Genomic DNA, 71,705 nt, shown 5'->3' on the forward strand with positions numbered 1-71,705 from the left:
GAAGCCATGTAGCACTGTGTGAAAGCAGGTCTCTCCCATCTATATACCTCTGCAGAGGTCAGCTTCTATCACAGGCCTCACAAATTCAGGACCATAACGATCCGTGAGCATTAAACACCGGGAGACAGGAGCAAGGCACGCACCAGGTTATTTGGGAGGCATACTGAAGGGCTCCACCAGAATCGCCCTCAGAAATGACCCCTGCCACACTGATTCTCAGACCCAAACCAAGCAGGCATGCACAAAAAGACACCAAATTTCTCATGTCTGACAGATGGGAAATTTGGAGCTGACTAAACACATGCCCAACCCCATATTCTTAGCCCCGATAGCACTTTATTGACCCCTGGCTGATGGAAATGCCAGAAGAGTATCATCTGAATGTGACCCCTTAATGTAGTCCATGTGTGAAAGCCTTAAGAAACAGTTCTCTTTCCAGTAGAGGCCAGGAAATGAATGAAAAACGTCCACTGAAGTCAAGGGATTTACATTGGCATAAATCTGACACACAGAAAAATTAGGGATCCAAACTCCATCCTCTGAGCTGAGGCCAAAGGGATCCCAGGCAAAGATCTTCTGCAGCAGTATTCACAGCTACAACATTCAGTTCAGAAACCTAACATAGCTAGTCCCATTCTATAACACTAATTTCAGGACAGTATTGAGTATTCATAAGAAAGATTCTTTTAACGAAGGAGGCAATTTATTTTAGGGGGTTTTAATGTAGGCCTAAAGGCCTTTCCAACTCAATTCAGTTTTCCAAAAGAGCCTAGAGGCATAAAGTACTGAAATTACATTGAAATTCAATAGCAGACTGGCCACTAAATCTTCTTTCAAAGATCCTAGTGTAAACTAATTATTTGTAAAGAGCAAATATTCAGAAACATTTACTTGCCCAAATATCTGTTCTCAATATGCATGATCTTTGCCAAAAAAATATACTGGAATTTGCTTCAGTGAAAGTACATCTATACACCAATAGTTATAGATTACACCACTGATCCATTATCAAAAAAAGTCCTTTTTCTGTCCACCCAGATGAGTTAGAGAATAATTAAATGAATTCTAACTTCCCTGTTTGTTGTAGGAGGGCATCCTTTTATTGACATCGTCTTCAAAAATGTTTTGAGAGAGGTATTTGGCAAATATTATTGTTCTTGCAGATCTTGCTGCTTCAGAAACATGACTTCTCTGAGGAAACACTAGATCTTGTAACAGAAATATCTTTAAATCTTTTAGATAGCCAGTCCACAGGGAAAGGTTTAAGAAAGGATCAAAGCTTGTCCTTTCAGCTTGAATTATTCCATTACAGTTGAATGTGACATAATTACAAAAGATGTTGGATGTGGAATCTCATCAGGATTATCTGACACTCATCTTTGTTGAGAAAGTCTCCCCAGCTGTTGCTCTGATAGCACAAATGTGACAGGAGTGTAAAGTGCAAAAGTAGTTGCAAGTGACCACTGCTTTGGACTAGTTGTGGTCCCCTGCAGTGCATTGTGACTTTTCAGCCACCATAAACATTGAGGCTGTTTAGGACTGACTTACAGGTGAGAAAGAATACCAGACATGCCATTTAATTCCTGGCTAAGAAATTAGTTTAAGATAGACCATAAACCAATATCTCTATATTAATTAGCTGATACACAAACAGTTTGTCATCTTTTCTATACAAGGTCAGCCTAACTCAGTGAGAAGCTGTTTGACTGTTGGTTGTGGAATTTTTTTCTTCTCTAAAAAGCCTGCCATGTTGGCTGAATTTGTTTCCACTGAGAGAAAACAATGCTGCTTACACCACCTAAAATGAAGCATTTTCCCTTCACAAGCTACATTTTTTTCTGCACTTGATGTATTCTAAACCAGCACATACAACCTCAAACAGCAAGAAGCACAATTCCTGTAGTGTTGCTGTATTTTCTTCCCCCTCTGTGTGCATGTATATTCTTTATTTTATTTTTTTTTTAATTCTGTGAAAGGAGCTCAATTGTAAACTATAACATCAAACATCAAATCTTGAATAATTACCCATTCCAAAGGATTTGGTAGCTGTAAAAATACTTTTCTTTCCTTCCTTGTCATGGATTACATTTCCTTCATACATTATTAATGAAGTTAAACTACTAGTAACATGCCAAATGTGCTGCATAGGAGATTTGTGCCTAATCCAGCACAAAACAGGCCCAGTCACATAATGATAGAAAAAAAAGAACAAATGTCAACAGTTTCACACTGGGACTAGATTAAGCAGACCATACTTACTGATTCCTTACACAGGGATTATCTCACTTTTAGTGCTATGAGAAGACAAGCCACACTTCTCCTCTGTTATTAACACAGAACTGCACCTCAAAAAGGGAAAAAAAAACAACCAACACACCACAGAGTCCCTGAATCTGCTTCTAAACACACACAGGGACTGCTGTTTATTAAATATCAAAAACTCTCTTTTAAATGAGAGATGCAAAACCAGGACACCAACAGTAATAGATATGAAAAATGCTCTTGCTGCTTTAGATCTCAATCCAACTTTCAATGGACTTTGTGGATAGCTGCTACGAGGATATAACTTACAATTAGACCCCAGTTGAATCCACATTAAAATAACTGGTGCCTATAGGGTTTACCTTCCTACCATGGAAAACTTTCTGTGGCTTAGAACCCAGACCATGCCAAAGCTAACAAGTTTTAGCCTGATAACTAAAGTGCTCACTGAAGCCAAAGCTACACTCACTTTTAGGTCTCTTCAGGACGAAAAATATGCCAGTCAGATAAGAAATTAAGTCCAAACAGAGTAGAATTCACTTTTTTTGGTTTGGTTTTTTTAAATCACCTAGCTACAAGCTCTATTCTCTAAGCCCTCTCTGGGACAGGTAGGTGTTTACTGAAATAGCACCGGTATGGTTTTGTGAGATGAAGAATATTGCTTTAAAATGCTTATTGCTGCCTCAGGAATACTGAAGCCTTGACACAGGCTGCAAAGCCAGTGAAAATTTGCTTTGTTGTCATTTCAGATTTGTTAAAAATGTTGGAGAAGTAGCTGTCCTAGCAGACCAGGCGAGATTAGGTGTCATCTGTCTACACCACTCCTAACTTTATGCTGGATCAGGTGTCATCTCTGCTACCGCAGCTGGCGTGGGGCTGGGAGCAGCAGCACAGCACGTTCTGCGCCTGGCTCGGTGCAGCACAGCCAAGTGCATGAGCTGACCCAGGCCTCATTAGCATTAGCAGAGATCTAGCAGGAAGGATTGTTGGATCACAGACTACATTTGCAGCTCCAAGTTGCTCTTTCAACAGGTAAACAAGCTTTAAGGAGTTCTCTTCCAGCTTGAGCCCTATCCAGAGGTACCTGGTCTCTAGAAGTTACCATCTGCTTTACTGTGTCAATTCACCTGCTTGTGAGGCTGGGCTCCAAACCAGATCTTTGACAAGATGAAAAGTAAGCAAGAAGAAAACTAGGTGGTTATCTTGTGTAAGCTCTAAAGCACTATTAAATATGAATAATTATATAGTCACTAGCACATAAAAAGTCATTTGCTTACTAAGAGCCTGGGCTTATTCTCCTTTACTGAGGGCATGAATCACTGTATTTATGATAACCCATCTCTTTTAGGGGTTTTTTTTGATTGCCTTCCACTAAAATCCATGAAGAAAACAATGCATTGTGTTCACCATGAAACCTTCCTGCCTTTTCTCTGCCAGCACATCCCCTCATGGCAGGAACCGAAAAGGGAACGCTGAGGGCAGAAGAGGAAGAAAACCCAAGTATGTGCTTAGAAGATATGACTGGGATGCAATCAATCTCTCTGTAAAGAAATTATCCACAAACTGCTAGAAAGTGCAGCAGACTAACTCCATGGAGGCCCTCCACTCCATACTAGACTTAACATTTGTTACTCTCATAGCATGCTCCAGACCATGTAGCTCTGTGGAGCTGCTCTGCTGGAGCTTTCTGCAAATACCCCGTGAAATGCAGCTTCTCACTGCAGAAGGGGGCCCATGAGGAAAATGTTAGTCAGCACCAAATTCTTTCCACAGCCTATGGACATTTGCTAATCCAGCCTTTTTCCTCCTTAGTCTGGGGCCTCAGATTTCCCTAAGCTCTGTTTGGACCCCACAGGCAGCAAGAAATGGCATTTCTGAGAAGGCTGAATATGAAGGCTAGGGAACATCCTAGGACAAAGATTTCCTGCTTTGCAAATCTCATTAAACTGCACAGCTCCGTAGCATTGCCTAAAGAGGGCATTAAAAAAATAAATGTTCACTTCAAGTTCACATGACTTTTCTGGCACACTTGCAATTATTTAAATATTGATTTTTGATTCCGTGAAATGTGTTAAATATTAAATGTTTGGCTTCAAAGCAATATAACACCATGAGCTAAGTGCTCAGCTTCAGTAAATTCATAATTACAGCCTATGCTTTACCCAGTTTCAAAGTAGTTACCAGGTCAGAAAACAGTCATTAGATTTCATTCAGTGAAAAGAGCACATCCCAAATGAGGTGTCTTTGAAGAAAAGAAACAGGACAACTTGCACTGACAACATTTATCCTTTGTACTATGCAAAGCTCTCCTGATTCATCACCTATTCATCTGCTGCAGCCACATCACTGGCTAACATCTGTTTGTGTCTTAAATCATAGCCTTGCTGTGAACTCTCTCCAGTTGTGATCCCCTGGTAAAGCGCAAGTCCCATTCCAACAGAGTCTACTGGGATGAGTTCTGGGAACTACTGGAGGATTATAGTATTAAAATTCCACAACTCTTTTTTCTTAAATGCTCTTTTGCTAGTCTTACTTCTTTTCTTCTGATCAATTTAACTCTTTTGTTGGTTTAGAAACTTCAGGTCAAAAAGGTCTGAGAGCAGCACTTTGTTCTAATGCACAGACAGCTTCTGGTGTCACCCCATTCTGGAAGGAATGAGCTGGACTTCAGGACACTGAAGTTCAGACTATGTTTTTGGAACTCCAGCTTTCTCCTCCATATACCCAGGCATCAAGCAAAAATGTAGGCAAACACCTGTCAGTCATTAACAATATGTCAGCCACCAGCTGTAGCAGAGGTAGAATATTACAATTAAAAGAAGTTCTACCTGCTAAAACGAAGAACAAACTAGATAGCTAGTTACTGGAAGATGTGGGCCAAGAGAACTGACAGTGAATACCAATATATTCTAAGCTTTGTAGGCCCACAGAATTTCTCCACCAGGATTTGAGTCTTTAACTACTAACTTTGGCACACGTGCATGAGGCTCATGACAACTCACACTTGAAATATATTTACACACACCTAGATATGCCAAGAGATTTCCTCAAGCACATACTCCTGAATCATAGTACTTATCAGCCCACGTGTGCTTTCTGGAGATACAGTTTGGACATTTATGTCCACATTTATTAACCCAAAAGAATTTCCCTGAGGAAACGTCTCATCATGCCACACATTTACACCATTCCCTTCTTAACTCATTCCAGGACAAAGAGAAAGAACCACTCCATTTTGTCCAGTTCACTCCTTACTCCCTAAGACATAAACAAATGCTTTCCCTACATGCAACAGGGAAGATCATGTGTGCTTATTTCTGCAGACAGGACCAAACAGGAGAAAAACACTTTCCTTGAAGGAATGCACCATTCTATGATGGGCAGAAAAAGCCTTATGAGGAGGCTTGCAGGAGAGTAGGTTCCACCTATGCCCCGTAGCAAAAAAGCCAGGAAGCTTGCAACAAAAGGACATTTATTTGTTGAGCTCTGGTTTATGTTGTATGCAGTACAATAAATTAAGCCAATGAATGTTTTACAAGAGTGGTGTTAGTATTCTGTAAGGGATATTTCTCCATTAGAGAATCCTGATACTTAAAATGGATTCAGAGGGACTAATAAATTGGTCCAGTAGGTGTTAATCAATAATATAAATGAATAACCAATGAAAAACTGTCACTAGGATGCCAAAGGGGAAATCATCCAAGAATGAAATCAGTGCAATAATACAAGTGCATTGCATCCTTCAACAAATGCATGTAAAGCATGCTGGATGGAGACTAATTCCCAGTACAAACCCATGTCCTCCTTTAGGCATCCTAAACCCACCTAATTTTAAAAGGGATAGTTTTTTTTCCTAATTATAAGCATTAGTAACCTGAATTCAAAGATGCACATATGCTGTGATTGTGCACTGGGTATTTTCTTCAAGTTTTGTAGGGTTTAGGTTGTGGGCTTTTTTTTTTTCCTTTTTAATTATTCCTGCAGACAGCTTTTTGCCAGAGCTCTGAACCCTAGAGAAAAATCCCTGTAGATTTACATGAAAAAAGCTGGCATTCCCTCTTATTTGCCTATTGAACACATGCACAGTGACAGATGTCAGGATGGGCAAAGCCTATCCTGTTTTAACATCTGAAACATCTGTCCAAGATCCTCAGACATTCTGCATGCATTTAGAAAGCTCTGACTTCAGTCAGGTTCATAATGCTCATTTTAGGTCCCTGAAGATACAGTCCCACCCATAGCTTCTAAGAGAGCAGAGCTTGCTGGTTTTTTCCACTCAAAATTCCTTCTCAGGGATAAACTTCTGGTTCTCAAGTTCATTTAGCTGTCTACTTTAGGACTTTTGGATTAAAAACAAAAAAATTAGAGAACATGTGGCACAAGTTTTTGTTACATTTTCAATTACGTGAGGCCTCAAATCTCTATATGAAATGGTTGAAGTTGTCAGCACTACATCTTTGATGACATGACGAAGCTGCAGTACATGCTTCATTTTCTAGGAGGGAGGGAACAAATGAACTACCACCTTCCAGGATTACTTTTTGTGCTTCATAGAATCCTTTTCTGATTCCCTGACCAAAAGCTCACTAGCTCATTCTGCCAGCCACATCTTCACATTCTCCCATCCAACAGTGCTGAAGGAGTGGCTGCTACCAAGTTGCTGAGTATTTGGATTATCATCAAAAAACAGTTTAAAAAAAGCATCAGATGTCCAGAAACATTTCACATTTTTGCAGTCCACACCCCTTGCAAAACCTGAAAGTTTTATCTTCCATTAAACCTCAGTGGCTATCTTTTGCCAGCACTGGGGCAGTTCACATTCAATGCATTTGATCCTTTTAAAGATTCACACAGCACTGTTGCAACCATAGTTATCAAAACCTACACTTGTCTCAAGAAACACTGAGAAGCAGCTTGTTGTGTGTAAAGCGCCAAAGGCAGCCTTGTGTCTAAAGCTGCCAACCTGCTGGTGAGGAACACACACTTCAGAGCAGCCCAGTAGTTTTAGAGGTACTGATACACAATGTTAAGCTCAGCACCAAGAAACCACATCACTGTTTGAGTCAGTGAAAGTTCAAATCTCAGATGATGCTTCCAGAGAAGTTGTGCCTGAGGTGTTCTTCACTCAGCAACTGGTATCATATCTCTACGCTGGGGATCTGATAGATTCTCTGCCTTATACCAACAGATGCCTTTTTGAAGTCCATGTTCCCTTGGATCAGATAGGTGTGAGAGACTATCTACAATCAGGAAGCAAAGAATAAAATATAAAACAGAAATCAACCAATACTGTGTCTGAATCAGGTATAAAAGGCAGTTGGTGTAAATCCCCCTGCCCCTACCCTGTGACTCAGCTTTCTGTTATTCCTACTCATCTCCATCACATGTCACATTAGGGACACAATTTAGCACCAGATTTGGTAGAGTTAAATAACAGTTTGACTAGATGTTCTCAAAGATTTTTTTCTGACCAAAACAATTCTGTTTCCATGATCTCAAAATATACAGCAAGATCTCTGTTGCAGAAACCTTGGCCCTAAGTCCAAGCTGCACGTTTATTGTCTCTCCTCACAGGAGGAAGGTTGTAGTAGAAAAAGTTTTATATCATCTTCACATTTGTCCTCCTTTATATCACTGGGCTGGTCTCAGGCACAGTGGTTCACACCCAGCTTCATATGGACTCAAATTGCTGTCCTGGCAGCCAGCAGTTCCTAGTGGATTAAAAGGTTGCAGCCTGCTCAGTGTTGCTCAGGAAAGGTACTCACACTGAACAGAAAAGCAGAAGCCCTTTCAGGCAGCCGACGTGCCATCCTTGTGACCTTCTGTCAACAGACAAGTCCTCCAGTCATGGGTTAAGCCAACATTACAGCTACTTCACACTGCCAGGTAGTTAAGCTGGAGACCTGTCTGTCCCTCTTTTCTCTTGAAAAGATTCCATCTAGCAAAATAAAGCGCCACCACAAATAGCACAAACCTAAATAGATGGCCTTTGACAAGCAGCACAAACAGTATATTTTTTCAGTAACACCATGTAAATCTAGCAACAGATAGATATATTGACACAGATATAATAGCATGCAGCAGGAACACAACTGTGCCCTGCCCTCTCACAGGTACCCAGCAAGCTTTTCCTACTCAGATCTGCAGCAACTGGACACACATGGCAGGTGCAGGAGGTTTCAAGTTTGCTCCTGCATCCCGGCGGCAGTACAGAGATTTGCTAGTTTCATTTCAGGAGTTTATTCCAGACTCTGCAGCCCTTCTAGGCATGGAACTGATAGCTGCTGGATTGCACACAAGACAACTCTCGTTAGAGTTGATGTTAAAGGCATTCTTTGTTTTGAAAATTCTGTTCATTCCTATTTCTGGATTTAGGAATAAAATTTAAGGTACATCTTTCAGCAAACATTGATTATTCTGCCTGCAAAACAAGGCACACTGCAGCAATAGCTATGCACTCGCAGGATACTTGGTGGATAATATTTTTCAGGCCAGTAAGAGAGATTCAAGAATTATGCAGGCTGAAAAGGTGTTGTATCGAATCGTCCCTTCCAATGCAATTCAAGTTTGTTTTTATTAGCACCCTACAGAGAACTGTCCAAAAGTGAGAACCCACTGATTATCACAGTTCTGGTATCAACAGCTAAATTAATTACAGATTTGACTTGTGACAAGCTATACAATTATGAATACCTCCATGCATTAAAAAGAGCTAGAATATTCTCGTCTACATTTTCCCCCAGACCAATCCCTACCAATCTGCTACTAAACTGGCAAATACCCACACACATACACCTTATCTTTAGCTTTATCACTTTTTCATACAATTCCTTTACATTCAATAAACTGAAAGTAAAATTTCAACCTCTTCTTAAACAAAGATGCCAAATAAATACATTGTTTATTTCCTTCAGGTAACTAGATTGATATTTTAGTTTGCATTAATACAGGAGATAGAAATTCGTATTTGAGCTGGACTGACACTCTTAGCTACTCATCCATCATTATAAATCAAAACACAGTAGTAGCTCTTTTAACATCACACAGATGTTCCCTACAGAAGTCCTGTTCCCATCAGGAAGACCACGCATAGCCTTACTTGCCTTCCTATTTTACAAATCTTTCCCTCAAGCTCCTCTTTAAATCAAATTATTTTGCTCAACCACACACAGTATCTCAAAAAAAATCTACAGTAGTAAATTTGATTAGTGTCAATTCTGGAATCCCCCAAAAGCTTAAGGACTTGAGTGACTTGTGCCTATTTGGAAATGTTTTCATCTGTTGGTAGAAAATGTGTGATAACACTATGCTTTGCAGAATGGTTTCCTGCACTACTTCAGACATGCTTCAGTAAGTGACATGGAGTCATCAGCCTGTAGCTTTTGGGAAATGGAACAATTCTCAGAATAAAGCAGCCTCCCAAGCACCTCCCGGATAGCTGGTATTTAGTATCCCTATTACTCATTACTTAAGCCTATAGTAGATAAATAGCAGGCCATGAACTGAAACATCTGCACAACTCAGCCCATCTTTTTTTGGATCCCCTTGTAAATGATTCACATTCTGAGTTTTAAATAAAGACATAACATTGCCACCACCTCCCTGCTGCTATTTTTACTAATTAACACAACTTCACAAAGTTGATGAATGAAGCACATACCTCTGCTATTTGAGATGTGCTCTATGCTCCCTACACTCAAATCTATGCCACCCTGAACGTGTACTTTTCTGAAGTGACCATCTTCACATACATTCTTCACAAGACCCTCACATATCTAACTGCAATTTTCATCTCACTTCTGTCACTGTAAAAAGCCCCTACCATCATTTTTATTTGACACTTGCTGTTCAGGTTTCAACTTCACCCCTTCTGCAGCTTTCCCCAGATAATTCCACCCTCAAAAAAAAAAAAGGGGGGGGGGGGAGGGGGGCGGGGAGTAGAAGCAGGTGTGAAACAATTCACCAGCCAAATACTCAAAGTACCTGCACCTGAAGCCTATTAAACTGGTAAAATCATCGTGGATAAGGAACTCCAAAGATTTTAATGCCTTGATCTCCAAGCTCTGCTGTAGAAACTTCCAGCACAGCCTTGAGCAAAACAGTCTGTTGCCCTCGTGAGCTGCAACAGCACAATAACAAAGCTACTCCTACCTCCCAGCCTACAAGAAAATTGGCAGGTCCCAAGGCATTCAAGACCTGCCTACACAAGGCAACATAACACCATGTTCAGTGGACATCTGGGCCAGTTCAAAGAGAGGAGCAAAGCTTCACAAGCAGCCTGACACTAGGCCCCAGGACTACCTCAGTACAACACTGCACCTACGCTGATTTGATGCAGTGCCTTGTCAACACTGCAAAGCTTCTCCCAGGTTCAGCTCAACTGGCTCTTACTTAGGTAGATGCTACTTAGCACAGCACAGGTACACCACTGAGGCTGCAGCCACCCAACATACAACTATGGTGCGACCCCAAGCTGGTCATGCATGACAAAAACCACTCATGGCTACCCCAAGCTAATCTACGAGTATGATGCCATTCAAGAAACTGAGAGGGTGACCCATGTTATTCATTTCAATCATTTTCTGTGGGAATCTGTTGAAATTGTAGCTTTACTTTGGCATCATCCTCAGAAGGACCAAGATTTTACCCCAAATGTTTACAAATGGGGTCTTTTCTAATAGACTAAATCACAGAAATCTCAGTAATGTTTGACAAAAAGGGATAGCAGAAGAGAAGAATTGAGAATATGAAAGGGAAGAAGGTGAAAAATTGCTTGGACCAAGGGTGACAGCAATTATTTTAGAGCAAGGTTGTCACGATTCATTGCATAGTTGGAAAAATCTACCTCTTCACAAGAGCTGAACAAACTTCTACAATGCACATGTACAAAAAAAAAGGCAACATCTAGCCTTTAAACAAGTGGATTTTCCAACTTGTTACAGATCTTGTAAGACTTACTGTATCATTTTTATTGATAAAAAGGGAGAAGAGAAACTCGCAAGGGAGTTGTTAGGTGCTGGGTTGTTTATACTCAGTGTGAAGAAGCAGTTCCACAATCTAGTAAGAGTGACAAATTTCATCTCCTCCTTCCACCCAGATGCTCACCTCCCACAGGCAGGTAGATAACTCAGTCAGCCACTGTGTACTTGCTTTGCTGGTAGAAGTGGTGATATAACCAGCTCTCCTTACTATTGCCCCTTAATTTGGCAAGTGATTAATCACCAAGAAGAACGATGGCAATGCCTGTCTCTTCAGTGGATTATGTTATCACTACAATACTTCACACTGCTAAATCCATGCATGGTTCAGCTCACACTTCACTTAAATATTCACCTAATGAGAGCTTTCCCTTGGATATTCCTTGCTGTAACAGCAGCCTTTCCAGATCACAAGAAAGCTCTGCAACCAATATTTAGCTCTGCAGTAAGTCTTAACAACAAATTCACAATCTGAGATTTTCTTTAAAACCATCTGTATCATCCCAACTATTAGCAGTTAATTCCAAAGCAACAACCGAAAAAAAAAAAGGGGCAAGTAGGTGAAATATGGACTCACACTGAGATCTTTGCAGGATCACCCATATTACCTCTCTCCCTGGCCAAGTCTTTCATCAGACAACTGAACTTTGCACAGAGACATAAGGTGCATACCATGGTACTTATTACTTGTCTGTAGTAAAAGCATGTCTGAAAACATATTCCAAAAATCCCAGCACAGCCAGTAACATTTGGGCCTACACTTGGTGTGCAATCTTTCCCACATCCCGTCAGGTAGCTGCCAGTGAGACATTACTCTACCAATTCAATCACGTTATTGAACCTATGCTCTCCGTCCTTCACCACCTACAGCAAGCAAAGGAGAGCATTTCTATCTCTTTTCTACAGAAGACATTGTCCATATTATCAAGGAAGCAGATTATCACTCAGGAATAGCAGGCTTAGCACTGTTTGAAGTCACACTTGGAAAGAAAATAAAGCATTTTGGTTTTGTACTGGTTTACATGCAAGCATTTTGGTCACTACAAGACATCCAAGCAACATAAGACTGACCCCTAAAAGCCAGCGTAACATTCTGACAATGATGCATTGCTGGTGCTTGTGTCAAGGGAGTGCACATCTCAACAGCTGGTTGTTGCAGGAATTGGACACACATCCTTTCACTGGAATACAACCTCCTTGTGGGCCTTGCCTTCATTCCAGCTTGTCAGGAGAATTTCTTCCACTGCACCCAAACATATTGCAAGTGTTTTTCCACTTTGGTGAAAAGAGGACCCTTTATTTGTTTCCTCTCAGTGTGCAAGATGCAGCCCCAGGGAATCTTCCTCATGTGTGAAGCATTCATAGATAAAAATGTAATTTAAGGCACTGATTAAATAATAAGCAAAGTAAGCTACAAAATTCTGTTCACAGAAGTGTCTTTTAAAAAGCTGACCTAACTTTATGGGACACTTTCCACTTCAAATATGTGGAATCAAGATTTCACCTGGGATTTTTTGTTCATAAGTGTAGTCTGAGATGGTATAAAACACAGTTTATGACAACTCTGTTACAAGAATAGGGGAAAGAAAGAAAAACACACACTTTGCAGAAGTGTTGTTGAATATTGGAATGTAAAAATCTCTGAGCTCCTTATCTTATTAAGTAAGTCTTTTTGTGTGCATAAAATGCAGCTCAGTGTTAAGTGTTTTTCTAGAAAATGGGGGACAAATCCCAGCATAATCTTTAGAGAAAGTTATTTCAGATGCCTAATTCCTGTCAAATTATAGCTGTGTCTGGTCCTAAACTGGAGGGTCTTTCAACATTTCCATTATAAAAGCAGGGTTTTCTGGGGCTTATAATTCAACCATAAAGACTTGATCCAGAATGAATCTTGGTATGAGAGTGCTCAGCTACAAGTTGTGCCCATGGATATGGGAGAGTGTATTTTCATCCAGGCACCAGGACCAGCCTGTATCTCCAAAAGATGTTATATCAGGATCTCAGGTAGTGATAGAACTAGGGGGAATGGAATGAAGCTGGAGGTAGGGAGATTCAGGCTGGATGTGAGGAGGAAGTTCTTCACCATGAGACTGGGGAAGCCCTGGAATGGGTTGTCCAGGGAGGTGGTTGAGGCCCCATCCCTGGAAGTGTTTAAGCCCAGGCTGATCTAGTGTGGGGTGTCCCTGCCCATGGCAGGGGGGTTGGAACTAGATGATCCTTGCAGTCCCTTCCAACCCTGACTGATACTATATTTACACAACTTGTGTTTGTACTGTTCACATCCATGGGATCAGTTTAAAGAGCAGGCAAGCTGCATTTCTAGCTACCTGCACTGAACAACTGAAGACTAAAAGCCCTCACTTTGAATATGAAGGTAATGGTCACACAAAAACTCAAATAGTATTTTAACATATTTAAAAGAATAAAAAGTCAAATGGACCATTGCATCTTCTAAATAAAAAAACAATTAAAATAAATTTCAGAAAAAAATGAAAAACCTTCCTGAAGTCTGTTCCTAAAAGCAATTTTTCCTACTCTACAGTATTATTAAGAACCACTTACACACTGTGCTAAATCCCTAAAATTACTAATTTTTAAAACTGATATGGAAAAAGAATAAGAGGGCATGCCACCCCAATGAGGCCTTCCTGCTGGTCTTAGGCAAAGGAATAAGGTAAAGTGAGAAGCCAGATCTGATCCTAAAAAACTCTCTTCAACATGAGACTCTGGCAAGAGCAAAGGGACAGGCTGGCTGGTTATTTTCGCCAAGTGCACATGTGCTACTGCCTTCAGCTCACAGCTGCTGAATTAGGCAGTGGGAGCAAACAGACACAAGGGCAGGCATCTTTAAGCAGAAGAGGATACAAGCAGCAATGTTTGGATTTCTATTTCGAATGCACCAACATTCAGTGGCATCCCAATCCAGCCTGACAGCAGCAGGTACAGCTCTGCCTTCACCATGCTCAGCCACAAATTTAAACAAAGTGTTTGCCCACTCCACAGTATAGCGCCCTAGGAGACTTCCTAGATAAGGATTAGGGCTGCCTCTGGCTCTGAAAGTCCAAGAAGAGAGGCAGATGAGGCTGCGAAGGACACAACTACCTGAAACTAGCCATCCTCGTTCCTACCCTTCTACATTTGAAGCACAACAACAAACTACCTTCCAGAGACAAGTGCCATGGCAAAGTAAAGACAGCTAATCCTCCTCCTCCTCTTCACAGTTTGCAACCTAATTGGAAAGACAAAATGCAGGAAAAAAAGAAATAACAGGGATAACAATTAGAAATACCCACATGTGATCTGACTGTAGGAACAGCTCCAGTAACAACCAAGCTGTATTAAAATCAGCAGGAGACAATGAGGGAGGGCTCAGCTCAACTGCTTGATGCTGCTTCATTTTGCCAATTTTTGCCCATTGCAAACATCCATCTTTCCTTTTCCAGCAACAGCCCATTTCTATTATGCTTGTGGATTCCCCTATAAAGAGGAGGGGCAGAGCTCTGCCAAGAAGATTCCTGATCATTGCTATGTGCCAAACACATCATAAGCCAAATTATCCTTTTCCATCATTTATGGAGCTGTGCTCCAGAAGGGGGGCAGCAGCAGTCCCCCTTCAACCAACACAAACCTGCTTCAACTCTCTTCTCACCAACAATCACAAATGACACGAGTCTTCCTCCTCTTCATTTCTGCCAGAAAGCTTCCATGCCCTGAGATCTACTTGGGATGTTGCCAGGTGGCCCTCTCCTTTTGTTCATAGCTGGCAATGGTATTTTAATAAAGTGTACATATTCTTTATTATTCACATCCAGCAGTTAGATCTCTACCTTGTTGAGCTATGTTCCCCCTCTATGCAGCACAGGTGAAGCCACATCAGTTCTGGGTTTGACTTTGAGGCATTCTCTACAACAAAGACATTGAGGTGCTGGACCAGGCTCAGAGAAGGGCAACAAAGCTGGCAAAGGGTCTGGAGAACAGGTTTGGGGAAGGAACTGAGGGAACTAGCGGTATTTACTCTGGAGAGAAGGAGGCTGAGAGGTGACCTTGCTCTGTACAACTCCCTCGAAGGTTGAAGCCCAGTGGGTGTTGGTCTCTTCTTCCTAAGAAGAAGTGGCAGTACAAGAAGAAATGGCCTCAAGCTTCACCAAGAGAGGTTTAGATTGACTATTAGAAGAACCTTCTTGACTGAAAGGGTTTTGGAAGACTCAAACAAGCTCCCCAGGGAGGTGGTTGAATCAACATCCCCAGAGGTATTTCAAAGAGGCAGAGGCGTGGTGCTGAGGGCCACAGTTTAGCACCAGATAATGGTTGTATTTAATGATTTAAGATGCCTTTTCCAACTAAAACAACTCCATGATTCTATTTATCAGTAGTCAGGCACCTACCTGCCAATGATCTCCTAGCCTTACCCCAAAACTGTAACGCTGTCAGAGGAGGAAGTTAGAATTGCCATTCAAAACAGGAAATCTTAATTTGCCACGTAGGACAAGATGCAAATCCAAGTCAAAAGGGCTGAACTGCCTAAAGACATGTTGAAAGAAAACTCATATGCAGGTTTTGGGGTGTGTTATTTTGGCTTTCTTGTTTTTTAATTTTTAGTAATATAATCAAAATACCTCTTCTACAGTTGAGAACAATTGGTGGAACACGGCAACAGGTTGCCCAGCAAGATGGTTGGAGTCCCATCCCTGGAGATATTCAAGGTGAGGGTCAACAGAGCTCTGGGCAACCTGATCTAGTTGAGGATGTCCCTGCTGACTGCAGTAGGTGGTGGACTGGATGACCTTTAGAGATCCCTTCCAACCCAGACCATTCTATGATCAATAATGCCACAGCATCTAAGCCTCCAGTAGCTTACCATACATCTCACTGATGAAAAAAATTAAGAGAATTGTGCATAAATTTTACTAACAAAGAAATTAAAATGCCCTCCCTGACATCCAAAACTCTTCAATTCATATTATACATTAAAAAGTCTATGCTGTTGCTGTATGACTGTATTGTAGACTTCTGTGCCTAAAGGAACTGTTGTCATTGTCTAAATGGTCAAGCACAAAGAACGGCCTATTACATGCATAAAACTTGCCTATTTTATACTCTCTAACCCAACTCAGCTGCCTGACTGGCAGGAAAGGTATGTTTCATTGCAAGAGACAGCAGAGCACTGCTCTACATTTCTTGAAGCATCCTCTACACCTTCCCCATTAAGGGACCTAAACCAATCAATACTCCATTTAAAACAATAAAAAGTTGTAAGACAAGCATGAATATTGAACTTCCCAGGCTCTGCACAACAGCAGCTGAATAAAAACAGGAGCATACTGACTCCAGAGAGTCTTCATTTCTGTGACTTCAGAAATAACAAGCAGAATCACAACGGGCCATGCTCAAAGACCGTAGAACCTGACCACGGATGTATCCTTTGTGGGAATAACACTTGAAAATGCAAGAGAAATGAGTTCAAGCAGAACATGGAGAAAGAACAGAAAAAGAAAATTATTAGTAAAATGCAAAGTAAAGAGCACAGGGTCCAAAGAGAAAAAACATCAACAAAATAACCAGGGATACCTGGTGCCCTGTTGCATCACTTTCAGGCCAAAATTTGAATGAACACACAGAGATTCTGGTAGGAAACACAGCAAGGAAAAAGATTATATTCTTCTGCAGTATGAGGTTACACATCTTGTTCCTAGGTACCAAGTTATAAAATCCTGTAGGAAGGAATAGCCTTAAAAGTCACCGTGGATAAAGATTTCAGAACACAGCAGATGTGATAGCCTCACTGATCAGAAGTCCAAACTTCAAGATGATCCAAAATGTTCAGTTCCCTGTTTTGCACACAAGCAAGCAGGAAGCACAGGGTCTTTCTTGAAAAAAAACTTGCCAATCCTTTCAGGATATTTCTGCTTGAGAAGCTGCTGCATTCACAACCAATTCCCTCAGTATAGTTTGGGTGGGCGTACTCTGGGATTTTTTTCCAAGGATACCAGTGATTTTACAGTTACATCTGCTCTTTCCAAAGTGTTCATAACACTAACAAATCATTTATTTTTGACTGTACACATGGAGTGTGCATATATGTGCGTATATTTCTATATAATTTATTTAGCAGAGCCTACCTGATAAGAAAACTGCACTTGGAACAAGTATTTACAGCCCAATGCTTGCTCCAAATTGGATAACTGGGGTTTATGTAACATTTAGATAGCATATAATAAAGCCAAGAGTTCAGCTTCCAATGCAAGTCCACAAGAAAATTTCAAGAACTCAGATAAGCTTGAAAAGGTATGTGTTTAATACTAAATAAATCTTAAAGGGTTAAGTAAGCAGCATTATCAGCAGCTAAACTGGAGGGCTGCTGAAAGTCTTCATATTTATCCAAAAGCAACAGTTTAGTCGAGGAGTTTTTTAATGCAGTACCGATTCCACTAACTTTAAGGTGCATCTATATAGCTTTATAGAACACCACCAAAACCATTTAAGAGTGTAGAGATAACAAGAGGTTAAACCATGCAGTCTGGCCATTTTCCTTTTTCACTTGCAGTAAATTCCGACTACGAGAACAAATCAAAATTCAAAACCAAAAAACATTTTTCGAGTCAAGCCACAGTAAATTTTTTACATACTCACAGTCTTCTTGGCTGCAAAACCCCTTGTGCTCAGAAGACAGGCTGAAAGCAACCCAGAACAACAAATTATATATATGTCTGCAATGAGACCAGATTTAGGGAACTGCATTTTCTTTTGAGGTAAATTACCTAGAGCAGTGTGCACCCTCATTTAGTTTGCCCTTCACTGGCCTGCAATGCAAGCTCTGGCTTTTTCACCCGGCAGACTTAAACACATTTTAAGCAGATGTATCATCAAATGTATTACACATCAATCTGTTTATCATTAAAAAGAAAAATCAATATGTCGGATTCAAGCGTAAACAGGAGTTGGATGTTCAAGCTGTCATTGAAGATGACGTATAATTATAGAATATGATTTGTACTTGGCAAATCATTATTTCCTGAACAGGGCAACAGACAGTAGCAAGGAACTGCTCACAGCAACTCAGCATAGTGCCACTTAGAGCCAGAGAATTTGTTTTCTGCATGCAAAAAGATACCTATGCAGCCAAGAGGAGCAAGAAGCAAACAATGGCTTTGAAATATAATCATTATGTATGTTTAGCTGGTGAGAGAACACGGAGCTTTATGTTACTGGGTTGGGTCCAGGGTTTTATTTAAAACAGGAGTTCTGAAAATAAAAACTTCCAACTGTACTACGAGGTTTCTGTTCTGGACCATTAATTCTTCAATCAAATCAAATTCTCGTTTAATTGAACCCTGATGCTAGAACTTGGATTCTACATGAAAAACTGGAAATTCCAGCACATATAATAATTTGTTACATTGAGCTATTCAGCCTAATACATCCAAGAAAAAAAAAAAAAAAAACCTGACTCAAAATAAAGTTACTCTCTGTGATGACACAGAACTAATAACAAAAGGAAACAAACCTTTGTTCTGGTTGAGGAAACCAAGCCGTTAACTACCATTTCTTTCTGGCAGATGCTGAGTTTAAACACACTTGCAAAATGACAGGATACACTCAACAGGAATGCAACATGTATCAATACTGCTTGCACACACACACCATAAACCCACAAAAAACAAAGGACGGACTTTCAAAGGCAACTAGCAATTTTAGATATCTTCAAGACAGTACAACAACTTGGCTTTTGGCAGGGAGCAGAGAATAGCCTCCGGACAAGGAAAACTACTTCCAAAACTGTCATAGAATTACAGAACGGTTCAGGTTGGAAAAGGCCTTTAAGATCAAGTCAAAACTTTATCTAACTCTACCAAGGTTGGTTTTAAACCGTGTCTCTCAACACTGCATCTCTGCCTCTTTTCAACACCTCCAAGAACGGGGATTCAACCACCTCCTTGGGGGAGCTTGTTCCAGTCTTTGAGAATCTTTCAGTAAAGGGGTTTCTTCTAATCTCCAGCCTAAACCTCTCCTGGCACAGTTTGAAGCTATCTTCTCTTGTCCTGTCACTTGTTTGTAAGAAGAAGATACCAATACCCATCTATCCCCAACCCCCTTTCAGAGATTTGTAGGGAGCAAGGTCAGCTCTCAGCCTACTGATTCGAGATTTCACTGTTGTAGACTGTAAACAAAAAAAAAAATATATGGGTACCTCCACTTTGCAAAGAGAAGAAAATATTAATCTCATACTTCAACACTTCCAGGTGTGAAGGTCATAGAACCACAGAATGGTTTGGATTGCAAAAGACCTTTAAGATCATCAAGTCAAACCATCATCTAAATCTACCAAGTCTGGTGCTAAACCTTGTCCCCCTTTGGCACTGTATCTCTGCCTCTTTGAAATCCCTCCAATGATGGCGATTCAACCGCCTCCCCGGGAAGCCTGTTCTGGTCTTTGAGAATCCTTTCAATTAAGTTGCTTCTCAGCCAATCTAAACCTCCCCTGGTGCAACTTGAGGAAATTTTCTCTTGTTCTGTCACTTGTTACTAGGATGACAAAGCAAAAGTAGCATTGTTATTCTAATCACATGATTAAGAACAGTAAATTTTATAATTGAGCCACTCCATGGCATTTTTTATTCCATTGACATCAAGAGCAATACTGCCAGAAGTTAAGCACCTGAGTGCTGCTTTTGACACTTGTAAATGTATTCTTCTTACAGTTCCCACCTTCCCCTCAGGTCAGCCTGTTTTCAGATTTGAAAGGTATGTTTTCCTGTCAGCGTTAGGGGTGCATTTAACAAACTCCCATCAAAGATGTAGCAGCCTCCTGATATGCAATAAATATTCCAGCCTACATGCCAAATAAAGAGATTTTCAAACACTCTGTGTTGAATTAGCACAGTTTCTTTTCTTCATCAAGAACAGGCAGACATGCTCTAATGGCAAATAAAATATTTTAAACTTAGAACTGAAGCAGTTACATAATACCACTAATAAATGCAACAGATCTTTTAAATGCCCAGCAACTAATATAAGCTTAAAATTCCCTAATGCCTTAAAATTCAGATTTACTTGGCCCAAAAGCACCATTGCCTGTGTTACTGCTAAAACTAAGACTGTTCAACCTGTAGGAAAAGAACAATGGAGAGCATGACATATTGGAAGTGAGGATAAAGCAAATTTTTTTCAGTTACTCACTTTGTTATAAGAACAGAGCACGATTCACCTCCATGCTCATTTACAGATATTCTAAGTATTAACACCGTTAAGTCAAAAATGTAGCAACCAGTAGAGGAGAACATAGTAGTAAAACTGTAGAAGAGAAGGCAGGGAGAACAGAGACCTAGTTTTCCTTCCTTTCTTGTACTGAAAAAAATAAAGTAGAAAAATCAAGAACAGAGGGCTGGTACACCAAAAACAGAAACAAAGATACCCTAAAAAATCCAGGTGCTACCCACCCTTGAAAACTTTGTGCCAACCAAACTACTGCTGCAACAAGAGTGTGAAACTAACATCCCAAACACACACAGAAATCACCAACTCCTGGACTAAGGGAGGTGGTGAAACTATAGAAAAGCAGAAGTTTTATGCATAGGAGAAATATTGGTAGCTAAGAACAATCCATGGACTTTTAAGTACCACACTGTCCACAAGTAAAACTTCTTGGCTGTGGGCCTGTCTAGTCCACTCATTTAGCACATGGGTTCTTCCTAATTCCCATTTTGTCACATTAGCTAGTAAGAAAACAGTTGGTGTCCACCCAGCAAGGACAGGTTGATCTCCTCTGGCTTGTGTACCACAGATGCCAGAGGACATCAACTAACCTGACCACCCACACAATGAAGCCACCTGAAAGACAAAGAAATAGGCAAGGACATGAACAAGTAACGACAGCATATGCTGCTGAACTGAGTTACTTACTTTTCAAGTCCTTTTCTAAATGGGCACTCAGAGCCTAATTCCACTTATTACTCTGAATGATTAAGAAGTGCGAGTAATTAAACATTACCTCAGAGAAAGAAATTCCAGTTGACATCAAATCCACCCCAAAAAGCCACAAGCTATTAGATTATTCTGGTAAATAGACATATGTACACACTCAGATGCAAACACACTCACACTACCTTTGAGGACAGGAAAGAGACAGGATGAAAAAAAGAAAATAAACAAATTACTGAAAATAAACAAAGAGCTAAAAATAAAACAAACTTTTCCTCCATAATATATTTTGAGGGATAGAACTAAGCCCATCCAAACCCTCAGCTTCCTAAGACCCTCAAGTCTAACAAAAATAGTCCTCTCAGAGCTGGTATTTAAAGTGCCAACACCTGACTGGGGTTAACAGGTGCTAGGAGTTGTGGAAATGGTGCTGTTGATCACTACTGGGTGTGTTTTCCTCTCACACTGCCTGTCATAAGACCAGTATTTTCAGTTGCCTGGAGCAGTGCTAAATTTTACCTAGAAAGGCAGAATTTTTCTGTATAGAACTGTTCTAGGGGAGAGAAAACAAACAACAAAAAAAAATGGGAAAAATAATTTAACAAATAAGAAAAAAATCAGCCTTTGAGAAGCCAACACCTTATCTGAAAAAAAAAAAATATTTTTCCTCTGTTAAAAATTCTATGTCACAAAATAGACTCCCTAAGCTTCAGAAGTTTTGGCCTAACAATGTCTTTTTTTCAGTAATACCTAGCATCTGGGGGAAGATGAGGTACTGCACCAGGGTGAATTTTCAGTATCTCTAAGAAAATGCAGAGGGCTAAAGCCTAATCCTCATGTAAACTGGACATAAACATCCCCAGAATAGAAACCCAGAGTAAATGTGTAAGGCCAAAAATCTGAAGAGCTGATGAGGGAGAGAGAGGCAAGAGAAACAAGGAAATACTCTCCAAAAGTGAGTCCTCTAGCAGGAGGCTGGGATAGGAAGATCATAATTGGTTCTACAGTTCATCCTTCTAAGTCCAGCACACCAAAAAAAAACCACCAACCAAAAAAAAAAGCCTGAATGACCTAAAGATGCCTCCCCTTTGTATTATCATATCATCTACAAACACAAGGTTACTTACTGTTTGTACCACAGCTCAGCAGGCGTGACAGCCCACAAGGGGAACGTCTTGTGTTTCATTGTGCTTCAGCAGGTCGGTAAAACCCACAGAGAGGTTTTCTAAGGAAACAGCCTGTCACTCGATACAGGCGGGCCAGCCACAGCCTCCGCCGCATGTGAGCTGAGGCTGCTTGGTCTTTTTGGGTACCAGGCAAGGATGGAGTTTTGCAGGCAGTGATGATGCTGCCCATTACACCCATTTCCATGCCCACTTGCTGCTGTTTCAGCCTGCCCAGGCAATACAGAGCTCGCTACCTGCTCATTCCCAGGAAAACTTCTGCTATAGCAGCAGCTGTGGCTCCTGCTTTAGTCTCTGAAAATCTTTTCCTCTCAACCCCCTGTGAAGTGCCAAGAAGGAGCCCAGCTGTTCAGCATTTCATTGCTGATTTCTTTGGGAAGGCCTGGAGAAGCCACAAGTGGGCTGCCCTTTCCTTTCTGCAGGAGGAGTCTTTTAACTGGGGGGGGGAGAAAAAAAAGGGGGGAGAGAAAAAAGCAACTCCAGACTTTTCCTTGCTCCCTTGCCCTGTATGAACTGAAGAATCTCTAAATCTTAATGCTCACCATGTTGTGAGCCTCTCACTACCATCTCACAGGTCTCGAGCAGCAGAGGGAGTGTCTTTATTACTCATCACAGGGCTACACGAGGCACAACCCATATTTCAGGCTTCTCTTCACTGAGTGCAGTCTGCTACTGAGCACACTCAGAAGAGATCTTATCATGCTTTTTAAAAAGATTTTTCTCCCAAACCAAGCAAACTGGGAGTGGCCAATGTCATCTATATTCGTGCCATGTTTTATAGCTCAGGTATCAGATCACTCCTGCTGTAACCCAGTTTGTAAAGTGTGTTTGGAGGGAATGAAAGCAAAGGGGGGGGGGGGGGGGGGGGAGAGGGCAAAAGGAGGAGGGGGGGAGAGGGAGAAAAGAAAAAGTTGTGGGTTGGTTTGTTTTTTGGTTGTTTTTTTTTTCTGCTGCTTGCAGATCAAAAGGCTTACATGCTGTGCTTTCACCACAAAGCAAATGTTTGTGCTATGTAAACTCCCAACAATTGAGATTATAATGAAAGCACTAACAGCCATTTTTATTGACCTACAGCTCACTTATAATCACAGGTATGTTCAGTAGCTTTTAAAACCTGAGAGGACAGAAATAACTTCCTGGCTGTTCTTATTGCTCAGTGTTTTCTGAGCCTCCCTGCTTTAATTTGGGCTTTCATTTCATGGCAAGGTGGTTGCCACAAAGTGTTCATGACCCCTCGTGTTCCCCGTGCTCTGAGGCAAATAGGAAAATAAATTAAAGACAAATGGGCTGTGGGAGAATGGTCTCAGAAATCAGGAGGGAAAACAATAACCAAAATCAGTTTTAGCTGCTCAGTAGCAGGCAGAGGAATCAGCTGCAGAAATTGTCTACAGCAATTTTTTGCCAGCCAAATTTAAAGGGCCTCTCTCCTTTCCCCCCAAAGCATACACAGAGAATATATTAAATAGTGTGATGCTAAACAGAGGAAGTCATCATGACTCTTATTCCCAGGAAGATTGGCAGGAGTAAGCTCTGCTCAGGATGGCAAAAAAAATGAAAATAAGGCTAGTAAACACAAAAAGTAAGATATACTGATGAAGAAAAGTTCAGTTTTGAGATCCATGGCTGTAGTTATTACAAGCCACTCCATGTTCCATGATACTCCAAGCAGCATACCTAGCTGATGGTACAGGGATGGCCCAGATGAATGGAGAACTGGTTTATGAGGCATGCTGTCCTCATGACATTGTGACAACACCATCAGTGAAAATGGTTGGAAAGGAGACTGCTCCTTGCTGCACCAAGCCATGCCTGCACTCAGCAGGCTGGTACACCACCTGCAGAGACAGTGGGCATACTGCTCTCCTGAGAAACAAGGGTCCCAACAGGAGAGAAACATGGAAGAGAAACCTTCTACAGGGGTCTCCTCTTTTGTCTGCTGGAGTACTGTGAATACACTGAATACCATTTTTTCCCTCATAATTTCCAAAAAGAAGCACACCATACCATTCTTGTTCAAGTTTGACGTCAAAGTCAGTGTCTCTTTTTGCCTGGGGGAAAAGAAGACACTCCTATAACTTACCCATAAACGTGTCTTTTAGTTTCAAGTTTGGACTGTGTGGCATTTTTTAACCTGGCAATCTTTCCAGTTCCGTTCTGCATTTTATTATATGCACATTCTGTTTCCAAACACTTTTTGGTAAGCTGTCCAAACACACCTGAAAGTATGGCTTTGTGTGATCGCCACGATGCCATCCAAAGCCATTTTACCTAACCTACCACATTAGGTTAACCATAAATTTGAATAGCAGATCACACCATAAATTCCATCAGGATGAACATTTTTCTGAAAACATTCAACATTTTCTCTGATGAGGGATGTCAGAACAGCTTCACATGAAACTATTGAAAGGAGGATAAAAGAAGGAAAAAAAAATGAGAAAGGAGGGAAACAGCCCTCAACTGGTGAAAAAACGAAACTTTACCTTTGTGTTTCCAAGGGAAATACTTTTTAAAAGCAGTGTCTAATAAGGAGCCAGCTCTTTGACACGGTGTATTACAGTGAGTAAGAGAGGTTGGCTGCACTCCCAGATGAAGAGCAACTGTCCAAGTTTTGAGCCGTGAGCTGCCCAGGGCAAAAGGACAGAAAAGATCTTTTACTCCTTCCCACGGAGTAAGATAAAAATGTTCCACACTGACTGGAGGTTTAAATGGAAATTCGATTTACAAATATAAACAAAAGGTGTTCAGGTAGAAGGAATATGTTCACAAATTAGGATCGGTCCTTCACCTGGGCCTGACAGACCTTCCAGAAACCTCCATGTGCCCCAGCCTCGGCAGGTCGGAGAGCAGGTCGGACTGCCCCCCACACACGCTAGACTCAGGCCTACCACAGGTTTCACCAGGCCCTGTGAAGTAGCTCAAAATTCCCTGCCAGCCAAAGCCAAGAGAAAACCATCTCCCCCGTGAGCCATGAGATAAAGCATACACTCTTCCCGAGATAGAGAGAGAAAAGAGACTGGCTCTGCACTTCCCTTAAAAAGTGAGATACAGGGAAATGGAATAGAATAACAGATTACAATATCCTGGGACCAACAGCCTGTCCCCCGGGAACTTTGTCTCCTTTGGAAGACTTTTCTTTATGGTTATACCAATTAACTCTTAATTTCCCGTAACCTACAACAGCAACCCACCAGATGCTGCCTACCTTTGCCTTTCCTGAAGTAATTTCCCAAAACCTTTCTAAAGCACTGAGGCTCTCCACAGGCTGGCCTGACCACCCGTTCCAACTGACTGGCAGCCGCTTTGAGGAGGGGGGATCATTGCCAAGGGGCTGGTGTCATGGCGGCCAGGCTTTCACAGTGGGGAGGAGACGTCAGGGCTGCAGCCTCTCCTCACAGCAACAGGGGGTACTCCTCTCTCACAATTAAGAAGCTGAACTACGTTTATGCTCCATTTTCCTTGCTTTCAGCCAGCTTTTGGGCACTGAAACCTGTCTTGATTCTGAGCACGTCCCCTCTCCTCCTGACAAGGAGGAAAGCAGTGGCAAGTGTCCCTTCAACCCAGGAGCCTTCCTAGGCTGGGTGGGATTTTCCCCTCCTTCTCTGCACCCCACTGCCAATGGAGGTGGGAGCTCATGGTACCCCATACTCTTGGATGGGTTTTGTACATTCCCTAGTGCTGGGTCAAGAGCCACAGCAGTGGCAGTGAGGCTGTGAGCACCTGCTTCTGAGGTAGCTATCAGCTGCCCAGGGCCAGCCACAACCAATTCCAGCCAGTACCAGAGGCTGGGTACTAGGACAGCCCCTCCAGGTGCCAAAACCTGACTGTTACATCCCAAAATCTCACCCCAAAACTTCAAAGCACACACAGCTCTCCTTCCCAAACCTTCTTACCCAAAAAAAAAAATTATATCCACAGGGTGGGCAGGTGTGCTCAGGGTGGGTCCTCCATGGCCAAAGAGGGCAAAGAGCCCTGAGGGACTGTGGCCATGGGTGATTTGCACCAGGGCAAGGAGAGCCCAGAGAGAGCAAAGAGAAGAGAAAATTACTTGCTATAAGGAATGATGTGAGATCAAACACCAGTGGATACTTACTGTGTGCACCTACCTTTTCATCAACATGTAGTTCAGCAAAGATGGCACAACACAGGAAAAGATCAATCACAGGTCATTGCACTGGATGACCACAAAACCACATGTGAGATGAGAGCAAAGCCTAAGCAATGCACGTTTATCACACTTTCTTCAATAAGCTTCTTCACAATTATGTCATGCCCAACAAACAAAATGAAAGGAAGAAGAAGTACTCTCTTTTTGTGACAAAAAAAAATCATAATGAAGATAACTCAGAGTCACGGTGGCATCACTTCTCCTCCTTCTCCTTTGGAGGCCTTCAAAGACCACAGCCGGAGACCACACGTGAACACTTTAAGAAGAACATTTCATAGCTTGAGGGATGATGGACTGGCAGCAACAAAGGCAAGTGAGACGCAGAAGCAGCAGCCACTTGACAAGCATGACAAAGGCTCCCTGAAGAGGGTGAGCACAAATACTGCCAGTACTTGCAGTGTGAAGGATGGGTCCCTCTATGCCATGATGGATAGAAGGTGTGACACCTGCCTGCTTCCAAATGAGTAAAGAAATTGTGACACTCCAACACTGTCAGCACTATTGTGCTGTACCTGTTTTTTGAAAAATGTGATGTCCCCTTCAGTCTACACCTGCAGCACCTACCAAAAGGTCTAATTTTACCAAGTATGGAGGACAAACAAGTTAAGAAACTACACAGACATCCTGGGTTTGCTTAAGCTTTAGGAAAGGTCTTCAAAGCAACAGAAAACCGCGTCAGAAAAATCCGAGTGGCACCCCTTCTAGAGTTTCTCTGCTAAGCTCCCAAATCCTCCAAATTTGAATCCTGCTCCTGTAAAATAACAAGGGGTAGTTTCATTCGTTCGTTCCCTTTGCTACAATGTGACACTGCTGAGAAGGAAGCCAAATGACAACACTGCAAAGTGTCAGGCACGTAGGGAGAAGATAGACATGCCAAGTATACTGTGCTGGGCATGGGATATGAGCAAGCTATGGGATGAAAAGTCCTGTCACAAATGACTGCAGCCATACAATGAGGCTTGAAAATGAGTTCTAGGCCACCTAATCCTTCTTGATAAGTGTTACCACCCGGCAAAACAGAGTTTGAGGTGCTGAGGCTCAACAATGAGCGTAAGATTCAGGTATAACCAGGTAGTCCTGATTGCCATAGCTGAGCAGCTAGTCCACTGGAAATGGAAAGGGGTGACACACATAGACAACAGGAATGTCATCAGCCTTGCTTGATGGAGAGACATCGACTGAAGGCACTGGCACTTGCTCAGAAAGGACAATGCCCCCTCAGAGCTAACAAGGGTACAAAACAAAGCAAAAGCCTACTGAGCACTGAAGCATTTGCAGCCTCAGCCCAGCCACTGCTGCAAAGGAGGATTGAATCAGAGATGCCAAAATAGGTGCTGATCACATCCCTCATCTTTCTGACGCCAAAATAAAGGCAAACACGGGGGAGGGCTGTAAAAAATAAACAACAACAAAGAAGGAAAAAAGAAAGAGAAGAGAGGAGAGAAGATGATGCCCATAAAGAACATCTGCTTTGTCCTGCAGACAGACAGGAAGAAAGTGCATGTGTGTGTGCACCATGTGGGACCAAAGCAATACATTTCTCTTTACCCAAGAACACTGCTGTCACCCTTCACCCTTCAGCTTTGTGGGCAAAACCAAGCACTGTTTGTCTTCCAGTGCCTTCAACAACGAGTTTTTCGTGTTGATTTCCTCATCTGAATTCTCCTTTTGGCTCCCCCACTCTAAGTGTATACATCCAGTTTTGATGACACTCACCCAGCCAGTTGCAGACAAGCCTCAGGCTTGTGCGTCTGGTGGAGTGTACCAGAGGCGCACACACATGCACACACCTCATCCTGACCCCTCTCCCCTTCTCCTCTGCAATCTGATGCATTTGAAATGTTTTCTTTTGCAACTCCCTTCCCAGGCTCGCCTCCCCGGCCCCCGAGGGGCTGCTCCCCAGATCTGCCCTCTGCCTGGGTGGAGGAGAGGACAGGGTCGGGGGGGGGGTTTTGCGTTCAGCCTTGTGAGCAGAATTTCGTATCGCCGGCCCCGCGGATGGTCTGCGCCTTTGCTGTCTTGCGCGAGTGGACGCAGAGCTTGGGGATGCAAAGCCTGGGGGACTGGATGAGCTGGGGAGGGGCTGTCTGGGTGCAGGGCGGTGGGATCAGGAAATGAGAAGAGTTTCTGAGTGATCAGAAAAGTTTGGATAAGCAAACTCTGTTGCTGCCAAAGAATCCCACGACCACCACCACCACCCCGCACTTCTTTTTTTTTCACCCTACCTCCCCCTCCCCTTCCTTTTTTATTTTTAAGGCAGTTGATGTGGTAATTAAGAATTTTGTGAGAGCTCGGTCAGGTCACCTCGTTTCTCAGATCAGAGCCCCATCAGAAATTCTTTCAAGTGTCCTTCTACGTCGCCAAAGATGACAACAGCAAATCAATAAGTGCTTGAAATGAAAGGGGTTGCTGGCTAGCCCCCGAGGCTACAGATTTTCGCACCGCAGGGCTTTTTTCTTTCTTTCCTTTCTTTTTTTTTTAAACTTCCCCTCCGCCCCCCCTTTTTTTTTTCCTTTTCTGAACTTCTCGCATTCCTTTGCACTGCCTCTCCTACAAGAGATACCTTTTTATACCCGATCTCATGAGGAAGGTAAGTGCCCTGTTAACATCTCTAAGGCAGGACCCGTCGGATCTGGCTGCTCTTCCCTTCGCTGCTGGGAAGGTAGGAGCTGAGAGCAGCCCCGGCCGTGGGCTTCCCGCCCCACCTCGGAGAAAATCGGGAGGTATTGGCGCTTCCTCTGCTTTTTCCTTCCTTTAAGAAAAAGAAAAAAAAAAATAAAAAGGCAAATTAATAGAAGAGAGGAAGAGCGGTAAAGGATGGAAACAAAGGAAAATAAATCCGGGAATCACTGCGTGAATATTAGATTAAGAGAGGTTGTGTTAACAGTTCGGTTCGCACCGTCATCCTTACCCCTAATGTGCCCCGGATTAACAATCTTCGTCGGGACGCTTTAATTAGGTAATTCATTAGTGAGTCAATACAGACATTTATATATTCTTTTAGATCAAGTGGTTAAGCGCTGATTTCGAAACGATTATAAAACACTGGAATATGTGTAGTCGTTTTAATTTATATGCAAATCAACGGGGCCGTTAGAAACGCTTAATTTGTATATATTTTTATTTTATTTTATTTTATTTAACAATTAGTGTATTGTAGTATCGGGACGAACCGTCTGAATGAGCAATTTTGATATCAAATCCGGACAGGAAAAAAATATTCGAGCAGCCCAACAAATCAATAATGTTTGAGTGTGTTAAACACAGCCAGCTATGGGTATTTACATACTCGTTTGCTGTCAGATAAGGAGCTCAAGAGAGATGGGAGGAGAGGCTGGGGAGCGGGGGGGTAAAACGGGAGGGATTGCTTGCGAGGACTGAGATCATAATCCGGGAATGAAGAAAGTAAATGGTCGTGAATTTCCCCATCACACACTTTCGCGGATAACTCGCTTTTTCACCACTCCACGGGCGCTGCGGCCGGTTCAAGACACTGGGGGACGCCTGACACACGGCTGTTCATTTAGTCACCGCCGCACACACTTTGCCTTCTTTTTATTTGGTTGTGGTTGTTGTTGGATATTAGTTTTCCTTCCCCCATCCTCGGGAAAAACACTTCCCATCCGGCAGCGGGGAAGCAACCCGTGTTCTCCTTCGGCTGGTCCACGCTGGGGCCCGGGATTTCCCGGGGAGAAGCCCCGCGAGTCCCCGCGCCGCCGGCAACAGCGTTGGCTGCGCCAGGTTCCTACAAACGGATAGCCGCGATAGGTATTTAGAAACGGAGTTTTTCCGCCTGTCGGGGAGAGAAGTAACCCGGACCCTCAGGAAGCCGGTGTGCCTGCCGCGGGGAGCCGGGGCAGAGGGGTCCCAGCACGGAGGGCTCCCAGTTCGTTGGGTTTTCAGCACGGAGGGGTCCCAGCCCAATGGGCTCCCAGCCGAGCTATTTGCGTCCCATCGTGCCTGCTCACTTCAGCCCACAGAAGAAAGGCTCCTTAGGCTCGTCGGGGGCTTTAAAGCCGTTGCCGCTGCGCTGGCGGGAGTGGGGGAGTCAGACTATAAATACAGCAGCCTCGGCCTTTGCTGGCCCTGAAACCTATTATTACATTTATTGCTTTGACAGAAGCGGGGGAAGGGGGAAAAAAATTGAAATCCGTGTATTAAGTCGGCTCCATAGTTTCCAGGCACCATGGAACCCCTCTTCCACGGCAGCATGTCTAATGTATTCCCTGGTGATGCTGGGCATTAATTAGTTGTTTAATAGGAGTATGACTAAAAATGTAAAAGAAGGATTAGGAGCGTGAAACGTATGTCCAGCTCCTTCCACACACTCGAGGAGGGAATGAAAATCACCCTGTATCTTATGTTTCTCCAGGAGCCATTTGCATTTCTCACCAGCTGCTCACTTCAGCCTCCCCGGCTCCGTGGCTGGCTGGAGCCCGCGGACGCCGGGGCCCAGTTCCTCGGCAGTGCTGCCAGCGCGAATGCCGCAGCCTGCCTTGCCTTTCCCCGTCCAAAACACAACGGGACTGGTGGATGTGGGGAAAGATTTACATCATCGCGAACAGTTTGCTCTTCCTAGGGAAACCCAAATGCGAGATGGGAGCTAGGAGTCCCTTCACTCCCGCTTCTTCCCCGTAAGCGAGGAGAAACTGGGTGTCACCTGGCAGAGCGCTCGCAAGGACAGAAATGCATGTAGCCAACGACACAATTTATTTCTACCTCGAAAAAAAACAATCCCCTCCCAGGCGATTTCATTTCTTGCGAGAGGAAGCAGCCCGGTACGGCAGCTGCTGCAAAGCCGCCTTCAAAGGGCTGCTCTGTGCACGCCAGGATCCAGCGATGCTGCTCTGACCGCGTCTGGGCTTCCCCGGGAACTGTCGGCAGAACGACCCGCTGGAAACTTGGCTGCTTCCAAAGGTTCGCTTTCCCCCTCCGGCAGTAATTACCTAGACCCCTGCCCACGCCTATAAATAACTAAAATTCACTCACGGGATGAAATGATTTAAAAATAGCCACAAATATATCAGGTGTCGCCTCCAAGTTAAGAAAGTGCCTGTTTTATTTTCGCGTGGTCCTTCTAGAAACAAAGCAGCGAGAATAACTGCGAGAAAAAGGCGACCGTTTTTAGTTTGGTTTAAACAGAGAGATCCGACTTCGTTATTTTTCTTAAACACGGAAAATATCACAAAATCGAAAATAAAATTCGCCTCCGCCTGGGCGCCAGCTCGGTGCGGTTTGGGGAAAAGGCTAAGAGAATCTGCCGTAGGCAGGGAGAGTAACAGAGATCAGCAGCAGACTTTGAGCTGTGGGCAAGGCAAGAACCCCCAGGACTGGAATAAATTTTAAAAGTAAAAATAAAATAAAATAAAATAAAATATATGTATATATGAAAAGTAAAAAAAAAAAAAAAAAAAAAAAAAAAAAGTGTATTGCCAAAGGAAACCGAGACCTCTCGCAACGGGCTGGCGATCCCTCTTCACACCCGGTGCAAGGACAGCCGCCAGCCCTGGAAACTTTGGCCGCGGTTACTTGTGCCCCCCAGCTCACCCCAGTCGGGCGGGGCTAAGCGAGTCTCGCCCTGCGCGGGCGCGGAGGGGCCGCGGCTGTCCTCCTCGCTCACCTCGGGTCTCCTCTGGCTACCTAGCCCGCCGCCGCGCCGCCTCCGCCGCTTTTTGTCCTTCCTCCTTGCCCCCTGCCCCCTTCGCGGCCGGGGGACTGCCGCCACATCTCCGCCAGTGTCCGCGGAGCGCCGCGCAACACCGCGGAACCTACCGGTCCGGCCCCACGGCGGCGGCGGGGCGCGTTCGGCGGGGCCTGTGTGACGTCAGGGCCCGGGGAGGCGGGCGGGGCGGGGCGGGGGCGCGGGAGGGCCGGGGAAGGAGGGGAGCCAGCGGCGGCTCCGCGGCCCCGCAGCCAGCGCAGGAGCCCGGTGCGGCCCCGCCGCCCCTGGCAGCACCGGCAGCAGCAGAGCAAGCAGCGGGGCGGACAGCGCAACCGACTGTGGTGAGCTGGAAGGGTCTCGAGGAGTGTCCGTGGGATGAGAGTGGGGATACGGACGCGGGCGGTCACGGCTCCGTGAACAGCAGGAGGGGCGGCGGGCCGGCCGAGCCAGGGTGCTGCGATTCCACTTGCTGATGTGCTCCTGGACGGCTGCGGTGCGGCCCTGGGCTGGTGGCGAGGGAAGTGGGGCTGCACTGCAGCGTTTCCCCGCCGTGCAGGCCGGGACTCTCCCGGCGGGGCAAGCACCGCGGAACCGGCCGATACACCGAGCCGCCCACCGAGTCGGGGAACGGCGGCGAGGCCGCTCTGGGCTCGGAGCGCTGGCAAGACGTACAGGCCAGTCTGCCGTGCTTCTGCAGACTCGGCAGCCGCGACCACCCACAAGGGAGCGGTGGGGCCTCGCTGGTCCCGAGGGCACTGGGGAGTGGTAGGCCCTGCACGGAGCACCCCCGCCGCTTTCGTTCGAAAGCCGCCACCAAGGGTCCGTGGGTCTCTGCCCAAAACCTTCCAGTCCAAATCATGGTCCCGCAATCTTTGTGGTGTTACTGAAGTATTTTCCAGGGAGGTCTGGTTTTTGGGGAGGTTGCGATGGTTGGGTGTTCGGGTTTTTTCCTCCCCGCAAAGGCAGAGATAGATACCTATAAGGAAGTTAATAATCCGGTGTGACACCGCTTTTTTTTTTTTTTGTCAGCACCCTGCAAGCCCGGAGCGTTCCGGGCAAGCTGGTGCTGCCGGGACCCAGCCGAGCGGCGCAGAATGGGAAGGGCCGCGGGCGGTGCGTGTGCCGGGGCTGGGGGCGCGGAGCTGTTTGAGGCGCGGAGCTGCGGGCAGAGGGGCTCGGAGAGATGGAAAAGAGCGTGGAGGTGTTTCCCTGTGAGACAATAGGAAAAGGCTTCTCTGCCCCCTTGATCCCGCGCTGCGATGTGGTTTGCAACAAAAAATTAAAGGAGGATACGGAGAGGAGAAAGGGAAGGAGAAGCACGGGCATCTGGGAGCAAGGAAAGAATCATAATCCCCCCGGGAAAGACTCTTTTCTCCGGGAAGACCGGGGATTTGGGAGAGAGGAAAAACTTCCCCTGGGTGGCGTTTGCGTGTTTTTGGGGAGCTGTGTGTACACTCGTGAAGCAGCTAAGCCATCAAGACAGGCGCCGGGGAAGGGCGCCTTGGTTTGTGGTGCAGGACGACTCTTGACAGAGAACTATTCCGATTTGAAAACCGTCGACGAAGAATTAAGGCTCTTTTAGTTACCTCCCCAATCAATTCAGACACAGCTCGTGTGCTAGGCCCGGCTGCTGTCGGGAAATAAATTTCTCCCTGGTGTCCTTTGGCTTGGAATAGAAACCGCCGTGTCACAGCGAGACCCGGACAAGTCCTGATATCCACACCTTCCCATTTCCTCGGCTTTTTTGTTTGTTTGGGGGTTTGTTGTTGTTTTTTGGGTTTTTAATTTTTTTTTCTTTCTTACTTACTTACTTTTTTAAAAAATCCTATTTTCTCACTTTTTCTTCCGGTCCAATACCGTCTGCCTGGTGGAGGCCAGCGAGGCCCCACAAGACCGGTGCTGCACATCTCAAACGTGCCTCGGCTCCAGGCTGCCGCATTTCTAAAGCACCATCTAATAATTCGCCTAGTTCAGACGTTTAAAAAGAGGCAAAGAAAAAGAAGAAAAAGAAAGAAAGATTACCGAAATGATGGTGACATGCAAATTTCCCTCCGAAATTATCATAAGTAAACATTTGAAGCCTGGACTAATAAAATCCCATCTGTGTTACTTCATATCGAGTTAGTAGAGAGCTGTGATAATGAATTTTGTAATATCTCACGAACAGACATCTCAATCATGCACTAATCCCATGATTTTACTGCCCGACCTCTCAGACCGAGGGAGGTTGCAGCCGGTGGCTGGGCAGCGCGAATGCGCAGCCAGGGAGTGGGGCCTCGGTTACGCATCTCCTGTCGCTTAGGGTGGACTAGCTGCCGGTACCCGCTGCCTCCACGGCACCCCTGAAACAGGAGCTGTGGTGTCCCAGGGCAGAACACGGCTGCGGGGTTCTGAAACCATCCTCCACATTTTCAAATATCAAGGTGTAGCAGAAGGCCGAGCTGTCTGACAGTCCGGGAAACCGCCACGGGCGTTCGTGCCCATCCCATGGCGTGATTCCGGTGAGACCCGAGGCTGAGGCGGGGAAAGGGGGTATGGGGCGGAGATCGCTGGCCAAAGGTGAGGGTCATGCCAACATCGCTGCGACGTGGCTCCCGGGACGGGCTGGGCTTTTTGTTTGTTTGTTTGTTTGTTTTTATTATTTTCACTTCCAAAACAATTGTTTTAAAACTCCGATGCCTTCATGTTTTACAGATAGCGGGTAATGGAGTCCAACTGCCGCAAACTTGTCTCCGCCTGTGTTCAGCTAGGTAAGAGAAACCACCTCTGGTCGCGGAGCACTAACAGCGGCCCCGCCGCCGTGCGGTATAGGAGTGGGGATCCACGCAATCAGGGAAGCCCCCGGGCACTGACCACCTCTCCTTTGCCGTCGTCCCCCATTCCCCTCCCAACCCACGTCCCCATCCCCAGGGGTGCAGCCCGCCACCGTCGGGTATCTTTTTCCCAACGAGGCGGACATCGAAAAGGGGGAGCGACGTGAGGCGCCGGAAGGCCGCAGGGAGCCTGCACTCAGCAAGCTCTTAGGACGGCCCCCTCCTGCAAAGCCAATAGTAAGAGGCGGCTCCTCCGCGCCCTTCCGCGGGCCGCGCAGTTCGAGGTTGGCGGGAGGTGTGTGGGGGGGGGACATCGGGCAGCAGCTCCTAGTCGGGACCCGCCTGCGCGGCGTTATGGCGCCCCCTGCTGTCCGCCACCGGGGAGGCTTCGCTCCAGGACTCCGCTGGAGCCCCGAGATGCTCGCCCGCTGAGAGGGAAAAGCGGGGCTGAGGGTGCTCGGGCACCCCCGAGGCTGTAGGAGCACACCAGAGCGTCTCCCCGTCCCCCCAATCCCAGGAAAAAGAAATATGGCTGTCAGCGCGCCTATCAGATACTCGAAGCGTGGCTCTTAGATTTATTTTTGTTTTCTATTTTTTGCCCCCCTCCCGACCGAAAACAAGCGGCCAGCCCTCTCCTGCCCCCAGAGGCCGGCACGCACACACACCCGGAACGCCCCGTCTGGCAAGGCAGTGCGGGCTCCTGCTTTCTCTTCCCCTTTCTGGGGGCATAGTAGCGAGCCCGGGAGAGGGTGGTAAAGAAAAACAGCAATGCAAACACATTATAAAGAAGAAAACAAGCGCTCTGTATTTCGAGAGACTGTTTAATCCAAGATAAACGTAATTTTGTTTAAATAAAATATATTAACCTGAATTAATAATACAGGAAACTAGAGTGAATTAATAATGCACGTATCTCTGGTCTCGTGGTTAAACACTTCCTCGTAAGAATACTGTATGAACCCAGTTTGGCCAAACAGCTTTCAATTTCCCAAATAACATCCAGTGATCCCGGGAGGTGTCTCCATCACGAGACCACCCTCCCCCGCAGGCTTTTAAGCAGGATTTGCTAGCCGGGCATCGCAACCCTTAGGAGAAGATGCTGCTAAAGGAAGGTTAGCGAGCAAAACCCGGGGTAATTCTAAATGCGAAGGTATTACGAGCCGATAATTTTTAATCCCGGAAATATACGATATTAAATTGTGCACAAAAATAGGCTTCAGAAGGGTCTGGCACTTTTTCCCCTCGGCAGGTAATAAGTGTTAAATAATGTGGAAAGGCAGGGTGACATCACAGTGGTTTGCAAACAAGAAAGGCCTTTTTAAAGCCCCCCGCCTTCCCCCCCCCCCCCCCTCGCCGAACAGGTGGTCTCAATCAGAGCCCTCAGCAAGATCGAATGGGAAAGTGGGGACCTTCCTAATACAATAAATTTATGAGCCTTTTCCAAGTCAGCTTTATTCAACTAAGTATTTACAAAAGTAATATCCACATATGCTCTCTGACACGGCAACTTTTACTTCCCTTGCCGAGAAACAAATGGGTTATTTTCTTAACAATCAATTATGGAACCGGATTATTGTTGTACACGCAAAATTTCCTGCTTCGTTACCCTACCAGCCGCTCTGTTCTTACACTGGATGGCTTGCAGGGGAAATCGCTATCTAAACACCTTTAATGCCTTTGAGGAAACTGTAAGTCTGAGCCCAAGACTTTAAAAACCGTCACGTATTTACGGGGACGCGGATACATCCCTGCAGAGACTCGGATAATGGTTGGACTCGATGATTTTAAAGTTTTTTTTTCCAACCGAAACGATTCTATGGGGATGATCCCCGCCGGCAGCCCCAACCCGTGTCTCTGTGCGGCGGATAATGGCAAGTCCTGAGACGCCCTGGGCTGCTCGGGCAACTCGCTGAAAATCGTAGAATTCACGGGAGTTAGAATGTTGAAGGGTATATGTGTTGTGATTCGGGTGGGGTTGGTTGAGTCTTGGTTTGATTTGCTTTTAATCGCGTGGTGCTCGTTAATTTTTATCTTGACTACCCGTCAGGGCTTCGTACTTTACGGGATTTACCTCGCAAAAAGGTTGGGGTGGGCTGGGTGGGAGGCGAAGAAGAGGAGCGGGGCTTGTTTGGGTTCCCCCCGCCCATCCTCTGCCAGAGTTCACTTTTGGAAATGACGGAGGCAGTCAGGGAATGTCGCACCATCGGTGTGCACAAGCAGAATAATTGCTAACTAGCAGTAGTGATAATAACACAAAAAAAGCGCGAATATTTGGTCAAATCGACGGTCCTGTAAAAGGGGGAAACGAAATGTAGTAGAAAACTCTCCAAAACCCGACACGGGCGCGCTGGAATCCTGCAGGGATGGAGAATTATTTCAGAAAGAAAGGGGTCGGTGGCCACGGTGGGGAAAGGAAAATGAATATGAAAATATTATTGCAGCCCCCGAGTGTCGCAGACAGCCCGGCGGGTGTCATGTTTACCCTGGGAGAGGAGAAAATCGCTGCCGGGTGACCGGCCCCAACTAAATTAGGCAAAGTCCAGCGCAAGCGTAAATGCTTGCTGGTGGGTTTAATCGAATAGGGATTTTCTTATGCAGGGCAAAAGGATGCTTAAATTATTTGTGTGTATTGTGCGTTGTATAATCTCCACAATCTGTGATTCTGCTTAAGGGATCCTGAAATCGATAATCTGGGTATTGCTGGAGCAGCAGCCTCCAGCCTAAAATGCTGGAATTACATCATCCCGCCTTATATCATTGTGCAGCATCACAAATTGATTCTTTCGACTGTCTCTCTCTCTCTCTTTTTTTTTTTTTTTTTTTCCCTTAATATTCCGTAATTTAACATCTCTCTTTGCAAAACAACCCATCACTGGTTCAGCTTTTCCTCCAGACCCGCTGAAGCCCCGGCACCGTGCAAAGCCAAAATCCCCCGTGCTTGGTGGTTTTTGTTTGTTTTGGTGGTTTTTCATTTTTTCCCTGAGCCGCTGGATGCGGAGGGAGCGGGCGGGTGTGGAGAGGGGGGGACCCAAGGCGGAGCCCCAGAGGCTTGAGCAGAGCTGAGCGCGTCCTCCTCATCACACAACGTCGCCAAATTTGTCCCCGGAGCTGTGACCCAAGCGTGGAACCGTGTCTCCCCGCGCCCTATGGAGGCAATCTGCCGGTGCGCTCTCCTTGCGCGGCGCTGGGGAGGCTCTGCGCCCCTTCCCGCAGCCTTCGCCAAGCGCAAATTAAAAGTTATTTATTGCATATTGGATATATGTTTTTGTCCCTTGCTTCGTCGTCGTCTGAGAATAATATATGCAGCCGTTGTTAGCCTCACTCCAGGGAAAACTAAATGTATAACGAAAGCTTATTCGTGAGTAGGAATATACTAAGAGAACAATCTAATGTCTTCTTAATCCTATGTAAAAAGCTCTGTAGTCTTCCTAATATTGACTGAATGGGTAATTAATGGCTCTTCATCGAGGAGAATACCCGGTAATCCGAGATAGGCGAAAGACAACAAGCCAAAGGTAAAAGACAACAGGACTAGCTGGAGACTCTACTTAAGAACCGATTTAGCTATTTAGGAGAGCGCTACGCTTAGAAACAGCGAGCCAGTAGAGGGAAGAAAGGAAAAATGGGAAAATAAATTCCCTCAGAAGGTCTGGCCACCCCTGCTATCCCCGTCCCGCTCGAGAAAAACGAACAAACAAGCAAACAAAACAAAACAAACAAACAAAAAAAACCCTCCACACAAACAAAAAACCACACATTCAAGGGAGGGGAAAGGAAAAAAAAAAGCGGCAAACACACCAACAAAAAAATAAGAAGGAAACGTAGAAGGTGATAAGCAGCCCAGATTCTCCATTTTTCGCAGCAGAGGGGTGCCCTTCACCCCACTTGGGCTTTTCCACGTGAGACCTGCAGCTCCAGGCAAAAAGAGAAGGGAAGCATTGGGGTGGAAGCCCCAAAAGTTGATAGGCGGGTAAAGCGGCCAGGGCGGCTTTGCAGCCATGACCTGGACCCGAAAGGAGCTGGGAGCTTCAAGCAGGAAAAAAGAATAGAGGGAGGGGGAGGGAGGGAAATTAAACACACTTCTGACATTTTAATTTAAACCTTTGCCGTTAATATATTACTCGGGTGACTACAATTAGGTTGTTTTTCGCTTGGATGACAGCTTTTAAAATATTATTTCACTCGGGAAATAAAAGCTTCATCTCAGATTATAGGTGGGTATTTTTGGATTTACGTGATTTATGGTCACCATGACAACTAATGCTGCGTGGTAGCTCCCCTCCTGCTCGGGGTAGGGGAGTTTTAATCAAAGTTATGTCAAGAAATGCTGGTACCCTCTCTTTGGGGCTGTTGGGGACCGGGCCGGTGCTGTGCCAGCTCTTGGGACGCGGGGATGGTTGGAAGGTCTTTCGCAGCTGGCACTGGACAAGGTGCGGGAGGGCGATGCCGTGTCCTGGATTCTGCTCCTCCTGTTCGCTTCCAGCGGCGGGAGAGGGCGAAGACCCGCTTGTCCCCCCAGAGTGTCCCGGGACAGAGAGAGGGCTGCGGCGGGGCGGGCTGCAGCACTATGACCTGCGAGCGCAAAAAGCGCATAAAATGCGCTCTGCGCCGTGTAGATAAAAAGGACATTTTGTTTCGAGACGCGGCGGAAGAAGTAGGTATTTCCCCAAACTAGATATAAATAAATTGAAAAAAAATAAAAATATGAAAGGAAAGGAAAGGACGGGAAAGGGTTTATCTGCTGAAGGGCTACATTGCTCCCCTCTCTAAAAAATATAATTGCGGGGGGAATACGATACCACCCTATGTCCTCTCTCTCCGGCTCCCTCTGCCCAGAGTGGTTTGCAGGCTGGTGACAGAACCGACGTGGGGGGCTGGAGAAGGGCAGCGTCCCCTCCCGCAGCCTTGGCGTGGTCCTGTCGTGGGGAAAGGCGGACGAAGGGTGGGGGTGGAATTTGTGGGTGCAGGACCAGGGAAGTAGCGAGAGGTTAAGGAGAAACGGGGATATGACTGGTAAACAAATTGTGCAGAATGGAGCTGGATTCATATTGACTTAGTTATAGGTCATCTGCTGCCGGTGCAAAGGGAGGAAATATTTACTTTACACATATACTTTATGATCTTGGGGGAATTAGAGGAAATTCAATAAGAAAACGGCTAGAATCATTTTAAACCCCCTATTTAAAAGACTTAAGCAAATTAGAGTCTTATCAGATTAAAATCCACTACAAATGTAAGAGCATTGTCTCCGTCGAAACGCTGTGGGGTCTGAGGGAAGAGATTCTTTGCCAAATCTCAGGGATAAAAACACGTCATTTAAACACCAGATAATGAGCAGAATGTAAATTAATTTAACCTTCTTTACTAACAGGCTGCTAAAGTAATATGTATAATTTAGTGATAAGTAAGATTGCGAGGGATGATATGTACCCAGACGAGCATCAACCACCGAGAGGGACCCTTGTTGAGGTGGGGAGGGGGGAGCAAAGGGGTACAGAGGAGTATGGGCGCTGGAGTGGGAGTGTGGAGGGTCACCTCAAGGGATGCTTTCCGTAATTTTTTTATGTCCGTGACCTTGTAGAGGAATTGAAAATAGAGGCACAACCTGCACTCCCTCGAGCTCCCCATCCCTAACAGGGCAGCAGCTCCCCGAGGGTTCGGCGACAGGTTCCTCTGCCCCGGGAGGACCTGACCAACACTGGAGAGCAACTTTCCACCTCGTTAATCCTGCTGGGTACAGCCCCTCTGTTCCTTCCTCTTGCTAGACTCGGGGCCACAGCAGCCTCGCCCCGGCGCTATAAAAGGGCCGGGCAGTGGGGGGGCAGTGGGGACATTGGGACAGTGCAACTCGTCCCACTACAGCGCTACCCAGGGGCGAGAAGTCAAGTTCTGTTTTTTATTTTTCCGGGACCTTCCCTGCGGGTCCCCGCTGAGAGGTGGGAACAATCCCCGCAGATAACTGCGAGAATGTGTTGTAACACCGGGGTGGAAAAGCCTCCTTGGGAGCTCGCTGTCGGGAAACCGGCTGCAAGGAGGGGACGAGGGTGGCAGTGCCAGCGAGAGGATTTTCTCCCCATGTTCTACGCCGCTGGTACAGGCAAAGCGGGTTAAGAGAGGAGGGATTAGGAATGCTCAGGGGCTGGAATCTACACGCTCTTCCTTGCTCCTCTGAGTGTGATGTGAAGTTTTCCGTAGCCGTGTCGCAGAGGGGTGACTTGTTTCCATTCGTGTTTAGTTGTCGCTGTTGTAGCTGTTACCGCTACGATTTGCTGTTACCGGACAAAGATCCGCCGTCTAACCGGCAGTAGCCTTCTGCCGTTTGCATTCCACCCCTCCTCCATAACGAGGGAATCGGGGCTGGGGCTCCTTCGCTTTCTTTCCCCAGAGCCTGAGTCAGTGCCGAGCTTTCCGCTCCTCATCCCATCAGGTCCGCGAGTGCGCCGGAGGGGCACGGAGCAGACGTGCCCGGAGCCGCCTCGACGGGGGTTGCCCGTGGGCTGAGCGGCGGAAGCCGGGCTCTCGAGGCTCAGGTACCCAAGTGCGGCGCAAACCGGGCGGAAAACGCCAGGTTTGGCGTTGGGTGGGTTTGGGCTTTTTTTTTCTTTTTGGGCGGGAGGTGTGGGTGGTGTTGCTGGACGGGGCGGTTCTCGGGGCGGTCCGCAGCCGGCGGAGGGGCGGGGCGGGGGCGGGACAGGGCGGAGGCGGGTGACGTGCCGGTGCGGGGAAGGCCGCCACCGGTTTAAGATGTCAGGCCAAGAGGGAAGCGGCTGAGCTGAGGCGGTGCGGGGCCGGCCGCGGCGCGGCGCGGGTCCATGCGCGGCAGCGGAGCCGAGCGCCCCGCGGACCGCCGCTGCCGCCGCCCCCCGCCCCGCGGAGCACCGGGGAGGGCCAGGGACATCCGTCCGGGGAGCAACCGTGCGCGTCGCAGCCGTGACGGCTCTTGCAGAACCGGACTCATCCGCTCTCCTGTCGCCGCCGCCGATCCCCCCTTGGTCGGCGCGGGGTCTCAGGGCTCGTCGTGCCGCCCAGCCGCTAACCGACCAGCTCCCACCCCGCCGCGGCTCCCCGCCCAGCAGCCCTGACACCCCCACGCCCCCGGAGCAGCTGGGCTGCTCCGCGCTGACCCTCCTACACGTATCGACACCTCCAGACATACGCACCCCATCTCCTACCGACCCCCCAGGCTCGCACTTGGGCGTCCTTTTAGCCGATGAACTGCATGAAGGACCCGTTAAGCCTGGAGCGCCTGGGAGCCGGGAATAAGCTGTGCTCCTCCTCGCCTTCCTCCTCCTCTTCATCATCTTGCCACCACCACCACCACCACCAGCCCGCGCTGGCCATGGCGACGGCGCTGGCGCCGGGGCAGGCGCGTTCCTCCCTGGAGTCCGCCAAGCACCGGCTGGAGGTTCACACCATCTCCGACACCTCCAGCCCCGAGGCTGCAGGTAAGAGTTGGGGCCAGCGGCAGGGACCCCTCATCTCGCCGGGAGCCCCACAGCCCAGCCCTGACAGCGGCCACGCCACCACCTCTCCCTGCCCGGGAGAGCCCCCACCCGAGCCGAGACACATTTTGTGGGCTTTCTTTTCGCGTTTGGTGTCTGTGTGTCGCGGCGTCTGGAAAGATAAAGACATGTGTGAGCGTAGGGGAATGGCAGCGGTGAGCCAGTTACATGGGTGTTGATGGGCGAGTAATATGGATATAGATCAATGGATAACATAGGATGCAGACCGACGGAGAACACAGTATGGATGAACACCGTATGGATGGACGAGTAACATGGGTATAGAAAGACACACAGTATGGGTATAGACAGACACATAATATGGGTATATATGTGCATATAGACGGTTAAACCATATGGCTATAGACAGACAAATAATATGGATATAGACAGATAAATCATATGAGTATGGACAGACAATAATGTGGATATAGATGGATAAGCCGTAATGGATCTAGATGTTCACATCATATGGATATAAGCAGGCGAATGCTGCGGATACAGATGGGCGAATAACACCAGTACCTGCAGAGGAACAGCACAATACAGTCAGGAGAGTAATATGAGCATAGACAGGCAAATAATACGGGTGATGTCTATACGGATAGGAGAACGATATGGATGCAGACGGGTTAAAAACTTGCACGTATCGATAGGCGAAAAACTTGCGTGGGGACGCGCGGGTGGGCTACTTCGTCCTGGTGCTCCGGCGGTGGCCGTTCCCCCGGGAGCAGCCCGCCCGCGGCGGGACCGCGGAGCGGGAGGCCGGGCCGGTTAATCATTACACTGCGGGCCCCGGAAAGGGCCGGCTGCGGGAGCCCTCGGCGCTGAGGACAAATCCTGCCACAGCCGCCCGCGGAGGAGGTTTTGGAGGCTGAGGCGCCGTCGTTTTTCCCCTTGTTGTGTTTTGTTTTGTTTCTTCCCTTACAGAGAAAGATAAGAGCCAGCAGGGCAAGAATGAGGATGCGGGGCCCGAGGACCCTTCCAAGAAGAAGAGGCAGAGGCGGCAGCGGACCCACTTCACCAGCCAGCAGCTGCAAGAGCTGGAGGCGACCTTTCAGAGGAATCGCTACCCTGACATGTCCACTCGGGAGGAGATCGCCGTCTGGACCAACCTCACCGAGGCCAGGGTTAGGGTAGGTCCCGACACGAGCAGCCGGGGTCGAGATGGAAAGGGGAGGAGGGCTGAGATGTTTGCAGCTGCTTTCGATTTCGGTTTGTATGCAAACTCCAGAGCCTTTGCACAAAAGCGGGGCAGAGCAGGACATTTCTGTCAAAGCCAGACAGATTGGGATCTCTCTCCCTTTCTCTGGAATACGGTTCTCCGCACGCTTCGCCCTCACGGTGCAATGCGTCCTTTTGATCGGAACGCGAAAGAAAACATTGGCCAAGAAAGTGACTTGGAACAGGCTGCAACCTGCACGGCCTCTAATGAGAAAAAGATGTAAAATACACAAGGGCTTTTACTTCACTCCCAGGCACTCCCGACGTGCCCTTCCTTGCTTTTTCTCTTTCTTTTGGTTTCACAATTCTACGAGAGTCTCTCTCCGCCCTTCCTCCCACCCCCCTCTCCACTCCCCCCCCCAACCCCACGCCGCCATCTCTGAGATTTATGGGACCATCACGGTGCTACACAGATACCGCGGCCGGATCCTACTCGCACGCAAACATCGCGCTAGAGGTGGGGGAGGAATAAACCACCCCAAAATCACCCAAACAAACCACAAAAAGGGACGAACTCCCCGATTTTTTTTCCGGAAATCATACATAATAAATCCTCTCCCTGCGGTTACTTGAGGAAAGCTAGAGAGGGAGAAGTGGGGGACTGCTCTCCCGTCCCCAGTGTACGAAGCAGGGGCAGACCCGCGGCAGGGAGCGGGGCCAGGCCTGGAGCCCCGCCGATGCATCAAAGCAGTGTCGGTCGCGGTGCTTGTGGGGCAAGTTTGGTTTCGGGCGGAGCAGTGTAGTCAGAGGAGGCCCATCCCCGTGGTGCCCGGACGGCCCCTGTCCAGCTTGGTTCGGGGTGGGGGGAAGGCATGCAGACCCCCCGGGTCTCCAATACACACGGTAAGGCTGCTGCTGGCGGCTGTCCGCCGGGTCAGACGCCCCGATGTGGATTGGAAAAAGGCACGTTTTCCCCATTGTCTGCCCCACACTTCCACCCCGATCTCCTAGATCTCATCTGGCACGTTGTTAAATAGCGATTTTTTTTTTTCTCCTTCTTTTTTCTCCCGTCCGTCTCCCCCTCCCCCCCCCCCCCCCTTTTTTTTTTTTTTCCTTTTTCTTTTTTTTTTTTTTTTTTTTCCCTTGGCCATATAGCAGTCGAGCGAGTTTGTTTAGACAGTGATTTTCGGCTCTGGAAGCTTTCGTGCAGGAGGAACTTGCAGCTTTGACAAACTGAAGCAAGGATTTTTATTAGTCTCTGGCTTCTCCTCCCCACTTCGATCTTCCCCGTAATAGGAAATATGGCTTTAAAATTCAGCGGGTTTCCAGGCGTTTTCTCTTGCTTTTGTGCTTTTGTATTTGCCCTGGATGGCTGCAGGGTGGAACAAGCCAAGGAATGAGGGTGAAGAAAGCAAGAGAAACGAAGAGAGAAAAAAAAAAAAAACCAAAACCCAAATAACAAGAAGAAAGAGAAGGAAGCGTTGGCCTCTGTGGCGTGAATTAGAGCATCACAATTAACGCTGGGGAGGGGGGAAGGGAGCGAGGGGGCATTACCACAGGTATTCCTTGCTAAACTCCGGCGGCACCGGGGCCCGGGGGATGCTTAGTGGCCCCAGCACCAATTCTCTGCGAATCTCTCTATGCGTATGTGTTTATGTCCAGGCGCGGTTTTTCAGATGGATGTACGTAGGGACAAGCTCGGCTCTTGCTCCAAGAGCTTGAGAAGGGTTGCGGTGTTAGTGATGGCTCCTGACTAATTCGTGTCTCCCATCTCCCTCCCTCTCCCCTCGTTCCCCAAGGTTTGGTTCAAGAACCGCAGAGCCAAATGGAGAAAGAGAGAAAGGAACCAGCAAGCCGAGCTTTGCAAAAACGGCTTTGGTCCGCAGTTTAACGGCCTGATGCAGCCCTACGATGACATGTACCCCGGCTATTCGTACAACAACTGGGCAGCCAAGGGCCTCACCTCCGCTTCCCTCTCCACCAAAAGCTTTCCTTTCTTCAACTCCATGAATGTCAACCCTCTGTCTTCTCAGAGCATGTTCTCCCCTCCAAACTCCATCTCCTCCATGAGTATGTCTTCAAGCATGGTACCCTCAGCAGTCACCGGGGTCCCCGGCTCCAGCCTCAACAGCCTGAATAACTTGAACAACTTGAGCAATCCCTCCCTGAATTCTGCGGTGCCGACGCCAGCCTGTCCTTATGCTCCTCCAACACCTCCATATGTTTATAGGGACACATGTAACTCGAGCTTGGCGAGTCTGAGACTGAAGGCCAAGCAGCACTCCAGTTTTGGCTATGCCAGTGTGCAGAACCCTGCTTCCAACCTGAGCGCTTGCCAGTATGCGGTGGACAGACCTGTGTGAGACGACCAAGTAGGAGACACTGCATGGGAATTCCCTCCCCATTTCCCACAGAGACTGAGAGTTACCCTAGGAAGGAATTGGCACTAGAGAGAAGGAGAAAGACAAAAAAAAATCAGAGGCAGAGAGAGGAGGAAAGACAGAGAGTGAGAGGAAAAAAAAAGAAAAAGAGGAAACCACTGAAATAAGATAGTTCCTTTGTTTTCAAAGGACCTCCTACAAATTCTGAGATCTTTGTTTCACTAAGAGTATTTCAACAGTTACAAGGACATATATATATATATATATATATGGACAAATGTTTGACTGGATATGATATGACATTTTAATGTTACTATAAGCTTGTTATTTTTTAAGTTTAGCATTGTTAACATAAAGGGGGGGGGGGGAAAAGACTCAAAGGATGTATATATATCGAAATGTCAAATTAATTTTATAAAAGCAGTTGTTAGTAATATCACAACAGTGTTTTTAAAAGGTTAGGCTTTAAAATAAAGCATGTTACACCGAAGCGATTAGGATTTTTTTCGCTTGAGAGCAAGGGAATGTATATACTAAATTGCGACACTGTATGTTTCTAACATATAATTATTAAAAAAGGAGAAAAAAAAAAACCAAAACAAAAAAGAAGAATCGTGTGAATATCAGTTTTAGACTAGTACCTCTGGTGGATGCAATGATGTTTCTGATACTGCAATGTAAAACATGCCCTGTGTATAACATTTCGTACGATATTATTGTTTTAATTTTCAGCGAACATGATACAAAAAAAAAAACCTCAACCACAAAAAAAAAAAATCCCAAACAAACAACAGCAACAACAACAAAAAAAATGTGTTTTATTTCATGGGAGTAAAATTGTACATCATAGAGTTTTGTCTGGATTTTTATTTACTGAGCCAGGCTGGACTGATCGCTGACATTGGATCTCCTTTTCTGGAAGCACAGGGCAGTACTTTTACTGGAATACCAATGATGGCTGCCTTTTGAAAAATTTCTTTCTTCCTTTCTTTTTTTGTTTGTTTGTTTGTTTTATTTTGTTTTTAAAGTAAAGATATAAATTAAATTATTCCCTCTCGCTAACTAAATAATTCCCTTGGTAGAAAAACTCAGGGGTTTGGATACGCTGCCTCCCGTACAACAGGATCTCTCTATTTCCCCTCATGCAGCCCTTGGGGAAAAAAAAAACGATTATTTGACATCGTTGGCCTCGGGAATTACCAGCTACAAAGTTGCTGTATCTCGAGCATAAATTTCTCCCGCTGTGAAAGAAACTTTTATTACATTAAAGGGGTGGGGAAAAGGAGGGGGGGGAAAAAAAAAAAAAGAGAAAAGAAAAAGCAACTTGCAAACAAACTGCTCCCGTTCCAAATAATCTTCCCGCTTTGTGGTGCCCACCTTCCCCCTTCAGCGGGGAGATCCTTCAAGTTTTCTGTTTCCACATTCCCCCCCCCCCCCCCCCTTTTTTTTAGACGTGAGGAGAAACAAAGGAGCAGCCCAAATCACTGCAACCCCCCGGGTTGAGAGGTTAGCCCCGCGTTTCCTGCGCCTTCGTGCTGCAACACGCCGTGGAAGGGAAAGGTCGTGCTCTTGTGTGTTTTGTTTTAAATAATATCGAGCCATTCATTCTCAACCTGCTTGTTGGTGAAATTACTCTGGATTATAACTTTGCCATCGCGGGACAATTGAAACAAATCAAGATGAATTGCTAGCCCGGCCCTCCTATCGGCTCACACCCCGGGCGGGCAGGGAGGGGCTGGCCGAGGGGAGGAGAGGGGGGTGGGTGGTGGCGGGGAGGCGACAGAACCCGGCGGGAATATCGATATAGGAAGAAATTCCGCGGGCGCGTAAAGTGGCGAGGTGCGCAGGGAGGAAAGGCAGTGCGGTGGGAGGCGGGGGAGCTCGCCCCTTTCCGAGGGCTTTGCGTTTTCAGTGCGCGCTTTGGTGAGGCCAAGGGTGGGACATGGAGGAGAAGAGATATGCCCCCCCAAAAAAGGGTAGAGAAGAGCGGGGAGAAGGGGAGAGGTCAGCGCCCTGCGCTTTCTCACGGGGAAAATGCATCCCCCGCTCGAAAGCGGGGTTCTTCCCTGTTTCCATCTTCACCCCACACTTTTTACCTCCCCTCAATTTAAGTTTTCTTATTTTTTTTTTTTTTCCCCTCTCGGTCTTTTTTTTTTTTTTTCCCCCTTTTTCTTCGTTTTGCTTTGCTTGCTTGGTTGGGTGTTGTTTTTTTTCAATTTTGTGTGTGTGTGCGCGTGTATTTGTTTGTTTGGGAGGTTTTTTTAACCGTTTTAAAAAATACTGTTTTGTTCTCCTCTGTCTGATGTTACCAGGGGATCGGTGGAGCGAAAGAGCCCCCGTGCACGGGGTGAGGAGGGGAGGCGGCCGGCACCCCTCAACCCTCCACCCCCGGCGTGCCCGGCCTCGCCGCCTCCCCGACCCAACGCCGCTCCCCTCGGTTTTTCCGCACCGTGTCAACACCTCACCCGGGTGAGTGCCAGGGGCTTCCAAAAATGTCCCTTTTCCTCCTCTTTCTCCTACTCCTCCCTGGGCTGCGTGCGGAAGGTTTGGGGACCACGCCGGTGAGGGTCTGGCAAACCTGGGAATCCCCCTCCCTCGCGGGTCATGGAAGCCGGAGAAAGGTGGGTGCTCTTCTTCCCAAACCCCCTCGGCGAGCCGGGTTGGAACGTCAGCGAGCGGGTGGCTGCGGGTATCGGCATGGTGTTTTACACGCTCTTTTCGGCTCTTGTTTCCTCTCGGTGCCTTTGGTTATTTATAGTCTTCTCGTATTATATATATGTATAAAATATCAGTGAATATATTTAGAATATGCATGTGCATTTAGAAAGAACATATATATGTAATATAGTGCGCGCATATACATTCAGAAGCACAATATAATTTCCTGACCACCACCACCAGCAAAAAAAAAAAATATATTAAAAAAAATAATCAGATGATAGTTTTGCACTCTGAGCAATGGCTCAAACGACGAAAAAAAACAACGTGACCGCTCAGAGAGGACATAAATCACTCCCGGTGTAATCCGAAATTCTCCGTCTCCTCGCAGCTGAAGCCTTCAGGGTCATCATTTTTTTCTGCGCCACTTGACCAAAGATATAATGTTTTGATTAGGTTGTAAATCAAAATCTTGAGCCGTGGGTTGTTTTGAATTTCCCCCCCCCTTTTTGTATTTTTTTTTTCCGTGGGGATTTTCCTTTCCCTTATCGGCGGTGGCAGCGTGAACCTGGAACAATGGAGGCCATAGAGGCGGGGTGGGGAAAGCCACAAGGAAAAGAGGAATTCGCAAAATAGCTATTTGGAGAAGAGTAGGGCAGAGGAGTTAAACAACGAGCTCGCACCCCTTTCCCCCCCTACCCCCCAGCCCTCGGGAATGTCGCTCTGTGCCGCCTGCAGCGTGGTTCCCAGCCCCGGCCGTAGCAGAGGGCAGCGCCGTCTGATTCCTAATCCACATCCCAATCCACATCCGAATCCACAGAGCCCGCCGGCCCTGCCAGACAGAAGAACTGGGTGGTGGGTGTCTCTGGGAGGCCTGGGGCACCTTCTCCCTTCCCGTCTCGGCCCCGCTCTTTTGTCTCCGAGCGCTCCCTCTCGCACTTTGAACCCCGCCGGCGTGCGCAGGGCCAGCGCCGGGGTCAGCGTCCTCGGAAGGGCAAAATTAACCCTAAATATAGATATTTATCCCCCCTGGGGCATTTTTCTTTGCGCCCTCCGCTGTCCCCTGTCCTCCCCGACCGTTTTCCTGTCTGTATGCGCTTATAGCCGCGTGTGCCCTCCGAAACCAGCTAGACACCCATGTCAAATACCTGTATATTTGTTCATACCTATAAAATAAATGAACCTATTCCTCCACCTCCCTGACGAGATTCATCAACATTTTTTGGAGGGACATCACTTCCTTGGGCAAACAGTTGACATCTGAGCCTGGGGAAGCTTCTTCCACGAGGCCGTTTTGGGGCGCGGCAGGGCGGGCAGGGACAGATAGGCAGCACTGTTGTCCCCCGTCGGCCATGCAGCGCTTGCGCGGGTGCGGAGGAGGGTTAAGGGGTCCCGGATCCCGGTTCAGGTCAAGGAGAGAGGGCAGGGCAGCGGCGCTAATACCTACACGTTTTTTCGGGGCGTGTAATTTTACCTTCCTTAAATGCCTACTTTGGTACGCCTGTTATACATGGGTAGGTCTGAATATTATGCACCCGATAGACCGTAACAGTCAATAATCCAGCAACTTGGGAGGATTTACACCTTCGGAGCTCCATACAATGCTGGACTAATCGATTGATAAATCCGAAGTTTTCTAAAGGCGAAGCCCATTTCAGAATTAATTTCTCCGTTCTCCTGAATCTTCTCAGAGAAGAGATGAAATAAAAGAAACTCTCACTCGTAAACTTCTAGAGGCAAAGTTGTGGTGTCTTTTTTTGTTTGTTTGTGGGTTTTTTGGTTTGTTTGGGTTTTTTTTCCCCTGTGGTTCGTTTTAAGAAAAGAGGCGTTTGAGCCCTCTTTTCGCCACCTCGGCCCCTGCTTGTGCTGGGCAGAGCCGAGCCGATGCTCCGCGCCTTTGCACAGGGGCGGAGGGAGCTCCGCGCTGCCCGTCTGGACGAATTTCCCCCAGGTCGATCAGTGCTGATTTCAGGGGCGAGACAGGCTTGTTTGATTGCTTTTTAATTGAGGCTGCCACCCTCACCCCTTCGCCCCGAAGGCGGAGAAGGCTGCGCGAGGGGCAGCGCGGATGACTCCTGCCTCCGCGGAACTGGGCCGGGGGCAGAGGAAACGCCGCCGTTGCCAGATCGGGAGCCGCACCGGCCCTGCCTTCTCGGAGGGCGGGCCTGTACTGGCCCTGCCTTGGGGGGAGCACCGTCTCGACCCCGGCCCCGCCACAAGGCCGCCCCCAGCCCGTGCCCGCCACCCCCGGTGTCAGTGCCCCGGGAGGAGGGTAAAATGACCGGGGTGGGGACAGGTCGCCTCCCGCCGCACCGCCTCGAGAAGAGCCTGATTTGGGGCGGGGAGCAGGCGGAGGGGCTGAGCAGGTAAAAACCCTGTGGCTCTGCAAAGCGGAATCCCTAAGGGTAGGGGGGATGTCTGGGCTGAGCCGGCCCCAGCCCCGCGGGCGAGTGAAGCGATTTGGGCGGCTGGAGCCCACCGTCGGGAGCCTAAGAGGGACGTGAATGATCGACAGCTCAAACTCGTGTAAAAAAGAGAAGAGAGGAAAAGAAAAGAAAACAAAGCAAAGCCACATCAGCCCACCCGGGAGCAGAAGTGGGTGCCTCGCTCTGACAGTGAGGAAGAGCCGGGAGCCCTTCGGCCTCTGCCCGGACGGCGGGGCAGGGCTCTGGGGAAGGAGCCATGTAAGTCTCCGTGTCTGTGTCTGCATCTCGGAATGTGGGAGACACCCATCTCCGGCCCAGAGCAGCTCTCCACCTAGCCAGGGGAGCAGTGGGGAATCGCCTCAGGCTTACGCCTGCATCCATGTATGCACACATACAGCACACACACGTATATACTGCGCACACGTCCATACCGTGTACAGACACAGATATAAGCACTCACACGGGGCGTGCAGCCACAACCATGCTCGTGCTACTGCAGCCCCGCACGGCCATGCTAGGGCTGCCCACGTACAGCCCACATCGGTGAAACCCACGGCTGGTCAGAGCAAGTGGTGTGTGGGCATCCCTTTCCACCCTCTCCTTCCATTTAACCTTTTGTTAAAGCTTCCCCCCCGCTGCTAAGCCGCAGATCGCGGTCTCCCCGAGGGCTAAGTGGACGCTGTGGGGCTACCTGAACGCTGCGGGGCCAGCTGGGTGCTGCAAGGCCAGGAGTGGAGAGGGGCGGACGGACGCAGCCCCTTCCTCGGCTCACAGGCTGCTGCTCACCACCCGCGTTGAGCATTAACCGGCTGGTGTGGTGGAACCACGCTACGTACAAACCCGAATCATCTTCCATGTTGTAGTAAAAGGTCCCGTAAAGTCGACCTATGAATCCTGGTGTGCATTCACGTCGTACTGCTGCTAAGGACTATTTGCCATCGCCTCCTCTCCCCACCTTTTTCCTCCTCCTACGCGCCCCCGGCCGTCCAGCGGTTCTAACCCCAATCCCCTGTGCTCCGGAGTGGGGTGCGGGCCATCCCGGGGGAGGGATACAGCCTCTACCCCCTCCCCAGGAAGGGAGCGCAGCCCTGCGAAGGGACCTCTGAGGTGCCCGTGGCCGCAGCAGTACGGGGCTTTGGAACATCTCCGCTCGGTCCAAATGACGGGGAGAGGGGAAACCAAACGGGACATCCACTGCCCTTAGCTCTCTAGGGCAGCAGGAGCTACCCTCACTTTCCCTCCCGGGGCCCGCTAAGGTGGGGCGGCTCGGAGATGTCTCTGCTGGTCCCGCCCTCGTTGGGGGACAGTGCCTTTATGTGTGTGGCAGGAGGAAAGAGATCCTGCAAAACTCAGCAAATTTGTTAAGTGCGTTTCTCTGGATTTAAGGGCGGGGGAGGCGGGGGGGGGAAGGAAGAATATGGGGTGATGTGCAGCCTTAGAGAGGTGTGCATGGGCAGGGATCGGTGAGTGTGGAGCGATTGATGCAGCCCACAGTTTAAATCCACTTTATGCAGTTGGAAAGGAACCCCAGGAACAAGCCCCTGGCCTTCTGGACGTGTGCAGAGAAATGGCAGCAGCTGCGGAAAACACGAGGGTGGAGCTGTGCTCATCACTTGATATATGTATTTGGTGTGGTGGTGGCTCCAGTGGCTCATGGGGGCCTGCTTCCATGCTTAAAGTTATTTGCATACTTGAGTGATTTGCTGGATTGTGGCCATATGTAAAACAATAAATATAAGTGGCTACTTCTGTGCAAATACGAGATTCAGAGGTCTCACAAGTGATTTTGTAGCAGATCCAGAGCTCGTACTGGTAAGGTAAAAGAGAAGAGAACCTTTTTTTCTCATTCAGTTAACAAAAAACCCAAGCAGCAACAATTAAGGTCAGCGGGACAATGCAAACATAAAGGAGCATAAAGCCTTCCCTTTATGAAAAGCCTCACCAGGCACTTTCAAGGCTGCATTATCTGGAGAGGAGCAGGAATCTACAAGTCCTGCACTGATGCGGGTTTTTTTTCAACCTTCCCAGACACAAATTCTTGCTTCCGCTTTGGTGGATGCAGAGCTAAGGATGAAGTGAATTCTTGCCAGGCTGCAGGACAGCGTGTTGGTGTGAGCGTGGGTCCCAGCCCATTTGGTGCTCCTTTGATGTCAGCAGAGCCTGAGCTGGCAGCGTTGTGCACAAGAGGAGTTCCCAAGCAAGCAGAAATTCTCCCTATGAGGTTCAGGGCAGTTGAATTCCCATGATTTCTCCAGGGAAGGTCATGCGTGCTTCCCACTCCTCAGCTGGGATGGGAAGAGCAGTGGAGACGGAGGTGGCTCTTCTGCCCTTTCTCCTCTGTCTGCGAGCCAAAGGCTCTGGCAATTCTCATTTGTGTTTTTGTGTGCAAAGTAAACCAGAGTTTGATTAAAATAATAATATCCAGCCTTTGGCAATGCTTCCTATAAATTCATGGCTTTAGCCTGGACTGTCTCATGGCCAGACTGTAAATTTTTGCCTTCTAACTCCCTGTGACAAATCTTTAGCCCCAGTCATTGTTATTTCCTTCAGCTTTCACATCCTGCTGGCAAAACCCCTCCAACTCTGGTATTCTTCCCCCAAAACAGAAATTCCTACCACAAGGACCATTACCCTGAGAACATTTTTTAATAAGCATGGTTGGAAAATGAAAACAAGACACACAAATATATGAATATGAGTAACATCAAATGAAGACTTGGAAGCAGTTTCAAGTAGTGTTACAAATAGGAAATAGCTTTCAGAGATAAAAATACTCCATGTGTTTTGTTAACACCAACATGCAGTTGGGCTTTATTCTCATGGTTTATTTGGATGTTAAGGGACACCTTTGTCCTACTTGATGTACTTGTAACTGCTGGCTGTGCCAGAAGGTCAGAGACTTCAGCTTGTAATCAGTGGGTGACTGGCAACATCCCTGACAAATAATGTTGGTGTGACAGGATCAGGGAGACAGCCATTCTTGCATGTCAACAGCTACGGCTCAGCCAGTCCAAGCAAAGGAGCTAGGGAGGGACATTTCATAGCACAGGTCATTTTATAAAGTCCTTCTCCATGTATTCACCTGAGATGGTGTTCAAAAGTTCATTCCCCAACACACAGCAGGGAAAATGGCTCCCACTGACAGGAGTGCTTTGTGGTTTTTTTTTTAACAATAAAAAGGGAGATTAATTACCCCAAGAAGGAGCCTCATTGCTCTCAGCATCTTAAAGGGTGTTTCCTTTTAATTGTCTAGGGTGCAGGGAATGTTGCATTTTTCTGTCTTCTTAACAAAAAGGATTCTGAAACTGGAGCATAGCTCTAACAATTCTCTCTGTGACAATGGAGTGCTTAATTCTTGTGATGGCCAGGCACTGCCATTTGAGATCACTCAAATCCCCTCCAGTAGAGCTGGCAGTTCTGGGGACATAAATAACACAGCCTGGAGACCCAAGTGAGCATTGTTTATGTGAAAATATTATGGGCCTACACTAATCAGTGTGGTGCTTCTCTCCTTGTGCTGGAAGGAGAAGCTGTGGCGGGCTTGTGGATCCAACAGGGCATGTACGCATATGCTTCAAACATAAAATTAGCACATGGTCATCTTGTCCTGGAAGACAGCAGGAAGGGAGTGTGTGCCTGCAGGCCATGCTCAATCAGGACCATTCTCCATGACTGGAAAGAAAGGTCTAGGAACAGCTTCCCTTCTTATGGCTCATTTAATCTTGCATGGCCCTGCAAGGAGAATAACTGGGCAGGTTCTACTCTATCTGGAAAAAAAGGAATTCCCAACCAGAAAATACTTAGTGACATGCCACAGAGATCAATCAGATGTTTAGAGCCAGCTGCTGTCTAATGTTTAGGGAAATGGATGCATTAAAACTGGAAGAAACCCTGCAAAGGTGATCTGGGAAGGCTTTTCAAGGGGTAAGGAAGAGAACCTGCAGCCTAGGCAATGAAGACCTCACTGACCATGTTTGGAGGCTATGGGCATGAGTGGACACCAATGCAGCCTCATGTTAGAAACATCTTGAATTAAAAATCACAGAGCAGATCCTTGACTTTTCTCTACTGGCTTGAGAAATGAAGCCAAAGGAGGACTAAGAAGAAGATATGATGTAGCTTGAGAAGAAGAAAAGGCCTCTTAGTTCTGGCTCCTGTTAGATGCCTTGTGCAGAGACTGTCTCCAGAAGAATCTTTTGTCAAATATAAAACCAACATGCAGTCATATTAAGAGAAGTCTATCAGCTCAGGGTTGGTATGTTACAGGAGTGATAATCCCAAATCTCATTCTTTGGAGATGATACACAAGCAATTATGTCTTACAGGTTTATATTAATGGCACACTTTCACTTTCTTAAAAGAAATCTAAGTGAAATAAGCTTGCAGAGGGAAAATGTGACAGCTAGCTTGGGAAATCTTAATGCAGATTCTATAAAGGTAATTATCATAATTTCTTCTTTGTTATTCTTCTGACTAATTTCACTGCAATATTTAGCTTACACATATATGCAAGCAGAGCACATGGAGTGTTGTGGGCAGAACATCCACCCCAACCACCCCAGAGGATTGTGACTGCCTGGCTGTCACAAAGAGAACAGGAGAGCCTAGCACAGGCCTTAGCAAAAGCTCCATCAGGCCTGTCCTGCCACCATTTCCATTGGAGGGAACTGTGGTGTGCTTCCCTTTGAGAAGGTACCTGCTCAAGTCCTCAGTGCAGTGGGATTTCCCAGCAGGGCAAAGAAAATCCATGCTCTGTCTATTAGGAAATGCTTGATTCAAGGCTGAAAACATGGACTTTAGCCAAATGAATGAAAAGTATAAAATTGCAACAAGCAGTTGCTGATACCCTGGCAAGAAATTCAAGACTGCATCTGACACTCATCCACACATAATGCTGTAGTCCAACACTGCTTGACTCTTAAAGGCATGACATTAGCTAGATCTGTGGCCTCTGTGATTAAAACCTTGTCATGCAATCCAGCTGAGTAACTGCTGCTGGACGCACTTACACCACCCCAAGGGGCTCTTGATGTTTTAGACTGTAGCCAAAAGACTGCTGCAAGGGCTTCTGTGGACTGCAGACACTGAGCTAACCCGCCTTTCTGCTGTTTCCTGCCCTCCTGTTTGCTCTGTGAAGTGTTTATGGATGGGACTCTCTTCCCTCTGAAAATGCACTCTTATCTCCCAGCTCCTTCTGTGAGCCATCAGTGAGGCTGGGTGCTGAGTGGGGTTTGGGCCTCCAGCACCAAGAGGATGAGATGGTTGCTGGATACTGTGCAGCTGAGTGCAGAATGACCCTATGGCTTTAGCACAGACACATCATGTCTCCTGGACCCCTTACATGGTGGTGTTACTGGGCCCATCCTGCAATACGGCAGCTCCTAAAGCTGAGCGTAGCTAGCTGGGTCTCAAATTGGCCATGATGTGCTGAACTCAGTAAAATGCAGGACACCAGAGCTAGTGCATGTTTCAGGCACATGGACAAGCTCAAGGCACTAAGACTGTGCTTAAACTGATAGATCTGGGATGGTTTTAGACCTTCATATCCAGGTGCACATCCTGGCTATCTTGTTTGGTATAATGCTTTAAGTGGTCAAAACCATATTGAATAGTTATATATATTCAACCATGAGAAGGAAACCAGACATGCAAAGGAAGGAAAACACAAAGTGAGGGAAACACAATATATTTTCCTTAGGTCCTTGGTGTGTGCCAGAGGAGACGGGCTTATGGAAAGGCCTGTGTAGTTTGTATGCCATGCAGGCTGGCTTCAAACATACTTTGCCAGGTACCACTTTGAGCTGCTCTTACCTGCACTAAAACAACTATTGTTTCTCATGTGGTGTGAAGATCAAAGCATGTTGGTGGTTGTGAAACTCTCAGCTAACTTGGTGATGAAGATCGTTTCAGTGTATGGACAGCAAACTAACTCCTTAATTTCTACCTAGCAAGGGGCACTTATTTGGCATAATGCATGCATTTATTTTATTTTTCTGCATAGGCAAGATTAGCAGTTCCAACTCCAGGCCTTTTATTCAGGTGAAGAGCATAATCTTCATAAAAGTTTCTAGAGACAAAGTGGCTTGTTGGCCTATAAACTGGAAAGAACCTACCTCCACTAAGTGCCACAAAAGCCTTCAGTTGAAAAGGAGAGCGTAGCTACAGGAGAAACTGACTCAGAATGAAGCAGCCACCTCACTGCAGCATCATTAAGGAAAGACTTTAATAGGCTGGGACAGATTTATCTTAATTAATACAACTTGCTCATTATCCAAGACATCTACAGCATATAGCATGTCTGTCTGAAATTGTAGATGGACTTGTGCAAGTGTGGGCTGATTACATTACATGTAAGCAGCGAGGTGAAGCAGGACATTTGGTCCAAATACATGTAAATAGAGTACCTAATAGTTTAGAGAAAGTCATGTCTTGGGTGATTTATACCTCCCTGCTTTGTCAAATTGTGCTGACCAGGTTATACCTTTGAGTTTCGTCTCCCCAGGGAAAAGAGCACAGCATTTTAGGGACTCGTATCCAGAAAAACTGCCATGGTGGTAGAGATGCCAACCTCTCATTTTCCCCGTGGGTGGTCTGCTGTGAAATCCTCAAAAGGCAAAGGATCTAGAGCTAGACAGGGCCTCCCTTAAGCTGAAGTGTTTAAGAGATTTTTATGTGTAATTTAAGATGTTTGCTCAGAAATAGAGACTCTGATTTAACTATTTGCAGCTTATTATTTTTCCATTAGAAAATCTTAAGGAACCATCAGCACATTCCATATTTGACTGACCACAAAATCACAATTTTTCCCCTCAAATCTATTGCCCCCCAGCAGCATCCTTTGTTCTTCTCCTCTCTTATTTGACTTGTGCTTATTTGGAAACTGCTGGGGAAGACGCTTGGCCACTGTTATCTGCACTAAGCAATACAAGCCTCTGAAAAAAATGCCACTAGCTTTTTCTGGGGCAATTTGCAAAGCAGGAGCTGCATCTGGGAGGCTGAGTGGACTGAGGTCTCTGCTCAGTGTTTAATACAATTCGCCTAAGGTCTCTGCTCAATGTTTTATACAATTCCCCCAACCACACAAAGGTTTTGCTCAGCCCTTAATGTGCAGACCCCTCCTCTTCAGCACCCTGGGCTCTCAAATTGAAGACAAGCAGTGCACGCCTCCCAGTCATTCCAAAGATATTGGAGCTGCATAGCAATAGACAAATGTAATGACATGTAATTGTCTCCCTTATTTAAGTGTTATATTTTTGGTAGGAAATACATAACTTTTGTTTGACACTACAACGAGGTGGTCCTTTTAAAGTAGCCAAAAGAACCTGGAGCCTGTGTCCCCTCCAGCTCTCCCCCCCCCCCCCCCCCGTAAGCTCTTTTTAAGGAAGTAGATGTGTGAAGGAGCAGCAGACAAGATAGAGACCAGAGCCAGATGTTCTACTGAGGGCTGCCTCCTGACTGGGAGAGAATCCCAGCTGTTTGCTGACTCAGGGGGATTCCAGGCAGAAAGCTCTGGGATTTGCCGTGTGTGAGAGAGAAAGGCACAGCCTGCCCTCCCCTGTGCAGACTCTCCCCAGCTTACAGACAGAGGGGGGAGGTGTGTGCTTGGCTGGGAGAAGGATGATGCCAGGACGGGTGAGCGTGTGCCAAACTAGCCTTTGGGAGAAAGCCTAAGCTCCCAAAATCATGCCAGTGAGGTAGGTAGGCGCGTTTCTCCTGGGACCTATCTTAAGCAATCCTGCTCTGTGAAGTGAACTGCTGCCTTAAATAGACTGGGCATTTGTCTAATTTATAGGAAGAATGTTGAGGAAATGTCTGTGCTGTGGATGTGCTGCAGCCTGACAGCTTGCGCCTGGCTTGTAAAATATATTAGATATTTCTGGGCATATTTACAAACATCTCCTAGTTAGGATAATAAGCCTCTTGGCCAAAGTCAACATCAGCTGCTGCACACGTTATATCCCTGCCCAACATACCTTCCATCCAAAAATCCTGCTTCAGCCTCAGAAAATCTCCCCACTCCAACCTGTGTTTAATGCTGTTGACTCTGAGGGAACACAGAGTTTCCCTGCACTATTGGTTTGCAGGTCACAGTCCCTGACTGAGGGCCTTGGTAGGATGCATTTTCATAGGCTGTACAGATTGCTTGCTTGGAGGTGTCCGTGGGTAGTGTGCCATGAAGAAGAGCCCATCCAGTGCTCAGGAACAGGTGCCACACATACAAATGCCCTGCTGAATGCATATGTCTTGCATATAAATTCTGTAGTGGTGCAGAATTACTCAGGACTCTCTCCTCTGTACCTCTTCTTATTCACTGTGTGTTTCATTATACATCATGGCCAGTGACAATTATCCACGATGGGAAAACCAGGGCAGGCTGCAGCATTTTGCTGCTGAGCAGGCCTCTGGTTCAGCTGTGCCTGAATTACCTCCTCGGGCACAGTGGTCTTGGTGGGCTGTGAACCATCTGGGTTGTCTGTCCTCTGCTTTTCAGGCTGGGTGTGCAGGTTAAAGGGAAAGAGGCTTGCACACAGCAGTGCCTGTGGCTTTGCTCTGGGTGACTCAGCAGGGCTGTGTTGCCTGTAAGCCTGACCCTCCTTAGAGATAGCCATCACTGGTGGTGCCCAGCCCCTAGGACGATGCATGCTGCCAGCCTGGCACTGCAAGGTCAGGTGGCTGAGATCCAGCATCACAGGCAAAGGAAAACCTTGGCACATCCTCAGGGTTGCTTTCACTCACTACCAGGATTAGGAACACTTCTTGTTCTTCTTGATAAAGCCCAGCATGGGAGCAGATTTGACCTGCTCCTAAGCCAAGCATGGCTCAGCAGCCACAGTCTGTCCACTTCTCTTTTATGCTGCTGCACCCCACATCATGGTTTTGAAGCTTGCCTCCAAAAGCCTGATTGTAAAGTGGCAGTGTTGGTGATGCTACACTGCAACTTCAGCTTCTGGATAGGAAATGCAGCAGAAGCTAAGTACTGGAGGAGGAGGCATTACTGATCTTCTGACTGTGCTAAGATCCCCTCTGGAAAAACAGCTGATTAGTATTTCATATCAGTGCTTTTAATTGGCAAAGCTTGCTAGCTTTGCAGTACAATAATCCCAAGGAAGACGAGTTCGCATTCAGCTAAGCACTGCTAGCTAGCACAAGGTGAGAAATTCCCTGCTCAGAAAGGCTGCCATTTAAATAGATAAGGCAAATTGTAGGAGGAGAAACAGAGCTAGAGAAAAGTGAAAAGGCTTGCTCAAGGTCACATGGCAGATCAGTGGCAGATCAACAAAACTGTCTGGTTGTCTGAACTGCCAGTCCTGCAAGGCCTTTGGAAAAAAAAGTGTCTAATAGCCGCGGCCATCCTGGTGCCCATCGTGAGCCTCTGTAAATAACATATCATAACTCAAACCCTGGCATCCCAAAAATAAGAATTCCATATTTTATGCACTCAGCATGTCATCCCCTAAGGTGGCTAATCTGAAAGCGAAGTGGTTTGTTGGATTGGTCGTTTGCTGTTGAATTTTTGGGAAATCATAGTTGAACCGAAGATTGGTTTTTTTTAATGCTCATTCTGTGGTGAGAGGTTCCTCATTTGACTGGTGACCATAATCTTGGCTAAAATATAGGATAAGGAACTCTTTGTCCTTCCCCTCCATGTGCTATTTTGAGTTGGCATGTGTTTGCAGAGATAACATTTGATGTCATAGTTGCCACATTTGACAGAGAAAAGACTGAGAGAACCATTAACTATAGGACGAGTCAGCAATCTAAGGCATCTTTGTCCTTTGCTAAATGATTAGCTCAGAGTGTTGCTTCTTCTGAAGTGCCCAGCCAAAGAAAATCCAACAAACAAACATTCTAACAGCTATTATAAAATAAAGAATCCTTTATACCTAACAGAATTTTACAACTCTGCAAAATCAACTCATCTTTATTGCCCACAAGAAAAAAAAGCACATTTATTTGTATTCATTTCTAAATGTATTATGCCAATGTTAACTACAGATCTGAAGGCACCAGTGAATGAAAGAGTAGAAAATAGGGACAAATAGGAGTCAAGACATCAGACTTCTTTCTCTGCTCTACCATTTGGTTCCTTTGCAACCCTGGGTATGTCACTTAACTTCCTCACCTCTGTGCAAAAGGCAATGATGGTTTCACCTTCTGCTGCAGATCCAGGTCCTTGACCCTCCCAACGATCTCCTTGTCAAGATTTTGGGAGAATTTGACAAGAGTTTGTGAGAATTCAATGAATCTAGGTAATCCCCAATGAGCTGTGAATCCTATGGAATTGTATTATTCAGTAGATTAAACATCTCTGTCAAAAAGAATTGCATGGAAACTACATGCATAGGACACTCCTGGCCACAGCTGCTTTGAAGATGCTTGAGGGGTAGGACCATGCTGGTCCATGCCAAAGCTCCATGCCACACTTTATTCTCTTAAGCACCTCCAAGCAAACAGAGGAGCCACTAATAGTTTTGCCTGCAGCTCAGTTGGTTTCTGGACTGAAAGCTCCCTCTCCATAGCTCTGAGAAGGGAAAGATGGGAAGAGGATAGGGACAGCTGAATTGGTCTCTGTAGGGGAGTAGAAGCTAGCACACAGAAAGCCCTTTGGATAATGGGATCTGAGCAGCTGGGGGACGATCCCACCCTGAAGCATGTTTAGCTTGTCTACCAATGGGTTAAGAAGACTGAGATTATTTTTAACACACTACTTGAGAAATATTTTTCCTGTTCCTTGAAGAAGCACTTTGGCAAAAGGTGTGGCACAGATGCCTGTAGTAGCAAATGCTGTCGCTGGAAAACATAGCACTGTGTTGCACCCGTAAGAATCCAAATTGGTCTTTTGTAAAGGATGGTTTTAGGCACTTTTTTGCCTACTTTTTTTAAGCAGTTAAATTTTGCCATGCTTTCCTTCATACTAAAATCATCCATGAAGGATTCCTGTCTTTGGCTGATGATTTACTTATCTTTTGGTTAAAGATTCAGCAGAAATGGCTCAGCCTGGATATCTATGGATAATAAAACGAATCTGTTGTTTGACTCCTTTTCTAAAGGGAGAAGAACCTCCATGCCTCTGCAAAGCTCTGGCTTGGGTGCACTTAGGAACAGGGATGTGAATTTGCTGACAGGGTTATGCTGATGTCAGGAGTATGCCCTTTGCTTTCCCAAATAAAATCAGCCACATTAGTGAAATTCTAGTTTGGACATACTCTGGAGAGACTTGTTAGAGTTCAGAGACTGAATTCTCTGAAGCTTACATGTGCTGTTGCCCCTGCCAGCTCTCATCAAACTATGGCTGCTATAGCAAACGTGCATGGGTATGTTACAAAGCCAAAACACTGCAGTACAGGCAGTGCTGATGGTGAGGTGGGGGCTGCTGCTTGCTTCACTTTCTGGAACTACCCAATCATCTGTCAAACAGACCCACAAGGCTGCACTTTCGAACCCCAGCTATCCAGCCCAGGCTCCACCAGGCTGAGCAGGCTTCTTCTTGGGCAGCTTGGAAGATCTTAAGGAGACTTTGTGGCCAAGTGGTGGCTGTAATCATCACTTTTTGTAAGGCAGGACTTGCCAAAAGAATTAAGTCATGCAGACTGAAATTTAGGGAGAGCTTTCTTTGTAGAGATGATGGAGAGCTACACATTGCTTGAGACAGAAGAGTATGTCTGGCTGGAGACCATCAAAAGCAGCAGACAGAAGGACACTGGTGGCATTAGGAAGAACTGCAATAGGTTGTATCTCCTCTGGAGTTTGCAAGCATGAGCAGTGGGCAGTCAGCATGGATAAGGGAGGCGACAGCAGTGGTTGTGATTAGAGGAGTGGTTCATCAGTACAGTGAAGAGCATGCTAGGCAAAGCAGCTCAGCACAGGTGGCTGTGCCCTGCTGCCACCACCATGTAAAGCTAAGGTGGCTGCTGCTTCCACCTGAGAAGGGCTCAGAGCTGAGATGGCAGCAGCTGTGGCTGGTAAGGAAGTGGTGCTGTCACCATTGACAGCCTCTGTCCCCAGGATATTGCATACAGGAACTCAGTTTCAGCCTATTCCATTTTCTCTTCCCTCAGTCTGGCAAAGCAGGCTGCCTGTGTCTTTGTATTCTTATCCCAGGAGAGGAAAATGGTGGTTTGCTGCACAGCTGAGAAGCCTCAAGCTGAATCTTTACTCATGGGTGGAGACAGAGGGTTGAAGAGCAGCTCTAGTTTGTAACCTTCAGCTCCCAGGATGGTGCCTACGTGCACATGGCAGCACTTTAGGCTTGCATAGTTCATGTACATGCCTTGCCAATGTCCCTAGCCCACACTGGGTCAGGACCTTGCTGTGCAGTGCTTCCCATACCTGGCATGGAACTGCACCAGGGCCTCAGATGGAGAGCTGAGGGCACACAGTGGCTCTATCATAAGTCAGTATTGGCAGTTAGTAGTTTATAGCTATAAATGAGCAATTTTATACCTCTGCATGGAGATTATTACCTGTCAGGATGGCTAGAGAAGGGAGATGTGAGGAGCTGGATTTTGAGGAGGTTTGTAAAGAATGCCATACAGATCCTCATGTGACAGAGCAGGAGGCTGTCTGAAGTGTTGGCTTTAAGGGAACATCAAACAATACAATTTCCTGCTAAATCTTTTCTTCAAACTCTATTTTGTCCACTAGAAATAACTGATGCATGCTACAGGCAAATAATGCCAGAGGGATTTGTACCTTGTAATGGTGAGTACTTGAAGAGTAAAGTGTCACCTCTGAGGTAGCCCAGTTTTGTGAAAACTTCTTGACTTTAGCCTCTCTGTGCTCACTTTGCCATGCTAAAACCAAAGACAGTACTTTTCCTTTTTGTTTTCACCAGGAAAATTTTATTTGCCCTCTGCCCTCAGGAAAATAGAGACAGGAACAAAAGGAATAGAAGAGGGAAAACAGAATAAGCAAGCAGACTTCGATTGTTGGGTGGTTTTTTTCCCTTTAAAAACGTTGAACATTTTAAAACTCAAACATTTCACACACACACAAAAGCTCACATCTGTTATTTATAAAATTCCATTTTTATGTGTTTGGTTTTTCTCTCTCTCTTTTTTATTTTTATTGTTTGGCTCCCATTCAGATACCAACAAAACAAATCAGACACAAGTATTACTTCTTGTACCAGTAAGTGCTGGAGTCCCCGAAAGAATATTGCAGCGATTATTTTCTTCCCCCTTAAAGATTTGGCAAGGAAGGTGTGTTTGGAGGAGGGATAGAAGGAAGAGAAGTAGATTGAGAACAAAGAGAATGCTGATGAATAGAGTACAACCCTCTTTATCTTCTTTGCCTTCAGATACCAAAAATATTCAGGTGAGTAAGGAAAATGGCAAGTGAACTTTATGTCGCTGGTGAGAACCTCAGTCACGTGAAACAGGCTTTCAGATAAACCCATTTTCTTCTTCAGATGAATAGAATCAAAAAGGCACAAGCTTGTCAGCTTGGGCACTAGACTTATTTTTAAACATTTATCTAGTCAGCATGCCAAGTTCTTAGATATGCTCCCAAGCAAAATTCTTAAGCCCGGTGCTTTATAATTGCAGAATGACCCTGTGGTCTTTCTTGGGAAACACATTATTTCGGTCAGCTCTGCACACAGGAGCCATGTTGCTTCAACCAGTCGGGCATAAGAGCAGCAGCAGAACCTTTCTCGTCTCCCCCAGGTTGTGACTGCCATTATACCAATATAAAGACCCCGTGCTGGTATCATTATCCCTCAACAGGAAAAGGAATGAATTGCAAGCACCTTCCTGCCACTGTAAGTGAATTGATACCAGGAGCTGTGGATGCAGTTAAAAGACCCCCCTTTGTGCTTCCCCCTCCAGGTCTCCCACACAACCGACACAGTTACACTTGTACAAAATCTATCTGTGGAGCAGGCTTTCATGGACCAGGAGTCTTTACCCTTTTTTAATCCACTTAGATTAACAGCAGTGCACTGCTAATTCACATGGCAAAGGGCAAAGGGGTTTTTGCAAAGCATGAGTTTTTCCTGTAGGAAAAATAGATGAACCCACTTTCCTCCGAAGAATTGATTACTGGATGCCTTTGTGGGGTTTGGACAGCCCTCTGGTTGTGTGAATTTGGTGTAGTCTGGTGAATACAAAAGTTTAACACACTCCCCCCCCGCCAAAACACGCACATACACACACACCCCGTATGCGGGGAAGGGAGGAATTTGGGTTTAAATTTAGGATTATAAAAAGCCCAACAGCTCTCTCCTTTTTGTTGTTATTTTTGTTTTTAAACACATAACATTTTTGGGTTTATATATGATACCAAGCATTTAAAAATAACAGAAATACTGAACCCTCTGAAGTAGTTCTAGGCTGTCTGTCAGGGTAAGATTTTCAATCTCCATTAAGTTTGTGACACATTTTAATGGGAAACAAATAAAGTCATGAATTTATGTTAAGGGCTAACTTTGTCCTGTTAACACCATTGCTGGTCCAAAGCAGCCTTGGTTCATAAAAAAGTTTCTTATGAGATGGACAACTAAATATTATAGATTTACTAAATATTAAAGAATGATGTGAAGGTTACATACATAAGTTGTTTAAAAGGGGGCTTAGGCCACTTGGGGTTGTCACTAATGGAAATCAAGCAATTCAGAATCCAGGCTGCTGCTGCCCCAGCTGAGCTAAGCTGCCAAAGGAATTTTTAGACGCAAGATATTCTCTTGGTGTCCTGCTCACCATTCAGTTACATCAGTCCTATTTGATCTAATGTGATAAAGATGATTGCTGCAATAATTTTAAGAGAACAGAAATATTTATGTAGATATACACAGTGGGTATGCCACCAGAAATGATCTTAAGATGAAGGGGAGGTGCATCAAGGAATTTGTACTCGGGTTCATTTAATCAATTTATTTTTTATAATATCCTCTAATATTCATTGTTTTCTTTCTGGAAATTTTCTCTGGGCAGTGGGAGATACCTCAGCAATTTAAGGAAGCTGTAAATATTTTATGATCTCTAACACTGAGTATACACACAGGAACTCACTCAGTGATGTTATTCATCTAGCTGAAGTTAGTCTTGTGCTTCGTTCCCCTGCCGAAACACATTTTCCCCCCCTCGCTCAGCAAAGGAGTTACATCAATGGTAACAAAAAGACTTTCTGTATGAACTGGTTATTAGTAACTTTCTGTCTGTCTGTCAGATTTTGCTTCCTTCTTGCCTCTCGCCACATCTACTAAATCTTGCTTCACCTGTAGAGTAAGGCAAGTAGAATAAACCAGGACCTCATTTTTTGATATAAAGTATTACCAGAAAATCTCAGTCTGGAAACAAAAATAAAAACCCTGGTGGATTAGCAGAGATTAAAACTACAGAAAGTTATTTTCTCCCACTATTCAGTCACTATTGGGAGTAGCTTTAAATCTGCACTCACTTGTGCTGGCCAGTCTCTTGAAACCTTCCAGTGAAAATTGAGATTTGATTTTTCTTGACAGTGAAATGCCAGTGGCAGTAAAAGAGAGGCTGCACTTCCAGGCTGTGATAGAGATGAAGACTGCACAGCCCCTCTTTTCTTCTTCCCTTCCTTGGGCTCTGTTGCAGTGTCTGTGATAAATGGCTCTTACATCCAGGAGGATCCTGCTGTATCCCAAGCACGGCTTCCTTAAACATAACACTGTGCTTGTTGTACCACTATGCAGTCAGAGCCTGGGGCAGTGCAGATCACATACCTCCATCCAGCCTCTCCTCTGTGCACATCAGGTTTGGAAAGTAAAAGCTGATTTTTATTTGTATAAAGCATAGAGCCAACACTGTCACCAAACATACCTGGGATTTCTTCTAACAACAATAACTTTGGTCTAATACAGATTGTGGGGAGTAGGGATGTTTTCTTGTTTACTAACCTGTAGACCTTTTCAATCCCTGTCCTGCAAATGTTATTGCACAGTTGGTGCACCATAGAGAGAAGGCTCCATTTAGCAGGCCAGGTGGCAGGTTTAGGGCTTTTAAAGGCTGCATCCAAAAACCCACCGAAGCAAACAGATTTGGTCATTTTGCATCCAGTGAATCTTTGCTGAGCACATGGAACAAAGAGGTAGCTTCTGTACTCACAGAGATGCACAAAGCTGATCACTTTGGCTTTGTGAGGAGGAATTAATTCCTGGTGGCTGTGTCTTTCCTGTGGGACAGGGGTGCTTGATACTGCTGCACCTTGTGGAGGTCACTCTGGTTTCCTCCTAGCTCACAGAACCCCTTTTCCTCCCTCCAGACCAGGCAGGGGACAAAATAGAGGGATTGCATTCCTACATTTCATCCCAACACAGAGTCAAGACATAGCTAAGGCAGACAGCAGGACCCAGGAGCTAAGCGGTACTCGGGGTCAGGCTGCATAAACACAGTCAGTATTAAATCTGTATTATTTGCTTTCACTGCAGTGCCTTGGGGCTCTGAGAACCTCACTGTGCCAGGCACTGTACAAGTCCAGAACAAACTTACCCCGATATAGAGTCTGAATAAGGACAGTATTGAACCATGACAGATTTAGAACACAGCTTTTAAAGATATCATTAAAAATATTTTAAAATCATGTGGTGGTGGCTTCCTTTTTTTTTTTTCTGAGCAGCACCACCCCCACTCCTTTTGAGGGGAGACCTTGTCAGGCAATAAATAAATGTTTACAGAGAGGTGTTTATGACTCAACATTAAATAATGATTTAAGATGGAAATGTTGACAGAGCCTGAGTGCTAGCAATGCTTCTAAAACTCTCAATGCATCTGGGAATGTATTTCCTTTTACAGCCTATGATAAAAAAAGAGAATAGCTCAACCATGTTTTAACATAAAAGCAGAACTTCACATCAAGGGCCAACCAAAATGATCTGTAATCTCTGAAAACAGGAATCTCTACTAGAAACAGGGACAAAACCTCTACTGTAGATCTTTCAGCAGGAAAAGCAATATGAAAAATCGTCTCCATATGTGGCATAGATTCCTTTTTCTGTTTACACCTCATTGTTCCAGAAGTTAGGATTTCTGACTAACACTGTCTTTTCATTTCTTTATTCCCCTTGTTTGTCTTTTTATCTTAAGATGTGTATTTGCTTCAGAAAAATCTTCTGAATTTTGACCCACTGGTGGCCCAGCTAAGCGCTGAGCTAATATTGACTAATATTTCAGAATAAATTGCTCCCTCTAGTGAGATCGCTGTAGTACTGGTGTCTGGCAGATGTCACTGAAAGCTGCCTGAATGTGTTTTTCTGCGCCATTCGATTAAGCAGTTGGCTCATTATGGATTTGATTCTGTACTCCATACTCAGACGAAACTCCAGATGATCTCAAGAGGAGATTTGCCTGAGCAAGGAGTGCATGATAAGGCTTTCTGCATTTAAGATAATATTATTTACAAAGGCTTATGCCTCCTGCACCATTAAAACCTTCCCTTAAACAACGCACCAATTAACTAGCAGACCTTTGGAGAAGCTTGCTAGCTTGCAGAATGCTAAAGCCTTTGCTATGAATAGGTTTCACACAAACAATACTGATATGGCTGTCGCCTTCTTTTCTTTCAGCTCCAAGTTGTCTGAAAACCAAAACAGAACCCAACAAACTACAGTTAAAGGTAGACATCATTCCTGCCATGAGTAGTATCAGAAGTAAACCATTTAATAAGGAAATGAGTGACCTTTCTCTTTTTCATTAAAAGCCCAGCTCTGAGAACACTTGAGAATAACTCCCTGAGTGGCAAGCACCAGTGCTGTGAGACACCTGTCTGATAATTCACATGAGCTACCCATGAGGAACAGCATCCTAAAGCCAGCAGACACTGGCTCCCCAGGAAAACTGTGCTAGTGACAAAGTGGAAAACCAGTAATCAGTGTCTTAATATCAGCCATTCTGTTCTCTCCTCCCTCCCTTCTCCTGGGCAGCAGCTGCTGCTGGCAGGAATCATGCTGGAGTGGCTGACAGTGGACCTGCTGCCTGTCCCCACCAGTGTGAGTGTGTTTGGGAGACTCTCAGCAAAAGAAATTATTCACTGAAAGGGTTCTCAGGAAATGGAACAGGCTCCCCAGGGAGGTTGTTGAATCCCATCCAAGCTGTTTAAAAGTCACAAGTGATGTGGTGTTTAGGGACATGGTTTAGTACCAGACTTGGTAGAGTTAAGTAATGGTTGGACTCGATGATCTCCAAGGTCTTTTCCAACCAAAATGACACTATGATTTTGTTCTGTGACGGTATGAGATTACCCACCAGCATGACCAGCCTTTGGTGAGAGCAGCAGGTCTGCGAAGCGATGCTGGTGGCTGCAGGGTGATTTGATTAGCAGCACAGACTGATTTCATTAGTGGGATGATTGGATTAGCCTCTGATGAGTGGCTGTAATGAGAGTGCCCTGGCCACCCCTGCCCTCCATCGCGTGCCAGCAGTCTGGGGGACTTGACCTGCTGAAGGTTTGGATGTTGCCCCACTTCACACAGAAGGGAGGGTACACTGCAGACCACACATTATGGTGGCAGAACCTTTCTTTCTCTCTCCTGCAGCCCTGCCTGCTACATGGTGAAGACACAAACACTTGGCAGACTCCTGCCTCTCTGAGAGAGGCTTCCTTTAAGATAATGGCCTTGGGATGGCTAGTGGTGTGTTGTGATGGGAGAGGCCACCCCCTCCCTTGGGCTGATCTCATCCCTAAGCACTGCCTCCATCCCCCACTGTGGTGAGGAGGCAGAGTGGGCTAGGGAGGGACCCTGCTAGGGAGAGCCCATGAGGGAAGCCGAGGCAGTAATGCCTCTGGGGACTGTGGAAGGACCTCATTGCCCAACAGCACGAGGTGAAGCTAGAGCTGCCTTGGCCACCATGTTGTGGTGGCTCAACTCTGCCCAGTGGCAGGGCTGACCCTTAAAATATCCTCTGAGGGAGAGGCTTTTTACTCTAAAAAATGGCGGCTTGACTGGTGTGAGATGAGTATCTGGAAGAGGCCTTGACCCCCTCAGGCTGCAAAAGAGCAAGGCGAGCCCACCAGAGGAGGTGTGAGGGGGGCAGAGACATGCTTGAACACAGGGACCTCATGGCCCAAACCCTTGTTTCTGTCAGGGTGAACTCTGCCCCACCATACCCTGAGGAAAGCTGGCCATGCAAGGGGGGCCTGTCCCTTGGGTGGCTTCTCCCCCTAGCCTGTCTGCTCGGCTGCCTGAGGGAGTGGGGCTGTGCTGCCCGTGACAGGTGCTGCCATTTTGGTGCCGAGGGAACGGGTGCCCCACACCTGGCTGGGACACCCTCTTCTGGCCTCACTCCTGTTCTTCAGCCTCCATTTTTGATGCCGTCAGAGTGTCACTGAATGGCAAGGCTACAGATGCCATCATCATAATGGGCTTGGGTCCATATTCTGTAAGCAAAGCTTGAGTGGTCTGAATAATGCTCCAGAGGAGAGGTCTCTCTGCAAGACTGCAGCCTGCACAGGCAGTGGTGGGTGATTTGCTCTCCTCTAAATGAAGTAATAACTTCAAGGCAGGTGCTAAGGGTTCTTAAACAAAAAAAATCTAACTTCTTTTCAGTGAGGAATAAAAGAACCTATGACCCTCAAAAGCAATGGATTGAAAACAAACAAACAGACCAGAATAATAATAAAAAAACAACCCATACCCCAAAGAAAACACAAGCTCATTTGGAAATACTGAGGGCTTAGTTGCAGGTTACTGAGGGGGACTGCTGCTGGCAAGGACTGGCTCTGCAGCACCCACCGTGTTGTTCCCTGCCAGCAAGGAGAGCTTGCTCCTGACTGCACCGAGGGTCCTGCCACGGCCCCTCAGGATTTTGGCCAGCACAGTGAATTACCTAGCATGATCACCGTCAGACACTTGTTTCCACAACCCCTCAAAGCACAGAAGTGTATATGTGTTTGTAAAGAAATTCAGGTTTGCAAGAAGTAATGTCTTCTTAATTCCTTTGCTGCCATAAGTGAAAAAAGCTAACAAATACCTGGCTCAGGATGGTGTAAAGGGGTTCATGGAAAGGTGTGATTGCTGCAAATTGCGCCTCCCTGTCTTTGCTAGAAAGATTTAGGTATTTTTAAAGTTGAAAACTGCTGCTTGAGGTAAAATAACCATCATGCCAGAGTCCATTGTTTCATAGTTTCATAGTTTCATTCAGGGTTGGAAGGGACCACACGGATCATCTTGTTCCAACCCCCCTGCCATGGGCAGGGACACCCCACACTACATCAGGCTGGACAGAGCCTCATCCAGCCTGCTCTTAAACACCTCCAGGGACGGGGCCTCGACCACCTCCCTGGACAACCCATTCCAGTGCTTCACCACTCTCATGGTGAAGAACCTCCTCCTCACATCCAGCCTGAATCTCCCCACCTCCAGCTTCATTCCATTCCCCCTAGTCCTGTCACTACCTGAGATCCTGAGAAGTCCTTCCCCAGCCTTCCTGTAGGCCCCCTTCAGATACTGGAAGGCCACAATTAGGTCACCTCGGAGCCTTCTCTTCTGCAGACTGAACAGCCCCAACTCCTTCAGGTTGTCCTCATAGGAGAGGTGCTCCAGCCCTCTGCTCATCCTTGTGGCCCTTCTCTGGACACGTTCCAGCACCTCCACATCCCTCTTGTAATAGGGGCTCCAGAACT

At 46.4% G+C, this 71,705-nt stretch overlaps 1 protein-coding gene across 2 annotated transcripts; it reads left to right on the forward strand.

Annotated features, from left to right (window-relative positions):
- The first annotated feature begins 32,394 nt into the window (after window positions 1-32,394).
- PITX2 (paired like homeodomain 2) lies at window positions 32,395-47,629 on the forward strand. 2 transcript variants are annotated; one of them, XM_068137440.1, is made up of 4 exons: window positions 32,395-32,513; window positions 34,867-34,922; window positions 43,418-43,623; window positions 45,451-47,628. In XM_068137440.1, the coding sequence occupies exons 2-4, from the start codon at window positions 34,877-34,879 to the stop codon at window positions 46,012-46,014; spliced, it is 816 nt and encodes a 271-aa protein (XP_067993541.1). In that variant the 5' UTR covers window positions 32,395-32,513; window positions 34,867-34,876; the 3' UTR covers window positions 46,015-47,628. The 2 variants fall into 2 exon arrangements, with proteins under 2 accessions (XP_067993541.1, XP_067993540.1); XM_068137439.1 differs by lacking the exons at window positions 32,395-32,513; window positions 34,867-34,922 and adding an exon at window positions 41,748-42,430 and having other exon boundaries at window positions 45,451-47,629.
- Window positions 47,630-71,705: the final 24,076 nt, after the last annotated feature.

Source organism: Melanerpes formicivorus, unplaced genomic scaffold, assembly GCF_026170545.1.
Source record: "Melanerpes formicivorus ecotype bairdi unplaced genomic scaffold, bMelFor1.0.p_v2 SCAF_4, whole genome shotgun sequence".
Classification (NCBI taxonomy): Eukaryota; Metazoa; Chordata; class Aves; order Piciformes; family Picidae; genus Melanerpes; species Melanerpes formicivorus.

Coding starts and splice junctions, on each gene's coding strand:
- PITX2 (XM_068137439.1), top strand. CDS start 42,196: ATGAACTGCATGAAGGACCCGTTAAGCCTGGAGCGCCTGGGAGCCGGG. Junction 42,431..43,417: donor CTCCAGCCCCGAGGCTGCAG/GTAAGAGTTGGG, acceptor CTTCCCTTACAG/AGAAAGATAAGAGCCAGCAG. Junction 43,624..45,450: donor TCACCGAGGCCAGGGTTAGG/GTAGGTCCCGAC, acceptor TCGTTCCCCAAG/GTTTGGTTCAAGAACCGCAG.